Genomic DNA, 72,089 nt, shown 5'->3' on the forward strand with positions numbered 1-72,089 from the left:
TTTCCTGCAGTAGGTTGCGTCTCTGCCCCTCCCACAATGGGGAGATTTCCTGCAGTAGTTTGTGTCTCTGCCCCTCCCACAATGGGGGGATTTCCCTGCAGTACTTTGTGTCTCTGCCCCTCCCACAATGGGGAGATTTCCTGCAGTACTTTGTGTCTCTGCCCCTCCCACAATGGGGAGATTTCCCTGCAGTAGTTTGTGTCTCTGCCCCTCCCACAATGGGGAGATTTCCTGCAGTAGGTTGCGTCTCTGCCCCTCCCACAATGGGGAGATTTCCTGCAGTAGGTTGCGTCTCTGCCCCTCCCACAATGGGGAGATTTCCCTGCAGTATTTTGTGTCTCTGCCCCTCCCACAATGGGGAGCTCTTGGAATCTTACAATGAGGACACGTGTTCTGTAGAAGAGGAGATTTCTCTTAGGCCGCGTACACACGGGCGGACTGTTCGCCCAACCTTGTCCGCTGAACAGTGTTTGGGCGGACAGTCCGCTCGTGTGTGGGCTTTCAGCGGACAGTTTCAGCGGACAGTTTCAGCGGACAGTTTCAGCGGACAGTTTCAGCGGACAGTTTCAGCGGACAGTTGGACGGACAAAGTCTTTCGGAAATTCCGAAAAACTGTCCGCTGAAACTGTGTTTGAGCGAACAGTCCGCCCGTGTGTAGGCTACTTTCGAAATGAGCAAACTGTTCCCGCTCGGAAAGTCCGCCCATTTCGAGCGCGTGTACAGGTAGGCGGGGCCCGCGAGGGAGACGTCGCGGGCTCCGCCGCCTGGAATGGGCTTAAAGGGGAACCCCAACGCCGAAAAAAATCGGCGTGGGGGTCCCCCCAAAGTCCACACCAGACCCTTGTCCGAGCACGCTACCCGGCCGGCCAGGAAAGGGGGGCGAGCGAGCGCGCCCCCCCCTCCTGAGCCGTACCAGGCCGCGTGCCCTCAACATGGGGGGTGCCTTGGGGAAGGGGGGGCCGCGCGGCCCCCCCACCCCAAAGCACCTTGTCCCCATGTTGATGAGGACAAGGGCCTCTTCCCGACAACCCTGGCCGTTGGTTGTCGGGGTCTGCGGGCGGGGGCTTATCGGAATCCGGGAGCCCCCTTTAAGAAGGGGGCCCCCGGATACCGGCCCCCCACCCTATGTGAATGAGTATGGGGTACAATGTACTCCTACCCATTCACCTGTGAAATAAAGTACAAAAAAAAACACAACACAGGGAAAAAATATTTTATTGCACAGCTCCGGGGGTCTTCCGTCTTCGGGGGTCTTCTCGCCGGACTCCTCCGCTATCTGTGTGTAGCTCTTTTGCTAGCGGAGGAGCCTGGCTTTCTTCCTCCCGCCGCCGGCCTCTTCTCCCGACTTCGGGGGTCTTGTCCCCCTCTTCGGTTCTTCTGCCGGGCCACCGCGCCTTCTTGTAGCTCTTTTGCAGGCGGTGGCCCGGTCTTCTGTCGCCGCCGCCTTCCGTTCTTCTGTCGCCGCCTTCGGTTCTTCTGCCGGGCCACCGCGCCTTCTTGTAGCTCTTTTGCAGGCGGTGGCCCGGTCTTCTGTCGCCGCCGCCTTCCGTTCTTCTGTCGCCGCCTTCGGTTCTTCTGCCGGGCCACCGCGCCTTCTTGTAGCTCTTTTACAGGCGGTGGCCCGGTCTTCTGTCGCCGCTGTCGTCGCCGCCGCCGCCGCCTTCCGTTCTTGTTCTTCTTCTTGTTCTTCTTTTTCTTCTCCTGGAGATGTTGACTCGACGAGCTCTCCGGCCGGAATGCCAGAGCCGCGCTGTGCGGTCACTTATATAGTGACAATGGGGCGGTGTCACATGGTATATGTCACATGGGTTGGTCACATGGGTTGATGTCACATGGGGACTATGACATCGTAAGGGGGCGGGGTCACCATGTGACCAACCCATGTGACATATACCATGTGACACCGCCCCATTGTCACTATATAAGTGGCAGCGGAGCGTGTCCCTGGCATTCCGGCCGGAGAGCTCGTCGAGTCAACATCTCCAGGAGAAGAAGAAGAAGAACAAGAAGAAGAACAAGAACGGAAGGCGACGACAGAAGAACGGAAGGCGGCGACAGAAGACCGGGCCACCGCCTGTAAAAGAGCTACAAGAAGGCGCGGTGGCCCGGCAGAAGAACCGAAGAGGGGGACAAGACCCCCGAAGTCGGGAGAAGAGGCCGGCGGCGGGGAGGAAGAAAGCCGGGCTCCTCCGCTAGCAAAAGAGCTACACACAGATAGCGGAGGAGTCCGGCGAGAAGACCCCCGAAGACGGAAGACCCCCGGAGCTGTGCAATAAAATATTTTTTCCCTGTGTTGTGTTTTTTTTTGTACTTTATTTCCCAGGTGAATGGGTAGGGGTACATTGTACCCCATACTCATTCACATAGGGTGGGGGGCCGGTATCCGGGGGCCCCCTTCTTAAAGGGGGCTCCCGGATTCCGATAAGCCCCCCGCCCGCAGACCCCGACAACCAACGGCCAGGGTTGTCGGGAAGAGGCCCTTGTCCTCATCAACATGGGGACAAGGTGCTTTGGGGTGGGGGGGCCGCGCGGCCCCCCCTTCCCCAAGGCACCCCCCATGTTGAGGGCACGCGGCCTGGTACGGCTCAGGAGGGGGGGCGCGCTCGCTCGCCCCCCTTTCCTGGCCGGCCGGGTAGCGTGCTCGGACAAGGGTCTGGTGTGGACTTTGGGGGAACCCCCACGCCGATTTTTTTCGGCGTTGGGGTTCCCCTTTAAGCCCATTCCAGGCGGCGGAGCCCGCGACGTCTCCTTCGCGGGCCCCGCCTACCTGTACACGCGCTCGAAATGGGCGGATTTGCCTCCGCCTTACGTGGGCGAGTCCGTTCATTTCAAAAGTTGAGCGAACTGTTTGGCAAACAGTTCGCTGAAACAGTCCGCTCGTGTGTGGGCAAGTCCGCTCATGCAAATTTTGAGCGGACTGTTTGCAGAAACTGTTTGACGAACAAGGTTGGGCAAACAGTCCGCGCGTGTGTACGCGGCCTTACTTTTTTTTGGTTTTCTTTATATTCTCTTTGTGTCTTCAGGACAGGAAGTAAAAGGAAATCTCTCTTAATGGGTGGCAAAAAAACAACAGGGGATTTAAATCAGAACTCTGTGTGGCATATATTGTCTAAATATATTCCTCGCGTGTCTCCTAGAATCTCGGAGATCTTTGTGTACTTTTCCCAGATCTGTGCAGTGATCCAATGTGAGACTTCCTGTAATAAAGACCGCCCATCGCTGATCTCTCTCCTTGTGCAGAGGGACTGGTCTGGTCTCCGCCCCCTCCTGTAGTTTTCCATAGTGGGTGGAGCCTGTTGGGCCCCTCCTACAGCTCTGTTTATTCTTGTTAAGGGGGACTGGTCTTGTCTCCGCCCCTCCTGTAGTGGGTGGAGCCTGCTGAGCCCCTCCCACACCTCTGCTCTCTGCACGGGCTATGTTCAGCACCGTGATGATGTCATCGCTACTTTAACAAGATACTATGTAACTGTGTAAGTTTGGATATGGATACAATTTAAATTTGTTTCCTGACCCAAAGTCGGGTTTATTTGTGTCACACGCTGTCCATGGGTGGTGTGGTCTCTAATCTTCGGTCTCATCATGTCGCCACCCTCAGGAGACGGTTCCCGGTCGCGGTGCGGCTTCCAAAGACAAGGAAACAGATGTGTGAGAATGTGGCGGGGGTCGCGGTGCGCCATCTGCGGAGAGTCTGGGCCACGTAACTCCTCCATGAACTGGAGGACGCCCCTCTCACCAAGACAACTTACCTCCTCAATAACTGGTTCTTACCCCAAATCCCCCGTCCCAGCACAAATCCTCTTCCCCACTCCTAGTGTAAACCCCCCTAAATCCCCCCTCTTAGTAAAAATCCTCTCACCCAAATTCTCCCTCCCAGCACAAATCCTCTTCCCCACTCCTAACATAAATACCCCCCCCCCCCCAAATCCTCCTCTTAGCACAAATCCTCTTCCTCAAATCCCCCTCCTAGTACAAATTATCTCCCCCCAATCCCCCTCCAAGTACAAATCCTCTCCCCCAATCCCCCGTCCAAATGCATATCCTCTTCCCCAGTCCCCCCTCCAAGTACAAATTTTCTCCCCCAATCCCCCCTCCCAGCACAAATCCTCTTCCCTACTTCTAGCATAAATCCTCCCAACCCCCCTCTTTGCACAAATCCACTTCCCAAAATCCCCCCTCCAAGTACAAATCGTCTCCCCTAATTCCCCCCAGCACAATGAGGGAGGTTATGTCAGTGGTTATGAAGGTTATGTCAGATCTTTTATTCTTATAAAGGGTTAAACTATTGGAGGGTCAAACTCTGCCTCTCTCATACAAAGCAGCGGCCCAGCTTCCCCTCAGTCCTATATGACGCTGCCCCATCCCCCCCCCCCCCACCACCACATTCAGGTTCTTTAATGCCCAGGTTAATCAAACTTTTAAATATTTAGAAGGTGAATAAATCCTCACACTTACACCGTGTTAATTCACTATCCCCTTGTGGCGCTAAATGGGACAGATTAGTCCCCCAGTAAGAACTCCAAAAATATATAATGAGAGTATACAGAGTGGATTCATCAATCCCTATTCAATACACCTCAAATAAATAATGTAATAAAACCCACAAAAAAAAAAACTGTTCAAACAAATATGCATACAGTGTCTGCCCAACTTTACATGTGTTTATAACATACAGAAAAAAGCAGGTTAATTCAAAGTGAAAAAAAGAAGAACAATTTCTTAACATATAAGTGAAAAAGTCCTCAATATAAGTATCCCAAAGTAGAACGACAGGTGGTGATAAATGAACAAATCAGCACGCCCTTCTCCTATGTGCTTTCTTATCAGTGTCCCCAGACGATGAAAACTCCTTCACCACACCACTAGTGACCCCCTATGGATGGAGCACTCACCAGATGGATTGCCTAGTACTCTCGCACCAGGCTCAACAGGCGTTTCAAATAGCTTAATTGGGAATCACAGATGTCCAGCACACAATATCCAGAGAGTGTTGCTTCCCTTTTGCAGATTCAAATAGGATTAACTCCCCAAGTTCCTTGGTGTCCAACTGGCTGTATGAAAAAACTTCTCCAATACTCCTTAGGAGTATTGGAGAAGTTTTTTCATACAGCCAGTTGGACACCAAGGAACTTGGGGAGTTAATCCTATTTGAATCTGCAAAAGGGAAGCAACACTCTCTATTGGAGAAGTTTTTTCATACAGCCAGTTGGACACCAAGGAACTTGGGGAGTTAATCCTATTTGAATCTGCAAAAGGGAAGCAACACTCTCTGGATATTGTGTGCTGGACATCTGTGATTCCCAATTAAGCTATTTGAAACGCCTGTTGAGCCTGGTGCGAGAGTACTAGGCAATCCATCTGGTGAGTGCTCCATCCATAGGGGGTCACTAGTGGTGTGGTGAAGGAGTTTTCATCGTCTGGGGACACTGATAAGAAAGCACATAGGAGAAGGGCGTGCTGATTTGTTCATTTATCACCACCTGTCGTTCTACTTTGGGATACTTATATTGAGGACTTTTTCACTTATATGTTAAGAAATTGTTCTTCTTTTTTTCACTTTGAATTAACCTGCTTTTTTCTGTATGTTATAAACACATGTAAAGTTGGGCAGACACTGTATGCATATTTGTTTGAACAGTTTTTTTTTTTGTGGGTTTTATTACATTATTTATTTGAGGTGTATTGAATAGGGATTGATGAATCCACTCTGTATACTCTCATTATATATTTTTGGAGTTCTTACTGGGGGACTAATCTGTCCCATTTAGCGCCACAAGGGGATAGTGAATTAACACGGTGTAAGTGTGAGGATTTATTCACCTTCTAAATATTTGAATAATATACAAACAAGTGGCAGCTGGGGGGAGGTTGGGTGCTGGCGCAGTGTTTACACACTAGGTGGCGGTATTTGATGTGTGTAGTATTTTTTGTTATAATCAAACTTTTACCCAAATATTTTCTAAAGCAAAAAAAGAACAAAAGACAAAGAACACCTCCACCAAGAGTTTCCACGTGTGATATATACAGTATATATTTTATTATATATTTCTTTAATCTCTCTTTTTTTTTCTTTTTACATCCATGTTTTAATGTTTGTCCCCTACGGGGGTCCCAGAGAGGACCAATCATTTAGGCATTTGATGGTAACATTTTACACAGGAAGTTCCAGAAACCAGCAAAGGAAACAAATGAATAAAATATTGGGTACAAAGACAAGGAATTAAAGCATTTCCCCAATATCTCTTTTATGTATCGAAGCAAAGAATGTTCATACGTAAAGTGGAACCCCACCCACGTCTTTATGGTCTTCTCCCTTCTCCCTTCCTCTTACACATTAACAAAAAAATAAATAACAATTCAAAATTAAAAACATGTTTTATTTTTTAGGCCAGGATGAGGTGACGGCCCTCCCGCATGGGCAGATACACCGTGGGGTCTCTGGCAGTTCTCTGACAAAGACCCCACAGCATGCGCATGCTTGACATCTTGTAAACTGCCTCCTGGGATGATGTGGTGTAGCCATCTGTAGCCAAACATATGCGAGGTGTCACACCGGCACACACACCCACCCTGGGCATTGGGGTGAATTTCCCCCTTACAGATGGCTAAAAAGATTAAATGGTGTCAGTGAGAACTTACCTGAGAGGCAGAAATTTCTCAAGGAACCCCTACAACCTCTGGAGGAACCCCTAGGGTTAGACCATGGAGGTCTCTCCATGCTCCAGATCCCAATTAAAGATGGAGACACTGGAGAAGAAGGGCAAAGGGAGAACTTTAGCTTGAAGCAAGACAACAGTGTACTCCATTGTCTCGTACAGGGTTTCCGAAACAGGATTCCACGGAACCCCTGAGGGCATCTTTAGAAGTTGCGAAGGGTCATTGATCCTTTTAGCTAGCTGTAAAGAGATAATTTTTCCCAATGACCACAAGTCATTACAGATGGCTAAAAAGATCAATGGTTTTACTGGGAAATTATCTGATAGGCAGAAATTGCTCATTGCTCAAGGAACCCCTACAACCTCTGGAGGAACCCTAGGGTTAAAAAACCCTGTGCTAGACCATGGAGGTCTCTCCATGCTCCAGATCCAAATTAAAGATGGAGGCACTGGAGAAGAAGGGCAAAGATAGAGCTTTTGCTTGAAGCAAGACAACAGTGGACTCCATTGTCTCATACAGGGTTTCTCTACCAGGATTCTACGGAACCCCTGAGGGCTCCATCAGAAGTTGCTATGGGTCATTGATCCTTTTAGCTAGCTGTAAAGGGATAATTCTTCCCAATGACCACAAGTCTAAGGAGCATTCGTCCCACTGACCATCACACGTATGTATCATGGGTTGTAGATATAGTCATTTTTAGCAGGGGGTTCCCTGAGACCAGAAGGATATCTTAAGGGTTCCCCTAGTTTAAAAAGGTTTAGGAAGCCTTGTCTAGTAAATATATCTTTTTTTTATTATGCAGGGTGAGGTTCCTCTTTAAGTCTTGTCCCAATTTTGTGGAGCTATGGTGGTCTACAAATAATGCAAATTGCTCAAATCATCTCTTTGAACAGCTTACATTTTTTAACTGGAGGAGTGCCGCCTGGCCTGGGAGATATGGGGGCTAAATGATAAGGGGGGGCTAAAGACTGGATCTCTAAAAAGAAAAAGGAAATTTAACCTGAAATCGACGAAACGCGTCAGTAAGCAACATTGTCAATAACTAGATCTCCATTCCAAGTTCTGGTTGCACAAAAACAGCAAAAAGTCTCTCCAGTTGAGGTTTATATCGCACATTTGTGATTTTTATCCATTTAAATAGAATCCAATCTTTATAATTTTTCTTCGGATGTTCTGTTCCCGGCGATCCGTATGGAAAATAAAACAATTAACGTCTTTCAAAGCCGTACTGGTGATGAAGATGATTTTGTCCGGTGAAGGAGGGACTGAGACATATCGGGCAATTCATTGGGGCATCTATCATCATAAAAAGGTAAAAAAAAAAAAAAAAAGGTGCCCTAAATGTTTAGTCCACCCAATGAGGGTATAAACCCTAAAGTATGTGAACCCCTTTCAAACGATGGAAGTCTCCAGTGAAGGGTCCTGTTAATGCTAATTGTGCTCTTCCAAACTTGGTTGGGGGGGGGGGGGGCTTTTTTAGTAGATGTGCAGTTCATTTGGTTCTAAATCGAAATTTGGATGAAATTTTCCTGATTCTGAGATTCGGATGTATCCGAAATTCTAAATGACATTAGTATTGAATTTAAACAAATCCGAAACGACGAAACAAAATTTTGCTCAGAATAACAAATTATCCGAATTCCAATTAAATTGGAAACAAATTCGACAACAAAATCAAATAAATAAAAAAATAATAATTGAAATTTAAGCATTTTAATTACTAGTGTCGATTTTTGAATGCTGACAATAATAGAATAGAATAAAATGGAATAGAATAGAAAATAAAGGAAGAGAATAGAACACAATAATAGAAAATACATAAATAGAAAACAATAGAATAGAAAAAATATAATAGAAACTTAAACAAAATAGAAAGAAGAGATTATAAAAGGAAAGGAACAGAAAGGAAAAGATTAGAATAGAAAAGAAAAGAATGGAAAAGAAAATAATAAAATAGAAAAGATAGAATAGAAAAAATAGAATAGAAAAACATTCAATAGAAAAGAACAGAATAGAAAGAATATAGCCTTTTTTTGAAATTCGAATTGTGAAAAAAAAATAGAAAAGAATAGAATAAAACAGAATAGAATATAAAATAAAAGAATAGAATAAAATAGAATATGGCCCGTCTTCCAAAATTAGATTTTATAAAAGAATAGAATAAACAGAAAAAAAACCTGAATATAATAAAAAAAGAAAATAGAAAATAAAAAATAGAATATAAAAGAATATAATAAAACAGAATAGACTATAAAATAAAAGAATAGAATAGAATTAAATATAAAGGAATATAATAGAATACAAAATAAAAAAATAGAAAAAAATGAATAGATTAGAATAGAATAGAATGAAATAGAAAGAATATAGCCATCTTCCGAAATGTTAATTTCGAAACTTGAATTTTGACTAGAATAGAATAAAATAGAAAGAATATGGCCGTCTTCCAAAATTTTAATTTAAAAAAAGAATAGAATAAACAGAAAAAAAAACAAAATCTAATAAAATAGAAAATAAAAAATAGAATAGAAAATAAAAGAATATATTAGAATAGAAAAGAAAGAAATAGAATAGAAAAGAATAGAAAATAAAGGAATAGAATAAAAAAAATAATAGAACATAAAAGAATAGATTAGAATAGGATAGAATGGAATAGACTAGAATAAAAATTAGAATTCCAAATAGAATAGAACCAACTATTCTTCACAATGAATTCGGATTGATTCGATTTTTTTTTTTAATCCATAGGAAAAAAATTTAATCCGGTCGAAAATGAATAAACAAAACGAAATGTTGGTCTTTGTATCCAGATCGTCATATAGAGTCCTCATCACGTCTTTTTGATGCATTTTCAAGTTCCAGATCTTCTGGAGAACCTCAGCCAGGTTTTCCGGCCGTCTCATCCCATGGCTGCAATGCAAACCTTCAGCAGCATTTCCAGGGTGGAGGGCATCTGCCCCATACCAACCTCTTCCAGGTCCAGGTATGTCCAGGGCTTCATGCATGTATGGTGATGACCAGGGCCACCGATAAGGCAGTACAGCCAGTCCTGTTGTACCGGGCCCTATCAGCTCAGCAAGGGGGGTCCGGCCACCTTTACGGTTCATTTCTGCAAAATAAAAGCAGCAATCTCCGTTTGATTGGATGTTTTGTAGGCTAGAGGAGAGGCCTGAGGGTCTAATAGACTCCGAATCTCTCCATAAAGAGGACCGGTCATGGCTCATGCTATTATGTGTTCCAATCCAGGACAGGGGAGGGGCCAGGGTCAAGGGCGGGTCAAAGGGGGCCCCCCCGAAAAAGGTAGACAGCCCCATAATTTCTAAGAGTGGCCCCCGATGGTGACACCAGGTTCCTCCTCCTCTGTCACATGACTTCAGTGTTTTCCAAAAACCAATAGCGAGATGCGAGTCCTTTGAGGTCAGCATGCAGTGCTGGGACTAGACCCACCACACCTCTACCAGCTAGAAAGGGGGAGAATGATACTTCAGCTGCAGAGAGGCTTGTGACTCTTCTCAACAGCAGGGCCGGGGCAAGGGGTGGGCAGAAGGGAGGCTGCCTCAGGCGCAGAGCAGCAGCTGGGGTGCAATTTAGGATCCTTGCCCTGGGCACTGGACCAGTCCCGGTACTCCTCAACAGTTCTTTCTTCCTGAAACAGCTGCTTTGCTTTTTGCACCCATAAAACACCCAGAGGGGGGTGAAAAAAAAAAAATCAGTAACCACAATGGACACATTTTTCTGGCTGGCTCCTCCCCCCTCTACTCCACTGGCCCAGGGCTCGAGACTCTGCCACCCCCCAGAGTCTCACTTGTGCTGCTGCACTTTCTATACAAAGTCAAGAAACAGTGCAGTATAAGAAGCTGATCCAAACCCCCAGCATCCATCCGAGCCGGAATGATCTCTTTGTGCTCATGTCCTCGGATGATTTGTGCTTGTAGTTAATAGAAGGTAAGTTCCACTGTAGGTTCTTGCTTCCCTACAGAATTCTAAGTATCAGTGCAGGTGGCGGGGAGTGAATCCTAAGTATCAGTGCAGGTGGCGGGGAGTGAATCCTAAGTATCAGTGCAGGTGGCGGGGAGTGAATCCTAAGTATCAGTGCAGGTGCTGGGGAGTGAATCCTAAGTATCAGTGCAGGTGCTGGGGAGTGAATCCTAAGTATCAGTGCAGGTGGCGGGGAGTTAATCCTAAGTATCAGTGCAGGTGGCGGGGAGTGAATCCTAAGTATCAGTGCAGGTGTTGGGGAGTGAATCCTAAGTATCAGTGCAGGTGGCGGGGAGTGAATCCTAAGTATCAGTGCAGGTGCTGGGGAGTGAATCCTAAGTATCAGTGCAGGTGGCGGGGAGTGAATCCTAAGTATCAGTGCAGGTGGCGGGGAGTGAATCCTAAGTATCAGTGCAGGTCTTGGGGAGTGAATCCTAAATATCAGTGCATTTGCTGGGGAGTGAATCCTAAGTATCAGTGCAGGTGTTGGGGAGTGAATCCTAAGTATCAGTGCAGGTGTTGGGGAGTAAATCCTAAGTATCAGTGCAGGTGTTGGGGAGTGAATCCTAAGTATCAGTGCAGGTGCTGGGGAGTGAATCCTAAGTATCAGTGCAGGTGGCGGGGAGTGAATCCTAAGTATCAGTGCAGGTGCTGGGGAGTGAATCCTAAGTATCAGTGCAGGTGCTGGGGAGTGAATCCTAAGTATCAGTGCAGGTGTTGGGGAGTGAATCCTAAATATCAGTGCATTTGCTGGGGAGTGAATCCTAAGTATCAGTGCAGGTGTTGGGGAGTGAATCCTAAGTATCAGTGCAGGTGCTGGGGAGTGAATCCTAAGTATCAGTGCAGGTGGCGGGGAGTGAATCCTAAGTATCAGTGCAGGTGCTGGGGAGTGAATCCTAAGTATCAGTGCAGGTGCTGGGGAGTGAATCCTAAGTATCAGTGCAGGTGTTGGGGAGTGAATCCTAAGTATCAGTGCAGGTGTTGGGGAGTGAATCCTAAGTATCAGTGCAGGTGTTGGGGAGTGAATCCTAAGTATCAGTGCAGGTGTTGGGGAGTGAATCCTAAGTATCAGTGCAGGTGTTGGGGAGTAAATCCTAAGTATCAGTGCAGGTGGCGGGGAGTGAATCCTAAGTATCAGTGCAGGTGGCGGGGAGTGAATCCTAAGTATCAGTGCAGGTGTTGGGGAGTGAATCCTAAGTATCAGTGCAGGTGGCGGGGAGTGAATCCTAAGTATCAGTGCAGGTGGCGGGGAGTGAATCCTAAGTATCAGTGCAGGTGGCGGGGAGTGAATTCTAAATATCAGGGATTTCTGTGGCTCTCCAAATTTATAAATTCATCTCATTTCACAAAGCAACAAAGAATGCATTGGCTGCAGTCTGTGTCTTGTTGCAGAGATTTTCCTTCACTTCCTGTCCAGGAAAACACAACAGGAAGTTGGAGGACATCTCAAAAAAAGTGAGTGGAAATTCCCTCTGTCACCAGAACGGGACTCCCTATTGGCTGCTTGTGCTTCAATATCACCTCCTAATCTTCTGAATCCATTCACAGGATTAATGGTCGTCATCAACACACACTAATACAAAGCACAGTGTGAATGGAGTATTTATAAATCTGATATTCACTGCTTTATAAATATGTATCAAATATAAAATCATGTGATCCTAGAGGAGGAGATGAACAATGTATACTGTGATCAGGGTGGGGGAGGGTATCCTCAGATCTGGAGTATTCCTAAATCCCCCGACAAGTAATAAATCGAATAAATGTCTATTTCAGCGGAGATCGGCACGTGACCATCAAAAGTAAGAAGATGGACACAATGTTACTCGATGTTAGATACAAATTTACCCAATGACAAATACCATGTTACTTGATGGATACATTGTATTTATCAGAGATATCACTGTACAACATTGTATCCATCAGGTGAAATTGGGGGCCCATAAATAAATTATTATTTTTATTATCACAGCACAACATTGTATCAATGATTGAGTAACATTGTAACCATCATTGTACATCATAGTATCCGTCATTGTGCAACATTATACATATTACTGAAAACATTGTATCCATTGTTGTATCCGTCATCACTGTCACAGAGAATCTTTTAGTCATTTAGGCCTCATACAGAAGGGGGCTTGTACTGGTACTGTGCACACAGCTCCGGGCAGATGGAAAAACACATACCCCATGTATGCAGTACATGTCCCCCCCCCCCCATGCACACAGAATGCAGGTTGCCTCTATGCACACAGTAGGGGTTCCCCCCCCCCCACACATAGTATGGGTTCCCCCCTTGCACATGGTACAGGTTCCCCCCATGAAGATAATACAGGTTCCCCCCACGCACACAGTAGGGGTTCCCCCCATGCATACAATATGGGTACCCCCCACGCACACAGTAGAGGTTCCCCCCATGCACACAGTAGGGGTTCCTCCAACGCACATAATACAGGTTCCCCCACATACACAGTATGGGTTCTCCCCATGCACACAGTAGGGCTTCCCCCCATGCATACAGTAGGGGTTCCCCCACACACACAGTAGGGGCTCCCCCACGCACACAGTAGGGGCTCCCCAACACACACAGTAGGGGTTCCCCAACACACACAGTAGGGGTTCCCCAACACACACAGTAGGGGTTCCCCCCATGCACACAGTAAGGGTTCTCCCCACGCACACAGTAAGGGTTCTCCCCACGCACACAGTAGGGGTTCTCACCACGCACACAGTAAGGGTTCTCCTCACGCACACAGTAGGGGTTCTCACCACGCACACAGTAAGGGTTCTCACCACGCACACAGTAGGGGTACTCACCATGCACACAGTAGGGGTTCTCACCACGCACACAGTAGGGGTTCTCACCATGCACACAGTAGGGGTTCTCACCACGCACACAGTAAGGGTTCTCCCCACGCACACAGTAAGGGTTCTCACCACGCACACAGTAGGGGTTCTCACCACGCACACAGTAAGGGTTCTCACCACGCACACAGTAAGGGTTCTCACCACGCACACAGTAAGGGTTCTCACCACGCACACAGTAGGGGTTCTCACCATGCACACAGTAGGGGTTCCTCCAACGCACACAATACAGGTTCCCCCACACACACAGTATGGGTTCTCCCCATGCACACAGTAGGGCTTCCCCCCATGCACACAGTAGGGCTTCCCCCCATGCACACAGTAGGGGTTCCCCCCATGCACACAGTAGGGGCTCCCCCACGCACACAGTAGGGGCTCCCCAACACACACAGTAGGGGTTCCCCCCATGCACACAAAACAGGTTCCCCCAACGCACACAGTAAGGGTTCTCCCCACGCACACAGTAGGGGTTCTCACCATGCACACAGTAGGGGTTCTCACCACGCACACAGTAGGGGTTCTCACCACGCACACAGTAGGGGTTCTCACCACGCACACAGTAGGGGTTCTCACCACGCACACAGTAAGGGTTTTCCCCACGCACACAGTAAGGGTTCTCACCACGCACACAGTAAGGGTTCTCCCTACGCACACAGTAGGGGTTCTCACCACGCAAACAGTATGGGTTCCCCCTACGCACACAGTAGGGGGTTTCCCCCATGCACACAGTATGGGTTCCCCCCACGCACACAGTAGGGGTTCCCCCCATACACGTAGTAGGGGTTCCCCATTGCACTTGGTACAGGTTCCCCCCATGCAGACAATACAGGTTTCCTCCATGCACACAGTAGGGGATCCCCCATGCACACAGTAGGGGTTCCCCACCCATCTGAATGAGTCAATGAGTCATAACTCCCATAAAAGTCGCAGATCTGTGCTGAAATCGTGGTTGATATATTTTGTAGATCAGGGTCCTCAAGTACCCCCAACAGGCCAATGTTTGGGAATTCCTCTTCGATAAAATAGCCGTCCAAAATCCCAAGCCATTGGCGGATATAAAGTACCTGTGCAAGATAAAGGAAAACCTGCAAACATGGCCTGTTGGGGGTCCAGGATGGGGCGGAGAACCTCGGTTGTAGATGACATGGCCTGTTGGGGGTCCAGGATGGGGCGGAGAACCTCGGTTGTAGATGACATGGCCTGTTGGGGGTCCAGGATGGGGCGGAGAACCTCGGTTGTAGATGACATGGCCTGTTGGGGATCCAGGATGGGGTGGAGAACCTCGGTTGTAGATGACATGGCCTGTTGGGGATCCAGGATGGGGTGGAGAACCTCGGTTGTAGATGACATGGCCTGTTGGGGATCCAGGATGGGGTGGAGAACCTCGGTTGTAGATGACATGGCCTGTTGGGGGTCCAGGGAGGGGCGGAGAACCTCGGTTGTAGATGACATGGCCTGTTGGGGATCCAGGATGGGGCGGAGAACCTCGGTTGTAGATGACATGGCCTGTTGGGGGTCCAGGGAGGGGCGGAGAACCTCAGTTGTAGGTGACATGGCCTGTTGGGGGTCCAGGGCGGGGCGGAGAACCTCGGTTGTAGATGACATGGCCTGTTTGGGGTCCAGGATGGGGCGGAGAACCTCGGTTGTAGATGACATGGCCTGTTGGGGGTCCAGGGAGGGGTGGAGAACCTCAGTTGTAGGTGACATGGCCTGTTGGGGGTCCAGGATGGGGCGGAGAACCTCGGTTGTAGATGACATGGCCTGTTGGGGATCCAGGATGGGGCGGAGAACCTCGGTTGTAGATGACATGGCCTGTTGGGGGTCCAGGATGGGGCGGAGAACCTCGGTTGTAGATGACATGGCCTGTTGGGGGTCCAGGAGGGGCGGAGAACCTCGGTTGTAGATGACATGGCCTGTTGGGGTCCAGGGAGGGGCGGAGAACCTCGGTTGTAGATGACATGGCGGTTCTGTAATGCAGACGCCGTTAGTTGTCCGCTTGGAACGCACTTTTCTTGCTGGTGGTGGGCCGGCAGCCCAACTGCATCTTTTTTTTTTCTTTTTGCAGGTGAATTCTTATGAGGTGAAGAGTTGAGAGCGGCGTGCGAAGGATGACCCGGGACGAGCGCAGAGAAGAGGCGAATCCCAACACACATCCCACTCACACAGTTTTGAACACGTAAATGAAGGCGGAAAACATTTGGCCGCTGGCACCGAGGTGACCATGAACTGCTGCAGCCAATCAGAGTAAGGCTTTTGCCGTGCGGCCATTTGATAAGCTTTAGCGGAAGCAAAAAACGCGGCGAGGCGTTACATGATGGAGCAGGTGAAGCCCGCAGCACTCCTTCAGCAGCGTCAGTCCCGTCTTTGTGACGTGGGGTTGGACGTTTGTTGCGCTCGAGAGGTGACAGTTGAGGCCTTTTCCTTTCTGTGGACTGAGAAGAAAAAGGAAAAGATTTATAATGCGCTAAAAGAGCTGCTTCAAGTGTCATCAGATCGTAACTGTACCAAGCCTGGAAAAGTATTCATACCCCTTGACATTTCCCACATTTTCTCATGTTACAACCAAAAACATAAAATGTATTTTATTGGGATTTAATGTGATGGACCAACACAAAGTGTCAAATAATTGTGAAGTGGAAGGAAAATGATAAATGATACAAATAAATATGTGAAAAGTGTGTGGTGGGGGGGGGGGGGGGGGGGTGTACGCGGCATAACAGGTTTTCTTCTAAGATTGTCCTGTATTTGTCTCCATCCATCTTCCCATCAACTCTGACCAGCTTCCCTGTCCCTGCTGAAGAAAACCATCCCCACCACATGATGCTGCCACCACCATGTCTCACGGTGGGGATGATGTGTTTGGGGATGGGCGGTGTTAGTTTCCCCCACACATAGCGTTTGCTTTTAGGCCATAAAGTAGAATTTTGGTCTCCTCTGACCAGATCACCTTCTTCCACATGTTTGCTGCCCCCTCCCCCACATGGCTTCTCACAAACTACAAACAGGACTTCTTATGACTTTCTTTCTCCAATGTCTTTCTTCTTGTCACTCTTCCATAAAGGGCAGATTTGTGGAGAGACGACTAATAGTTGTCCTGTGGACAGATTCTCCCCCCTGAGCTGTGGATCTCTGCAGCTCCTCCAGAGTTACCATGGACCTCTTGGCTCTTCTCTGATAAATGCTCTCCTTGCCCGGCCCGGTCAGTTTAGGTGGACGGCCATGTCTTGGTAGGTTTGAAGTTGTGCCCATACTCTTTCCATGTCCCGATGATGGATTGAACAGAGCTCTGCGAGATCTTCAAAGCTTGGGAGATTTTATTATAACGAACCCTGCTTTATACTTCTCCACAACTTTATCCCTGACCTGTCTGGTGTGTTCCTTGGCCTTCATGATGCCGTTTGTTCACTAAGGTTCTCTAACAAACCTCTGAGGGCTTCACAGAACAGCTGTATTTATACTGAGATTAAATGACACACAGGCGTTATCTATTTACCAATTAGGTGACTTCTGAAGGCAATTGGTTCCACTAGATTTTAGTTAGGGGTGTCAGAGTAAAGGGGGCTGAATACAAATGCCCCTCCCCCCCCCCCCCCCCCCACACACACACACTTTTCACAGATTTGTAAAAAATTGTAACATGACAAAATGTGGAAAATTTCAAGGGGTATGAATACTTATCGTGTCACTGCCCCGCCCCCCTGACCATGCTCTGGCAATCACGACGCACAGGAAAATCTCTCCTCCTGCCTATCAGCTTACAGAAAAGCCAATTCCCGATGAAAAGCCCCATTTCAACTTTCAGCGTGTGTTGCAGCTCAGCATAGAAATACGTTTTTGGGGAAATATAACATTTTGATACATTTTATTAGGGATCTTCTTTAATAACACGCAATACGTAAAGCGCTCTAGTCTGGCGTGTATTTCTCTTTGAATTGCTGCTTTTCACATTTTTTTATGGACTGGCGCAGTTTTTTTTTTTTTGCTTTTATATAATATGCAAAGCGTCTATTGGGCTCAACAACCAATCAGATTCCAGCATTGCTCATGGAGCTTCCTTCATTAAAAGGAGACGTTTTTAGCAGCAGGAGCGGCTTATCGGAAAACTCTTGGAGTAATGCATGGCGCCACAAAGGGGATTTATTTTAACGGAGCGTTTTGATGTGCGCAAATCTCCAGAAGATTACTGGAAGCGGGGGCGGGGGAGGTGTGTGTGTGGGGGGGGGGGTCCTCCGGGAATTATAGAGTGAGGACGGGGGTGGGGAGGTTCAGGGCGACGGAGCCACTGATGACTAATCCTTTTCTCCAACGCCGGATTCATCTCAGAAAAGCGTAAAGTGAACCTGTCGGCCATCTTGATGCGTATTTGCGGTTCCTTAGCGCACATGTGATGAGGAGGATTTACATGTATGTCATGTATGACTATGAACACGCATTGTGGTGAAGACCTCTCATTGGATTGAATGGGGCGAAATGTGAACCTGAATCCACTACCGTGTCACTGCCCCGCCCCCTGGCACTAAAACGCTGCATAACAGTACCCGGGGGGGGGGGGGGAGGTTATATATACAGTGCTTTGAAAAAGTATTCATACCCCCTGAAATTCCCCACATTTTCTCATGTTACAACCAAAACCATAAATGTATTTTATTGGGATTTTATGTGATAGACCAACACAAAGTGTCACATAATTGTGAAGTGGAAGGAAAATGATAAATGATACAAATAAATATGTGAAAAGTGTGGGGGAGGGGTATTTGTATGGCGCCCCCCGGAGTCAATACTTTGTAGAACCTCCTTTCTCTACAAGTCTTTTTGGGGGTGTCTCTACCAGCTTTGCACATCTAGAGAGGACATTTCTGCCCATTCTTCTTCTTTGTAAAATATCTCAAGCTCTGTCAGATTGGATGGAGAGCGTCTGTGATCAGCAATTTTCAAGTCTGGCCACAGATTCTCAATGGGATTTAGGTCTGGACTGTGACTGGGCCATTCTAACACATGAATATGCTTTGATGTAAACCATTCCATTGTAGCTCTGGCTGGATGTTTCGGGTCGTTGTCCTGCTGGAAGGGGAACCTCCGCCCCGGTCTCAAGTCTTTTGCCGACTCTAACAGGTTTTCTTCTAAGATTGTCCTGTATTTGTCTCCATCCATCTTCCCATCAACTCTGACCAGCTTCCCTGTCCCTGCTGAAGAAAACCATCCCCACCACATGATGCTGCCACCACCATGTCTCACAGTGGGGATGGTGTGTTCGGGGGATGGGCGGTGTTAGTTTCCCCCACACATAGCGTTTTGCTTTTAGGCCATAAAGTAGAATTTTGGTCTCCTCTGACCAGATCACCTTCTTCCACATGTTTGCTGCCCCCTCCCCCACATGGCTTCTCACAAACTACAAACAGGACTTCTTATGACTTTCTTTCTCCAATGTCTTTCTTCTTGTCACTCTTCCATAAAGGGCAGATTTGTGGAGAGACGACTAATAGTTGTCCTGTGGACAGATTCTCCCCCCTGAGCTGTGGATCTCTGCAGCTCCTCCAGAGTTACCATGGACCTCTTGGCTCTTCTCTGATCAATGCTTTCCTTGCCCGGCCCGGTCAGTTTAGGTGGACGGCCATGTCTTGGTAGGTTTGCAGTTGTCCCATACTCTTCCCATTTTCCGATGATGGATTGAACAGAGCTCCGTGAGATGATCAAAGCTTGGGAGATTTTATTATAACGTAACCCTGCTTTATACTTCTCCACAACTTCATCCCTGACCTGTCTGGTGTGTTCCTTGGCCTTCATGATGCTGTTTGCTCACCAAGGTTCTCTAACAAACCTCTGAGGGCTTCACAGAACAGCTGTATTTATAGTGAGATTAAATGACACACAGGTGGACTCTATTTACTAATTAGGTGACTTCTGAAGGCAATTGGTTCCACTAGATCTTAGTTAGGGGTATCAGAGTAAAGGGGGCGCCATACAAATGCCCCTTCCCCACACTTTTCACATATTTATTTGTATCATTTTCCTTCCACTTCACAATTATGTGACACTTTGTGTCGGTGTATCACATAAAATCCCAATAAAATACATATGTCTGGCCTTCATGAAGATGCTTTTGTCTCAAAAACGACCCCTCCTTCTGAAAATACCAATTACCTGGCTCTCATGATGATGCTTTTATTTCAATACCGACCTATACTTCTGAAAATGCCAGGTGTGTGGCTCACCTTCTGATGCTTCAGCTTTAATGCTGACCCCCACCTTTCTGAAAATGCTACAGAGCAGGTATAGAGATGAGGAATTCCTTGTTTTATTTGCTGAGGGCCGGGAGTCAGATGTATCCGGACAACTAGAGATTCTAGAAGGAGAGCAGAAGCGGCTCCCATACGGCCCTCATGACAGGTGCGCTATAATAAAGCAGCTCTGCGAGTGGTGGGGCTGCCGGGTCCATTGAGGGGTGAGGGGTGCACACCATGACCAGCAGGACCCGTAGGGGGCACTATGACTGGTCTCACACCTTGGCAGCAATCTTTCTCTTCACAATAAACAAAGTATCACAAGCTTTTCTGGGCTCACCTGCCTTCTTCAGGTAACTTCTGGAAAGTCGGCTCTGCAGAAAGTCCGCCATGTCCTTGTCCTCCTCCCGCTCCCTGAAAAGAGACGGCGTTACATAGACAACCTCTGTTGTATTTGACGAGAACCCATAACATAGTGAGTAGTATCAAGGGAAATGTAAAGAGGTGCAAGTGAAGCGGTTATGTACACTCAGGAGCTGGGAGATGGGAAGCTGTTATGTACACTCAGGAGCTGGGAGATGAGAAGCTGTTATGTACACTCAGGAGCTGGGAGATGGGAAGCTGTTATGTACACTCAGCAGTTGGGAGATGGGAAGCTGTTATGTACACTCAGGAGCTGGGAGATGGGAAGCTGTTATGTACACTCAGGAGCTGGGAGATGGGAAGCTGTTATGTACACTCAGGAGCTGGGAGATGGGAAGCTGTTATGTACACTCAGGAGCTGGGAGATGAGAAGCTGTTATGTACACTCAGGAGCTGGGAGATGAGAAGCGGTTATGTACACTCAGGAGCTGGGAGATGGGAAGCTGTTATGTACACTCAGGAGCTGGGAGATGGGAAGCTGTTATGTACACTCAGGAGCTGGGAGACGGGAAGCTGTTATGTACACTCAGAAGCTGGGAGACGGGAAGCGGTTATGTACACTCAGAAGCTGGGAGACGGGAAGCTGTTATGTACACTCAGGAGCTGGGAGACGGGAAGTGGTTATGTACACTCAGGAGCTGGGAGGCGGGAAGCTGTTATGTACACTCAGGAGCTGGGAGACGGAAAGCTGTTATGTACACTCAGAAGCTGGGAGATGGGAAGCTGTTATGTACACTCAGGAGCTGGGAGACGGGAAGCGGTTATGTACACTCAGGAGCTGGGAGATGGGAAGCTGTTATGTACACTCAGGAGCTGGGAGATGGGAAGCTGTTATGTACACTCAGGAGCTGGGAGATGGGAAGCTGTTATGTACACTCAGGAGCTGGGAGATGGGAAGCTGTTATGTACACTCAGGAGCTGGGAGATGAGAAGCTGTTATGTACACTCAGGAGCTGGGAGATGAGAAGCGGTTATGTACACTCAGGAGCTGGGAGATGGGAAGCTGTTATGTACACTCAGGAGCTGGGAGATGGGAAGCTGTTATGTACACTCAGGAGCTGGGAGATGGGAAGCTGTTATGTACACTCAGGAGCTGGGAGACGGGAAGCTGTTATGTACACTCAGAAGCTGGGAGACGGGAAGCGGTTATGTACACTCAGAAGCTGGGAGACGGGAAGCTGTTATGTACACTCAGGAGCTGGGAGACGGGAAGTGGTTATGTACACTCAGGAGCTGGGAGGCGGGAAGCTGTTATGTACACTCAGGAGCTGGGAGACGGAAAGCTGTTATGTACACTCAGAAGCTGGGAGATGGGAAGCTGTTATGTACACTCAGGAGCTGGGAGACGGGAAGCGGTTATGTACACTCAGGAGCTGGGAGATGGGAAGCTGTTATGTACACTCAGGAGCTGGGAGATGGGAAGCTGTTATGTACACTCAGGAGCTGGGAGACGGGAAGCTGTTATGTACACTCAGGAGCTGGGAGACGGGAAGCTGTTATGTACACTCAGAAGCTGGGAGACGGGAAGCGGTTATGTACACTCAGGAGCTGGGAGACGGGAAGCTGTTATGTACACTCAGGAGCTGGGAGGCGGGAAGCTGTTATGTACACTCAGGAGCTGGGAGACGGAAAGCTGTTATGTACACTCAGAAGCTGGGAGATGGGAAGCTGTTATGTACACTCAGGAGCTGGGAGACGGGAAGCGGTTATGTACACTCAGGAGCTGGGAGACGGGAAGCTGTTATGTACACTCAGGAGCTGGGAGATGGGAAGCTGTTATGTACACTCAGGAGCTGGGAGATGGGAAGCTGTTATGTACACTCAGGAGCTGGGAGACGGGAAGCGGTTATGTACACTCAGGAGCTGGGAGACGGAAAGCAGTTATGTACACTCAGGAGCTGGGAGATGGGAAGCTGTTATGTACACTCAGGAGCTGGGAGACGGGAAGTGGTTATGTACACTCAGGAGCTGGGAGGCGGGAAGCTGTTATGTACACTCAGGAGCTGGGAGACGGAAAGCTGTTATGTACACTCAGAAGCTGGGAGATGGGAAGCTGTTATGTACACTCAGGAGCTGGGAGACGGGAAGCGGTTATGTACACTCAGGAGCTGGGAGATGGGAAGCTGTTATGTACACTCAGGAGCTGGGAGACGGGAAGTGGTTATGTACACTCAGGAGCTGGGAGGCGGGAAGCTGTTATGTACACTCAGAAGCTGGGAGACGGAAAGCTGTTATGTACACTCAGAAGCTGGGAGATGGGAAGCTGTTATGTACACTCAGGAGCTGGGAGACGGGAAGCGGTTATGTACACTCAGGAGCTGGGAGATGGGAAGCTGTTATGTACACTCAGGAGCTGGGAAGCTGTTATGTACACTCAGGAGCTGGGAGATGGGAAGCTGTTATGTACACTCAGGAGATGGGAGACGGGAAGCGGTTATGTACACTCAGGAGCTGGGAGATGGGAAGCTGTTATGTACACTCAGGAGCTGGGAGATGGGAAGCTGTTATGTACACTCAGGAGCTGGGAGATGGGAAGCTGTTATGTACACTCAGGAGCTGGGAGACGGGAAGCGGTTATGTACACTCAGGAGCTGGGAGACGGGAAGCTGTTATGTACACTCAGGAGCTGGGAGATGGGAAGCTGTTATGTACACTCAGGAGCTGGGAGATGGGAAGCTGTTATGTACACTCAGGAGCTGGGAGATGGGAAGCTGTTATGTACACTCAGGAGCTGGGAGATGGGAAGCTGTTATGTACACTCAGGAGCTGGGAGACGGGAAGTGGTTATGTACACTCAGGAGCTGGGAGATGGGAAGCTGTTATGTACACTCAGGAGCTGGGAGACGGAAAGCTGTTATGTACACTCAGGAGCTGAGAGATGGGAAGCGGTTATGTACACTCAGGAGCTGGGAAGCTGTTATGTACACTCAGGAGCTGGGAGACGGGAAGCTGTTATGTACACTCAGGAGCTGGGAGATGGGAAGCTGTTATGTACACTCAGGAGCTGGGAGATGGGAAGCTGTTATGTACACTCAGGAGCTGGGAGATGGGAAGCTGTTATGTACACTCAGGAGCTGGGAGACGGGAAGCTGTTATGTACACTCAGGAGCTGGGAGATGGGAAGCTGTTATGTACACTCAGGAGCTGGGAGATGGGAAGCTGTTATGTACACTCAGGAGCTGGGAGATGGGAAGCTGTTATGTACACTCAGGAGCTGGGAGATGGGAAGCTGTTATGTACACTCAGGAGCTGGGAGATGGGAAGCTGTTATGTACACTCAGGAGCTGGGAGATGGGAAGCTGTTATGTACACTCAGGAGCTGGGAGATGGGAAGCTGTTATGTACACTCAGGAGCTGGGAGATGGGAAGCTGTTATGTACACTAATCCTCTTTTGTGTGGTTCTACTTTGAACTCATGTGGAGATGTTGGCCCATCAGCACATGGTCTCATGATGATCTCCCGTTCCTCCACAGAATAACTGGATGGGGTCCAGCAGCAGAAGATTGGGGGGACCCCCGTCCACCATGATCAGGACCACTTACCGTAACCTCTCAAATTCCACATCGTCTACTAGGAAATCCCGCGTCTCCACCAATTTGCTGATGGACTGGAGAAGCTCCTCCTCCTTCTGATGGTCCTCCTCCGTCTTCTCCTTCTCTGGAAAAAGAAACGTCCCGTTACTCCATGCAGTACATTGGCCCACCAGCTCTCTGCGTACCGCCTGCCACATCCGGGGCCGGGTCCTCCACCTGCTGGGCATATTGCTGAGTGACAGGCGGGGTGCTGGATGCTGATGAGCTATCTCTGTGGACTTCAGAACTACAGAACACCTCCCTGCTATACCATAGAGCCCAGATGCCCAATGCAGGCCCAGCCAGCTCTCTGTGTGCAGCCTGAGCTAGGTCTGCCACCTGTTGTCCTGGGCTAGGTCTGCCATCTGCTGGCCAGTTTGCAAAGTGGCAGCGGAGTGTCGAGTGCTGATAATCTCCACCCATAAGTATAGGCAGTGCTGACACCAAGTTCATCTAGAGACCATTATGTGTCAGCAAACCCCCCCCCCCCCCCCAAAAAAAAAACAGAACTAATCTGCATGCTTACCACCTAAGCAAAAATTCCCTCTCCTCTCAGTACAAATCCACCCCCTGGCTGGAAATCACCCCTCCTAGCACACGTCTTCTACCCTTAAAATCCCCCCCTAGCTGGAATCTCCCCTCCCAGCACAAATCTTTGCCCCCCCATCCCCAAATCCCCCCAGAAGAAATGCCCCTCGCCCCAAAAAAAATCACCCCTCCTAGCACACGTCTTCTACCCTTAAAATCCCCCCCCCGCTGGAATCTCCCCTCCCAGCACAAATCTTTGCCCCCCCCATCCCCAAATCCCCCCCAGAAGAAATGCCCCTCACCCCAAAAAAAATCACCCCTCTTAGCACACATATTCTACCCTTAAAATCCCCCCATCCCCTTGCTGGAATCCCCCCTCCCAGCACAAATCTTTGCCCCCCCATCTCCAAATCCCTCCAGCAGAAATGCCCCTCCCTCCAAAATATCACCCCTCCTAGCACACATCTTCTACCCTTAAAATCCCCCCCCCCGCTGGAATCCCCCTTCCCAGCACAAATCTTTGCCCTCCCATCCCCAAATCCCCCTGGCAGAAATGCCCCTCCCCCCAAAAAATCACCCCCCCCCCAGCACACATCTTCTACCCTTCAAATCCCAGGCAATCGGCTACATACAGAGATAAAATACAGATATGTTGAGCTGTTCCAAAGAATTTCTCTTTCTGTCCATCCAGTCTTAAAGCGGGAGTCCGCCGGGAGTCCACGTTTTTTTTTTTTTAAAGCCAGCAGCTACAAATACTGCAGCTGCTGACTTTTAAAATGGTGACACTTACCCGCCCAGCGCGCCCGCAATGTCGGCACCCGAAGCCGATCTCTCGGGTGCTGCCGCCGCCATCTTGGGTATGGGAATCAGGAAGTGGAGCCTTTCGGCTTCATTTCCCGGTTCCCTACTGCGCATGCGCGAGTCGCGCTGCGCAATAAGGACGGTCCCCGCTGCCTCTGGGATCTGTGTGTTTCCCAGCAGGCAGCGGGGGACTTTCAGAAAGAGGCGTAATCTACGCCCCTTTCCGCAGAGAGCTATCCCGGAAGTGGGTGCAGATACCTGTACTGTACAGGTACCTGCACCCCCCTCCCCCTGAAAGGTGCCAATTGTGGCGCCGGAGGGGGGGAGGGTTCCAATGAGCGGAAGCTCCACTTTAGGGTGGACCTCCGCTTTAAGATTTACACAGTACTGGCAGGGGAGGGGTCCTAATCTTTTTTTTTTCTTTATACGGGACGGGGATTTGCCACCATGGGAATAAGGTTTTGGTTCTTACCTGGAATGGCCACAAGTTTCTTCAGATCCTTCTTCAGCCTCGTAATTTCTTCACACAGATTGAAATCGTCCATCCTGGACACACACACAACAATCGGACGGTTAGAGCATGGCGACCATTGGGGGACCTTTATCAATTCTAGCACACAGCAAGGCAATAATAAAGGCGACCTTCAGTCATTCTCTCATCTTTCCATCTATTAAATCTTCTGCCCTTCTTCTTGTTTTATCTTCGGATAGTAAAACATTTTTTTTCTGACAGTAAATCCCTTATACAGCCCACTTCCTGTTTCCTGTCTGGTCATTATCCTAGGACTATGACATCATGTACAGCTCTCTCTCTCTCACTCACTCTCCTGAGAGTTTGCCAGGAAGAGGGGGGGGGATGAGTCATAAGAGGGCCAATGAGAGCTGCAGAGCTGGGGGTGTGTGTCTGTGTAAATCCAGCAAGTGAACAAGCGGCAGCTTCAGCTGCCCACAGTTAAAATGGCTGCAGCCGGACTCAGTGGAGGGAGATTTCTGCAGCATATTCGGCAAGTACAGAATATATAAAACAATATGCAAAGTGGTTGGAGAGAAGCTTCAGAATGGCAAAATATGTTTTTGTTACAAATTATGTGAACAGACTGCAGTTCCTCTTTAAACAGAAGCAGTGAGATAAATTCATAGCTCCCAACTGTCCCGGATTTGGAGGGACTGTCCCGGATTTGGAGGGACGGTCCCGGATTTGGAGGGACGGTCCCGGATTTGGAGGGACGGTCCCGGATTTGGAGGGACGGTCCAGGATTTGGAGGGACGGTCCAGGATTTGGAGGGACGGTCCAGGATTTGGAGGGACGGTCCAGGATTTGGAGGGACGGTCCAGGATTTGGAGGGACGGTCCAGGATTTGGAGGGACGGTCCAGGATTTGGAGGGACGGTCCAGGATTTGGAGGGACTGTCCAGGATTTGGAGGGACGGTCCCGGATTTGGAGGGACGGTCCCGGATTTGGAGGGACGGTCCAGGATTTGGAGGGACGGTCCCGGATTTGGAGGGACGGTCCCGGATTTGGAGGGACGGTCCCGGATTTGGAGGGACAGTCCCGGATTTGGAAGGACGGTCCCGGATTTGGAAGGACGGTCCCGGATTTGGAGCAATGTCTCTCTGTCCCTCATTCCTCCTCATTTGTCCCTCATTTTCTGATCTCTATAGTTGTATATAAAATGCACTTTTTATCTATCAAAAAGTGTTTCCCAGTGCTAAACCTTTCATCCAATTTCTAAATTGCTGCGATTGTAAATACCAAAATCCAATATAAAGTTATAATAGTAAAAAGCACTCGTGAGTTTAACCAATCTTATTTTTTTTGTACAATTCTCCTTTAAGGGGGGCGTGGCAAGGGGTGTGTCCTATGCCTGCATACTTTTGCTGATAGGTGTCCCTCATTCCCATCTCAGAAAAGTTGGGAGGTGTGCAAATTATGGGGCAGATTTGTTACGAAGTTACAGCTGGGAGTTCTAAATGACCCTCCCCCGCTGCCCTAGAGCTCAGTCAGGGTACCCCAACCTGGGGGGCGACTTTACGTTTTCTTCAGGGGTTCCTTTGGCAAAATTCTTCCAAAAATGACAAGAGTTGTACAGAAGGCAGAGGGTGGATGAACCTTTTAGGTTTAGGGTTTTCCTTACAAACCTTCTATTCGCTGGCCTCCCAACAACCAATGACATCGTCAGTTGATAAGGAGGACGTCAGGGGCGAACCCGCCGGGTAAGGCAACGGAAGTGACGTTTCGTCAGCTGCGCGTGCGTGCCACCGGCACCTGGTTTTGCACACCTCCCAACTTTTTGAGATGGGAATGAGCGACACCTATTAGCAAAAGGCTAGTAGGCATAGGACACACCCCCTGTCACGCCCCCTTAAAGGAGAATTATTTTTTAAATAATGATTAAACACAGAAGTTTTTATTTATTTTTTACCACTATTGTTCCTTTATATTGGCTTTTGAAATGTACAAATGCAACAATTTGATGAAAGTGGATGAAAGGTTTAGCGCTGGGAAACACTTTTTGAAAGATAAAAAGTGCATTTTATATACAACTAGAGGGGCGGTGCGTCTATTAAGGGCGCCGCCCCCTCTCTCCAGCCACCCCCCTCTATGAATAAAGGATAGATTCAAGCATTGTATGAATCTATCCATGGCTGCCGGCGCCCCCCCCCCCCCCCCCCCATTCAGGCTTCCGGACCCTTTTCTGACGTCGGGTGCCTGAATTACAGTGGCGGGGGTGCATTTTTTAAGCACCTGATTAGAGCCAGAGGCTCCAATAGACTTTAAAAAAGGTGAACTGCGAGCGCAAAGCATTGCGCTTGCAGTCCACCCAGGTGTGTTAGAAAAGCAAATTAATATTTGCTTTCCTAGCACTGAAACGCCTCTTAGCCAATCAGGTGCGTCAGGTGCGATTGGACGCCAGGAGGAGGGGGAGGAGATGCATGGAGGGCACAGGAGCCGCTGTCTGACCTGCTGCAAGGTCCCACCTCTCGGCACTGTTACCTGCTGCCTGACCCGCCACTGAGATAGGGTAAGTGCCGGGCAGATGGCGAGCAGGCGGGGGGGGGGGGGGTCACAGTGCAACTTTTGATGGGCACAGTGGCACTATTTGATGGGGCACAGTGGCACTATTTAATGGGGCACAGTGGCACTATTTAATGGGGCACAGTGGCAGCGTTTGTTGGCCACAGTGGCAGCGTTTGTTGGGCACAGTGGCAGCGTTTGTTGGCCACAGTGGCAGCGTTTGTTGGGCACAGTGGCAGCGTTTGTTGGGCACAGTGGCAGCGTTTGTTGGGCACAGTGGCAGCGTTTGTTGGGCACAGTGGCAGCGTTTGTTGGGCACAGTGGCAGCGTTTGATGGGCACAGTGGCAGCGTTTGATGGGCACAGTGGCAGCGTTTGATGGGCACAGTGGCAGCGTTTGATGGGGCACAGTGGCAGCGTTTGATGGGGCACAGTGGCAGCGTTTTATGGGCACAGTGGCAGCGTTTTATGGGCACAGTGGCAGCGTTTTATGGGCACAGTGGCAGCATTTGATGGGCACCGTGATGTAGCAATTTAAGTTTTTTTCCCCAGAATTTTTCCGTTTGTTTGCACCCCCCCAAAAAAATTCTGAGCACCAGCCGCAACTGTACAACTATATAGATCAGACCACAATGTGGGACAAATGAAGTGGAATGAGGGACAGAAGGACTTTGTTCCAAATCAGGGACAGTTGGGAGCTATGGCGTTTGCCAATCTGAAAGAACACCTGCAGTCTGAAGTCAGCAGCGGACATCTTACTACACCCAGCTACGTCTTCAATTTAGGAGTTCTGTGATGCTGTTTGGATGTCTCTTTTTGAAAGCCTAAAGGTTTAGCGCTAAGCAGCGCATGGTGTACAAAGATGGCCACCGCAACCTTCCTACTACTGGCGTCCAGCTTCTTTCAATAAGTAACATTAAAAACAGCATCACAGATGTCAATATAGTATATTTATTTATATCCACTCAGTTTATTGCTAAAATTAGTCCTAAATTCAAGACGTAGTTAGGTGTAGTAAGATGTCCGCTGCCACCTTCTTCAACATAACTTTCAGGTCTCAGGGAACCCCCGCTAATAATTACTATATCTGAGAATGTTCCTTACATTGGTGATCAGTGAGAAGAATGTTCCTTACATTGGTGATCAGTGAGAAGAATGTTCCTTACATTGGTGATCAGTGAGAAGAATGTTCCTTACATTGGTGATCAGTGAGAAGAATGTTCCTTACATTGGTGATCAGTGAGAAGAATGTTCCTTACATTGGTGGTCAGTGAGAAGAATGTTCTTTACATTGGTGATCAGTGAGAAGAATGTTCCTTACATTGGTGATCAGTGGGAAGAATGTTCCTTACATTGGTGATCAGTGGGAAGAATGTTCCTTACATTGGTGATCAGTGAGAAGAATGTTCCTTACATTGGTGATCAGTGGGAAGAATGTTCCTTACATTGGTGATCAGTGGGAAGAATGTTCCTTACATTGGTGATCAGTGAGAAGAATGTTCCTTACATTGGTGATCAGTGGGAAGAATGTTCCTTACATTGGTGATCAGTGAGAAGAATGTTCCTTACATTGGTGATCAGTGGGAAGAATGTTCCTTACATTGGTGATCAGTGGGAAGAATGTTCCTTACATTGGTGGTCAGTGGGAAGAATGTTCCTTACATTGGTGATCGGTGAGAAGAATGTTCCTTACATTGGTGATCAGTGAGAAGAATGTTCCTTACATTGGTGATCGGTGAGAAGAATGTTCCTTACATTGGTGATCAGTGGGAAGAATGTTCCTTACATTGGTGGTCAGTGAGAAGAATGTTCCTTACATTGGTGATCAGTGAGAAGAATGTTCCTTACATTGGTGATCAGTGGGAAGAATGTTCCTTACATTGGTGATCGGTGAGAAGAATGTTCCTTACATTGGTGATCGGTGAGAAGAATGTTCCTTACATTGGTGATCAGTGGGAAGAATGTTCCTTACATTGGTGATCAGTGAGAAGAATGTTCCTTACATTGGTGATCAGTGAGAAGAATGTTCCTTACATTGGTGATCAGTGAGAAGAATGTTCCTTACATTGGTGATCAGTGAGAAGAATGTCCCTTACATTGGTGATCAGTGAGAAGAATGTCCCTTACATTGGTGATCAGTGAGAAGAATGTTCCTTACATTGGTGATCAGTGGGAAGAATGTTCCTTACATTGGTGATCAGTGGGAAGAATGTTCCTTACATTGGTGATCAGTGAGAAGAATGTTCCTTACATTGGTGATCAGTGAGAAGAATGTTCCTTACATTGGTGATCAGTGAGAAGAATGTTCCTTACATTGGTGATCAGTGAGAAGAATGTTCCTTACATTGGTGATCGGTGAGAAGAATGTTCCTTACATTGGTGATCAGTGGGAAGAATGTTCCTTACATTGGTGATCAGTGAGAAGAATGTTCCTTACATTGGTGATCAGTGAGAAGAATGTTCCTTACATTGGTGATCAGTGAGAAGAATGTTCCTTACATTGGTGATCAGTGAGAAGAATGTCCCTTACATTGGTGATCAGTGAGAAGAATGTTCCTTACATTGGTGATCAGTGGGAAGAATGTTCCTTACATTGGTGATCAGTGAGAAGAATGTCCCTTACATTGGTGATCAGTGAGAAGAATGTCCCTTACATTGGTGATCAGTGAGAAGAATGTCCCTTACATTGGTGATCAGTGAGAAGAATGTCCCTTACATTGGTGATCAGTGAGAAGAATGTTCCTTACATTGGTGATCAGTGAGAAGAATGTTCCTTACATTGGTGATCAGTGAGAAGAATGTTCCTTACATTGATGATCAGTGAGAAGAATGTTCCTTACATTGGTGATCAGTGAGAAGAATGTTCCTTACATTGGTGATCAGTGAGAAGAATGTTCCTTACATTGATGATCAGTGAGAAGAATGTTCCTTACATTGGTGATCAGTGAGAAGAATGTTCCTTACATTGGTGATCAGTGAGAAGAATGTTCCTTACATTGGTGATCAGTGAGAAGAATGTCCCTTACATTGGTGATCAGTGAGAAGAATGTCCCTTACATTGGTGATCAGTGAGAAGAATGTTCCTTACATTGGTGATCAGTGAGAAGAATGTTCCTTACATTGGTGATCAGTGAGAAGAATGTTCCTTACATTGGTGATCAGTGAGAAGAATGTTCCTTACATTGGTGATCAGTGAGAAGAATGTTCCTTACATTGGTGATCAGTGGGAAGAATGTTCCTTACATTGGTGATCAGTGGGAAGAATGTTCCTTACATTGGTGATCAGTGAGAAGAATGTTCCTTACATTGGTGATCAGTGAGAAGAATGTTCCTTACATTGGTGATCAGTGGGGAGAATATTAGAAGCCTTTCCTGTGCACAGGGTGACAACGCTGCCATGTGATTCCTCTGCAGAATGATCAGCGTTGTCACCCCATTACAGGAAGTGGGAAATCTGAGGCCGGGAACGTTACAATGTTGCAGACGAGACTCAGAAGAACAGAAAGTGTAACAATGTAACTGATGGATTGTATCATAGATGTCATTTTTTTATATGACATTTTGGAATGGAGAACTCGTGTCCTGCAGACGCGGTTCTGGAAGGGGAGGAAGAAAGATCTGCAGAGCGCCCCACGGGACGTCGGCAGCGCCCATCGCGCGACGCCCTGACAAGTCTAGTTAGCGCGCGGCTAATGAGGCCGGACAGGTCCTCGCTGTCCTGCAACGCGTTGGTTGCTAGGCAACCTCTAGGGGCGAGCGGTGACTCATCTCTCTGTGACTCACACCTGCGCTCCTGCACTGCAGCGAGCCGACAGACGCCGGATTAACCCCTTCCTCGCCAAACGGTGACACCAGCGCCAGATTTTACCTGCAAAAGCAACTACCGCTCCAAAGTCCCCCCCTCCCCCCATGTATTTATTTTCTGCACTGCGAAAACACGACGATCTCCACCCAAAACGATCGCTTATTGGTAAAACGACCCCGTCCATTGATAATGCAGTGATGGCGTTTGATTGCAATGATGCAGCACAACCAATGAACAGATTTCCTCCTTTCCTTGCAATGGGGGGGGGGGCGACTTTGCAGGACCCTTCTTCCTCGCAAATGACATCATTCCAATGAGGAGACCCGAAGGCATCTGAAAGGGCGGGAATATGTCGCACTGCCCGCTACTTATTGCCTGTCCTCAGGGCAAAAGGGACAGCTGCCCCGGGTCCAGTCATTGTTGTGGGGCCCAAGGCAGCTGCCCCTTGAGCCCCCACTGCCCGTTAATAGTTGATAAGTGGATTTGGGAGGGTCCAATCAATATTAAAGACAGCCCTGCCTGTCCTGACAGTGCCTTCACCTGCTTTTCCCTCCGGAAGTTCGGCACCATCTTTATTCAGGCATCATCCAGGGGTTAACATCTACTTCCTGGAATGTGATTGTCAGCTCAGACATGGTGCAAATCCTGGTGCCTGTGCACAAATGTCTGACGTAGATCAGCCCCTGCTGCAGCATCTTCATCTTTTGATTTGCTACAATGTACAGTCTGATCACTGGGGGAGGGGAGACTGTCCAGGAAATGACTCCTCCTCCTTCTACACAGTTACAATGTACAGTCTGATCACTGGGGGAGGGGAGACGGAGGAAATGTCTCCTCCTCCTTCTACAAAGTTACAACGTACAGTCTGATCACTGGGGGAGGAGACTGATGAAATGACTCCTCCTCCTTCTACAAAGTTACAACGTACAGTCTGATCACTGGGGGCGGTTCCTGCGCTATTTTCAAAACAGAGCGGCAGGGAAATTGCATGGTGCAAGCATAGGCGTGCGCAGGGGGTGTGCCAGGTGTACTTGGGCACACCCTAATCACTACATGCAGTGTTAATTCCCCCTACTGCCCAGGCTTCCCCCCCCACCCCCCGTGTTGCCCCCTCTGCCCCGCAGTGAAGCTGGCTCCCCTCCTCTCCCCACAAGCTGCTACGAGGGATGTTTCAGGATGGGGGGTGGGGGAAGGAAAGCAGTGAACACACTCACTCACTGTGTTCATTCATAACTGAAGCATGGTAAACTGTTTACTATGCTTCAGTCTGTGAATGAACAGAATGCCGCTCAGCCCAGATCACTTCCCATTCATTCCCTGTGCAGTGCAGCTGAGGCTGCAGAGAAAGGCGTGTGTGAATGAGCTTTGGGGCGCCCATCCTAATGCAATGGGCTGCGCACACCTATGGGTGCATGTGTTATTTCCTGGCAGCTCCCTCGCTCGCAGACCCGCTGCCCGGGGGGGGGGATGTCCTTAGGAGTGAATGCCAGCCCTGCACGCTTTAAAGAGCAGCCCTGTTTGTGGGTGGCTGAATGGCCTGAAATCGCATTGCATCGCACACAGCTGCATGTGAGAGCCTCTGATTGGCTTAAAAAAGGGGTGGGCTCAGGTTGCAGAGTACTGCGCCCTGAGCCCACCCAGTTGTGTGACATTAGTGAATTAATATTTGCTAAGTTCTTCCTGCTTCTCCTCCCAGCCAATCAGGAAGTGAGTCCTGAGACCCGATTGGCCGGGAGGAGAAGCAACGGCTTTGTCAGCAACAGCCTCTTCCTGGATTCAGCTCGCCTTCGGTCTCCTCCCCCGCACCTGTAACCGCAGCATAAGCTAAGGCCATGGTTCGCGTGAGGGGAGGGGTTTGCGAGTCAATCGCTGCATTCCCGATTAATCAAGTGAGCGCCAAGAGGGGGGAGGGGTAGTGCTTTTCCCTTTCTTTTTCTCATTGCGTTTTTTTTTGCTATATCGAATTGTATTTACCCCGGCCCCTTTCAGCGGGGGGTCATTTATAATGTCCTGACTGATTACGGCCCCCGTATGTGGCACGGAGTTGGTTTGTATTTGGCTACCTACCTGCGTCCTGCTGGAATCCTCCATCAATGCACATGACTTTGATTCCGCCATACTGCGGTCCGGGTGTTAATCGTACTCATTGAATGTTGTACCGATTGTTTTCTTATTGTATTTATAGATGTTGTGCTCCCTTTTCTTCCCCCCTGAATGTACAAAACTTTTCCAAAATGCGTTGGGTTCGGGTTTAGCTGTGAACACCTTGAAGCCCGTTATGCCATCTTGGCCGGCCCGGTGCTCCAGCCCACCTTACCAATTGGCTGCTTGTTTTGTATTTACACCATCATGCTAGGCTCCTATTGTATTATACTGTCCTTCTTTTTTAGGCTTGGTTTTTACCTAATGTGAGGAATAAACGTTGTTATATTTGATACCTTTTGTAATATTCTCTCAAAATACCCTAACCTGCCTATAACGTCCCCATTGGGGTAATTTCCTTTCTAGTCCGGGTGAATCCCGGACAGGTGGCAACCCTATGTGCCGCCCGTCCACAGTAAAAGTAGTGGCAAGCGGTTAACAGTCACAAAGGATACAAAGAGACTTTGTGTGCACCAAATGCCGTTACAAACCCAGATATTACCTTGTACAAGTGGTAGTGACATCATCACTGTGCAGAAACCACAGTTGTGGGAGGGGCTCAGCTGGCTCCACCCAATGTAGGATGCCTGCAGAAAACTACAGGAGGGGGGCGGAGACCAGACCAGTCCCCCTGCACAAGGAGAGAGAGCAGAGCTGTAGGAGGGGCCCAGCAGGCTCCACCCACTACAGGCTGCCGGCAGAAAACTACAGGAGGGGGCGGAGACAAGACCAGGCACCCTGCACAAACAGTGAGAGCAGAGCTGTGGGAGGGGCCCAGAAGGCTCCACCCACTACACAGCCTGCAGAAAACTGCAGGAGGGGGCGGAGACTAGACCAGTCACCCTGAACAAGCAGGGAGAGCAGAGCTGTGATAGGGGGCCAGCAGGCTCCACCCACTACAGGCTGCCTGCAGAGAACTACAGGAGGGGGTGGAGACAAGACCAGGCACCCTGCACAAACAGGGAGAGCAGAACTGTGGGAGGGACCAAGAAGGCTCCACCCACTACAGGCTACATGCAGAGAACTACAGGAGGGGGCGGAGACAAGACCAGCCCCCCTGCACAAGGAGAGAGATCAGCGGTGGGCGGTCTTTATTACAGGAAGTCTCACACGGGATGACTGCACAGATCTGGAGGAAATACACAAAGATCTCCGAGGTTTTCTGGGCTCCTATATTTAGACAATATTTTCTAATGACAGATCACCTCCAATTATTACTCACATGTATCTCAGCTCCGACTCTCTTCTCACCAGGATCTCTCGGATCCTTTCAATCTTGAACAGCTCATCTTCAATATCATCCACGGTGGTCGTGGAGTCGGCCATGGAAATGACATCATCACCTTAAAAAAAAAAAAAAAAAAAAAAAAAAGTAAAAAAGTGAAATCTAGAAAGGTTCGGGGCAACCTGGCGGCCCTCCAGCTGTTGTGGCACCACAAGTCCCATGAGGCATTGCAAGGCTGACCCGTTACAAGCCTGACTCCCAAAAGCTGGGGGATGCTGGGACTTGTAGTTCTGCAACAGCTGGAGGGCCCGCAGGTTGGATTACTGATTCGCTGTACCGGGATATAATTTTCATCAAATGGTTCAATAATAATTTTATTTTTATATTTATATATTATAAATATATTATATGCATATATTTAATATTTATTATTAAGTCATGTGACATCAGAAAAACAACACTGGATACTTTTGCGCCTTTTGTATTTGTTTGCAAAATAATAATAAAACAAAACTATAAAAATGTACCTTTTAAAAAAATCTGAAAAAACAAGAAGCCTTCCTAAAAAAAGAAAAGGCCGCCCATTGGCTCCACATGAACTGTCATAAACAAGTAGAAAAATGCAACAAAAATATTTAAAGAATAATAAATAATAATATTGCGCACGTTACATTGTTGCAAAGATTGGGGTGTTTTTTTTCCCTCCAGCAGCGCGACGGAGAATCTGAAAGTAGGGAGGACCCCGGCAACCAATGACGGCACAGAATATCTACATAATATTACACGTTACATTGTTGCAAGAATTGCGCCGATTTCCCCGTAGTGTCGGATTTCGATGGTTTTCAGGTTTAGAACGGACGCCGCTGAGGCTCTGCGATCCCCCCGATCTCGGAGCTCCCCAAGGCCCAACGATTATTAGGATGAGGGAAAATCTGTCACCAGACAGGAAAATACAGAACCGATCAGTGGACAGCGCGGTCTGAGGCCACACACCTATTTCCCAATCTGTGATGTGTTGCCGATTCATCATGGACCGCTCCGCCAGCCAGTAAAAGGGTCCGCAGCCCCATCGCCCCCCCCCCCCCCCCCCACAAACCAATATATCTGGGTGCACTTCCTGTCATAGGATGGCAGTGCTCTATTCTTTTTCCCTCCTGGCAGGGGGTCTAACCCTGTGCCCCTCTGTTTACATTTGGAGTTCTCCATTAAAGAGTAACTCCACTTTTGTTCAGAAGAAATCCCCCCCTCCTCTTGGATCAGAGTCCCCTCTTACACGGGTATCTCCTCTTAGATCAGAGTCCCCTCTTACACGGGCATCTCCTCTTAGATCAGAGTCCCCTCTTACACGGGCATCTCCTCTTAGATCAGAGTCCCCTCTTACACGGGCATCTCCTCTTGGATCAGAGTCCCCTCTTACACGGGTATCTCCTCTTAGATCAGAGTTCCCTCTTACACGGGCATCTCCTCTTAGATCAAAGACCCCTCTTACACGGGTATCTCCTCTTAGATCAGAGTCCCCTCTTACACGGGCATCTCCTCTTAGATCAGAGTCCCCTCTTACACGGGCATCTCCTCTTAGATCAGAGTCCCCTCTTACACGGGCATCTCCTCTTGGATCAGAGTCCCCTCTTACACGGGTATCTCCTCTTAGATCAGAGTCCCCTCTTACACGGGCATCTCCTCTTAGATCAGAGTCCCCTCTTACACGGGCATCTCCTCTTAGATCAAAGACCCCTCTTACACGGGCATCTCCTCTTAGATCAGAGTCCCCTCTTACACGGGCATCTCCTCTTAGATCAAAGACCCCTCTTACACGGGCATCTCCTCTTAGATCAGAGTCCCCTCTTACACGGGCATCTCCTCTTAGATCAAAGACCCCTCTTACACGGGCATCTCCTCTTAGATCAAAGACCCCTCTTACACGGGTATCTCCTCTTAGATCAGAGACCCCTCTTACACGGGCATCTCCTCTTAGATCAAAGACCCCTCTTACACGGGCATCTCCTCTTAGATCAGAGTCCCCTCTTACACGGGCATCTCCTCTTAGATCAAAGACCCCTCTTACACGGGCATCTCCTCTTAGATCAGAGTCCCCTCTTACACGGGCATCTCCTCTTAGATCAGAGTCCCCTCTTACACGGGCATCTCCTCTTAGATCAAAGACCCCTCTTACACGGGCATCTCCTCTTAGATCAAAGACCCCTCTTACACGGGTATCTCCTCTTAGATCAAAGACCCCTCTTACACGGGTATCTCCTCTTAGATCAGAGACCCCTCTTACACGGGCATCTCCTCTTAGATCAAAGACCCCTCTTACACGGGCATCTCCTCTTGGATCAGAGTCCCCTCTTACACGGGCATCTCCTCTTAGATCAGAGTCCCCTCTTACACGGGCATCTCCTCTTGGATCAGAGTCCCCTCTTACACGGGCATCTCCTCTTGGATCAGAGTCCCCTCTTACACGGGCATCTCCTCTTGGATCAGAGTCCCCTCTTACACGGGCATCTCCTCTTAGATCAGAGTCCCCTCTTACACGGGCATCTCCTCTTGGATCAGAGTCCCCTCTTACACGGGCATCTCCTCCTAGATCAGAGTCCCCTCTTATATCAGTCTCCACTTTCATCAGAGTGCCCTCTTACATAGGAGCCCCCCCTTAGATCAGAGTCTCACCTTATGTTACAGCACAGCAAGAGCCAGGGATCGGGAGTGCTTACACATCACCTACTGTTAGCGGGTGTAAAAAGTACTTGCATGCAGTGCAGACCAAATCTTGCAAGAAGACACTCCAGTCCATTGCTAGAGCATCTTCTACAAGATTTCACCAGCTCTGTATCCCCAGAAACACACCCAGAATTCAGCCTTTTCTGCTGCTGATCTCCTGCATCCTCTTTGCAGCTATTTTTCCAGCGCTGGATGCATGGCCTTTCTCAGGGCGGGGGTTCCTGATGGTGACAACAGTGACCATGTCTGTGCAATGTGTGTCAGTATGGCTGCTTGTAGTCTCCAGCCTGTGACAAAGAACAAATGACAGGGACAGAGTGTTGTCATCCTATAACAGGAAGTGCCTGAATAAGGACTTCCATGGCGGGATCGCCAGAAATGATTTTAATGAAAGCCGCAGATTTAAAAACCATTGAAAATGACGCGGACCTGTGAAAGCTTCTATGAGATTTTAGTGATTGGGTTTAAATCAGCACACAGATCAGGTGAGCGGCGCTGTACCCGGCGACATCCACCCACTAGATGAGTATTTCTGCAGAGGGCGTCCCCCGCCCCCGCCACCAGACATTGCAGCACAGGGTTAAACCCCCAGCGGGGACGTGTGACAATTCCATGAATGGAACGGCCACCTGACCAGCGCCAAGGAGTCTTTTTATGAATGAAGGAAACTCGCAGAGCCGCACAATACAAAGAACGCCAACCTCAATGCGCCTGGTGGGGATGGGTGGGGGGTGTCAACAGAGCGCATGGAAGGAAGGAATGCATGGTGTAGAGAGGAAGGAAAAGGAAGGAAGGAATGCATGGTGTAGAGAGGGAGGAAAGGGAAGGGATGCATGGTGTACAAAGCAAGCAAGGAAGGAAGGAATGCATGGTGTAGAGAGGGAGGAAAAGGAAGGAATGCATGGTGTAGAGAGGGAGGAAAAGGAAGGAATGCATGGTGTAGAGAGGGAGGAAAAGGAAGGAATGCATGGTGTAGAGAGGGAGGAAAAGGAAGGAATGCATGGTGTAGAGAGGGAGGAAAAGGAAGGAATGCATGGTGTAGAGAGGGAGGGAAAGGAAGGAAGGAAGGAATGCATGGTGTACAAAGCAAGGAAGGAATAGAAAATGCATGGTGTAGAGAGGGAGGGAAAGGAAGGAAGAAAAGAATGCATGGTGTAGAGACAGAGGAAAGGGAAGGGATGCATGGTGTAGAGAAGGACGGAAAGGAAGGAAGGAAGTAATACATGGTGTAGAGAGGGAGGGAAAGGAAGGAAGGAAGAAATCATGGAAGGAAGGGAAAGAAGGAATAAACCAAAGGAAGGAAGGAAAAAAAAAAAAAAAAAAAAAAGAGAAAAAAAGAAAAGTAAGAAAAGAAAAAAATCAAGGAAGGAAAGGGAAAGAAAAAAAGGGAAAGGGAAAGAAAAAAGGGAAAGGGAAGAAAAGACAAAATTGAGGAAGGGAAAGAAGGAAGAAAGGAAAGGAAGAAAAGGGAAAGAAAAGAAGAATTTGAGGAACGAAGGAAGGGAAAGAAAGGAAAGGAATAAAAGTATAAATCAAGGAAGAAAGGAAGGGAAAGCAAAAACAAAAGAAAAGAAAAAAGAAAAGAATAAATCAAGGAAGGGAAAGAAGGAAGAAAGGAACAAAAGTAATAATCAAGCAAGGAAGAGAAAGAAGGAAGAGAAAGAAGGAAGTAAAGGAAAGGAAAGAAGAAATTGAGGAAGGAAGGAAGGAAGGAAGGGAAAGAAGCTAGAAAGGAAGAAATCAAGAAAGGAAAGGGAAAGGAAAGAATTTGAGGAACAAAAGGAAAGGAAGAAATCGAGGAAGGAAGGGAAAGAAGAAAGAAAAGAAAGGAAGAAAAGTAGAAATCGAGGAAGGAAGGGAAAGGAAAAGGGAAAGGGAAAAGAAAACAAAAGAAAATAAAAGAAGAAATCGAGGAAGGAAGGAAAGGAAGAAATTGAGGAAGGAAAGGAAAGAAGGAAGAAAGGAAAGAAAAGGAAAAAAAAAAATCGAGAAAGGAAACAAAAAAGGAAAAGGAAGGGAAAAAAATCAATGAATGAAGGAAAAGAAGGAAGAAAGAAAGGAATGGAAGAATATAAGAAATTAAAGGAAGGAAGAAATTGTGGAAGGGGAGGAATGGAAGGTGGAAATCAAGGAAGGAGGGGGAGGAAGGAAGCAATCATGTCACGATTAACTTCCTGGTTTAGTGGCACACGTGTGCGCCCCCTGCTGACCTGTGCTGTGATTGGACACAGCATGAGTTTATCAGCAGGTTACTGCTAATTAGACTGTAAACCTGCTGATTGGCTGTGGCCAATCACAGCACAGAAATATGGCTGGATTTCTCTCTGCTTTCAGTTACTGTTCAGAAACGAAGGCAAGAAAAGTCTCCAGACAGATGATCAATGCCTAAAATCAGCGCTTATACCCTTGTTAGGCACACAGTTAGCCCCTTGATTGCACTCCTGACCACCCAGCAAGTGTCATTAGTACCGGGTCCAGTATTATCACTGATCACTGTATCAGTGTCACTAGTGAAGTCAGTGACAGTTTCTCTCCCACCCAGTGTCAGTGCCAGATTACCCACCACACTAGAACCACCATCAGGCTTCATCTACACTACAGCCCCTAAACTTGAGTTGGCATCGCTTAGGAGCTGCTGCAATTAGAGGAGCTTCACCTTCCCTCAACCTTCCTCTTGTTTTGATTGCTGGCCGCCAGAAACGGAAAAAACGTGGTGAAATGGGCAATTTTAATGTGCTCTGCGGTTTCCCACGGCCGTAGTACATCACGGACAAGCGTACATGAAGCCTTACTAGTATAGCGTCTGTAAGAATCAGTATCCTGATCAGAACTATACGAGTGTCCCCAAAAATACAATGTTAGCCGGACCCTCCCCCGATCACGGCCAGCACTTGCGACATGTAGCAAAAGACATTTTGGCTTTTTGATTTTATTGAATATGTTTTATAACAGAAAGTAGAAAAAAAAAAAAAAAAAAAAAATATATATATATATATATATATATATATATATATATATATATATATATATATATATATATATATATATATATATATATATATATATATATATATATATATATATATAATTTATTTATTTTTTTTTTTTAAATGTTCAGTCTTTTTTTGTATATATAATAAAAAACACAGTGGTGTTCAAATACTGCCAAAAAGAAAGCTTTATTTGTGTTAAAAAAAAAAAAAAAAAATGATATAAATTCCATTTGGGTACAGCGTTACATTACTGTGCAATGGCAATGTAGTGCAGTGCAGAATGGCAAAAAAATGGTCACGAAGAGGGGTAAAACCTTCCAAGAGGTCAAGAGGTTAAATTGGGGAGTGTGAGCTTTTTGTACAAGAAAGCGAAAATTTACTTTTTCATTATCCATGATGCTTAGTGAGAGAGAGAGAGAGAGAGGGGGAGATTATATATATATATAGATATAGATATAGATATAGATATAGATAGAGAGAGAGAGAGAGAGAGAGAGAGAGAGAGAGAGAGAGAGAGAGAGAGAGAGAGAGAGATCACACGATAGATAGATAGATAGAATAAACAATTGGCAACACTTTTGTGAGTGTGAGCTTTTTATACAAAGTAGCAAGCATTAACATTTTCATTGTCAATGGGGCTTAGTGATAGATAGAAATAGATAGCTCAAACAATAGATAGATAAATCTATCTATCCTTTGAGCTATCTATTGTTTGATCTATTGTTTGATAGATGATAGATAGATAGGTCAAACAATAGATTGATCATTCTGTCTAACAATAGATCAAATGATAGATAGATAGATAGAATGATCTATCATTTGATCTATCTATCTATCTGTCTGTCTATCTATCTACCTATCATTTAATCTATCTATTGTGTGATCTAACGATAGATAGATAGATAGATAGATAGATAGATAGATAGATAGATAGATAGATAGATAGACCAGACAATAGATATATAGAGTACATAATTGGTAACACTTTGAGAGTGTGAACTTTTTATAGAAAAAAATACTTTTTCATTATCGATGGAGCTTGGCAATTGATAGATAGATAGATAGATCAAATGATAGAAAGATAGATACATAGATAGATAGAGATAGAGTACATAATTGGTAACACTTTGGGAGTGTGAGCTTTTTATACAAAGTAGCAAAAATTGACTTGTTCATTATCACTCGGACTTGGTGATACACAGAAATAGATAGCTCAAATGATAGATAGATAAGTCTATCATTTGAGCTATCTATCGTTTGATAGATAGATAGATAGATAGATAGATAGATAGAGATAGATAGATAGATAGATAGATAGAGCTATTGTTTGATCTATCTATCTATCTATCTATCTCTGTATCTATCTCTGTATCTAACAATAGAACAAATGATAGACAGAATGATCTGTCTATCATTTAATTTATCTATCTATTGTTTGATCTAACGATAGATAGATAGATAGATAGATAGATAGATAGATAGATAGATAGATAGGAGAGTACATAATTGGCAACACTTAAAATTTGAGCTTTTTATAGAAAAAAAATGACTTAGATAGCTTAGATAAAGATGGAGATAGATAGATGGATAGATCAAATGATAGAAAGATAGAATAGAGAGATAGAGAGATTAGATACGGTAGATATTAGATAGACAGATAGATAGATAGATAGAGCTATTGTTAGATAGATAGATAGATAGATAGATAGATAGATAGATAGATAGATAGATAGATAGATAGAGTACATAATTGGTAACATTTTGAGACTGTGAACTTTTTATACAAAGTAGCAAAAATTGACTTTTTCATTATCAATGGGGCTTAGTGATAGATCGATCGATTGATTGATTAAACGAACGAACGATAGCTACCCAGGTATATAGTATACCCGCATCTGCAGAAACTTGTCATAGTTTGAAGACGACCCAATACATTTTATCTAATCCCGATTTAATCAATTCATATTATGGATATAGTGGAAAGCGATAAATAGGAGTCTCGCCAAATTCCACCCACTTCATACGCAGTACCCGTGAGGGTATGAATGGGTGACCGCAAGCAAGGGGCTTGAGGATGCCGGGAGTCCTCCACCTATGCAGGCACCTACCTGTAGCTTGCTCGGTGGGCTTCCACGCGGTGGATTCCAGAGATCCGTACTGCTTTGACGCCCTGCGTTCCTTCTCCATCGTCATCGCTTGGGAAGGTCCCCCCGGCCGGCTCTAGGTGTGTACGCGGAGCCCCCCTGGATGAGGCATTGGCTGGAGGAGGGAGAAGAATAACTACATGGCACAGGGAGAGAGTGAATAAGAGGCAGACGTAGGAGGAGGAGGAGGAGGAGGGAGGGAGGCAGCGCTGACACTCGCCTGGAAGCTTACAAACCATTGGAGAATCATCAGTGGAGATGCAGAGGGATGCTGAAGAGGACCAGATGCTGGAGGAGGAGGAGGAGGAGGAGGAGGAGGATGTGCGTGGGTGACCTCTAGTGTCCTCTCTAAGTAATTACTCACAGACTGCACAGAGACAAGGAAGGTTTGCGGAGTGAGAAACCTTCCACCAGCCATTTATATGATGATATGAAAGCGGTAGGCGGAATCACGGAATGCTCTGACATTAATGGGTCCACAGCGATCCCTATTAGACACAACTGATCCTTCCAAGGTTTGTAAAAGGTAAAACCTTTAAAGTGATTGTAAACGACCCGCCTTGTAAAACAACCTATTCAGTTTAAAATAGAAATGAACCTTTTTGTATAGATATAAAAATACATTATAAATACCCTTTTCTCCCCCTTTTTTTTACAAGTGATCACATCCCCTCTTTTTTCAGCTGCATAAGAGCTGGGGGAGGAGAAGCAGCAGCACACTGAGCTTCCCAGTGAATGACTATGCAGTGGGGGAGGGGGGGGGGGCGTGTCAGGACAAGTTTGATTATTGGAGGAGAGCACGCTGAGTTCTTAGCTTGGCTAGAAAACTGACCACGATGTGCTCTCATGCTTAGTGTGGTCAGTTTTTTTTTTTAATAGGAAGGGGACTGGCAGGAAACATCAGGGATTTCATATAAAGGAAGCAATACAAAGAGAACAGGAGATTTTCTAATACAAGTACACGGTACAGCAGCCACATATCAGGAATATGAAGTGTTGGGGTAACAAACGCTTTAACCCTTACCCTTATTCTTAAACCTGAACATTCACACTTCGCCCTTCTTGTGCGTTGCATCACTCATTAACCCACCTGAAGACCAAGCCCTTTTCTGGCACTTTTTATTTACAATTTTTTTTTTTTTGCTATATATATATATATATATATATATATATATATATATATATATATATATATATATATATATATATATATATATATATATATATTAATTTATTATTATATTCATTAAAATTTATTTTTTACAAAAGACTGCATTTGAAAACCACTGTGCAAATACCATGTGACATACAAAAATTGCAACAATTGCCATTTTATTTCCTTGGGGTCTCTGCTAAAAAAAATTATATATTATATATATATATATATATATATATATATATATATATATATATATATATATATATATATATATATATATATAATTTTTAATTTTATATATATATATTTTAGCAGAGACCCCAAAGTGATCAAATGGCAATTGTTGCAATTTTTGTATGTCACATGGTATTTGCACAGTGGTTTTCAAATGTAGTCCGTTTGGAAAAAATACATTTTAATGAATATAATAATGAAATATATATATATATATACACACACACACACACACACACACATATATATATACATACACACACAATTTTTTTTTATAAAATGAAAGATGAGATTATGCCAAATAGATCCCCAACATGTCACACTTTAAAAATTGCGCACTTTCGTGGAATGGCGGCAAACTCGACGTTTTAAACACCTTTACAGGTTACCCGTTTAGAGTTACAGAGGAAGTCCAGTGGTAGAATTATTGCTCTCGCTCTAACATTCGCGGCAATACCTCACATGGGTGGTGCGAACACGGTTTACATACGTGTGCACTTCTGCGCGCGAGCTCGGAGGGATGGGGCGCTTAAAGGGTTAACTGTGTTCCCGGGGTGTGTTCTGTGTGGGGGGGGGATGGGCCCACTGGGGCAACACAGAGATCGCTGTTCCTGATCACTAGGAACAGAAGATCTCCATGCTGTCAGAATGGGGGATCTGCGTTGTTTACATAGGCAGATCCCCGTTCTGCCTCTCTGTACCGCGATCGCGAGTGGCCGGTGGATATCGAGCCTGCTGGACCCGCGCGTGCACCTTGTGGAGGTTCAATGATCATGAGAACGGTGAGGAATCCGCCCAGAACTACACGGGAGGATCTTGTCAATGATCTCAGCTGGGACCATAGTCACCAAGAAAACAATCGGTAACACACTACACCGTGACTGAAATCCTGCAGCCCCCGCAAGGTCCTCCTGCTCAGGAAATCACATGTACAGGTCCCCCCGCTCAGGAAATCACATATACAGGTCCCCCCGCTCAGGAAATCACATATACAGGTCCGTCTGAAGATCACTAATGAACATCTGAATGATTCCGAGGAGAACCGGGGGAAAGTGTTGTGGTCAGAGGAGACCGAAATCCAGATCTTTGGCATCAACTCAACTCACCGTGTTTGGAGGAGGAGGAGTAATGCTGCCTATGACCCCAAGAACACCATCCCCCACCGTCATACATGGAGGTCCTATGACCCCAAGAACACCATCCCCCACCGTCATACATGGAGGACCTAAGACCCCAAGAACACCACCCCCCACCATCATCATACATGGAGGACCTATGACCCCAAGAACACCACCCCCCACCATCATCATACATGGAGGACCTATGACCCCAAGAACACCACCCCCCACCATCATCATACATGGAGGACCTATGACCCCAAGAACACCACCCCCCACCATCATCATACATGGAGGACCTATGACCCCAAGAACACCATCCCCCACCATTATACATAGAGGTCCTATGACCCCAAGAACACCACCCCCCACCGTCATACATGGAGGACCTATGACCCCAAGAACACCACCCCCCACCATCATCATACATGGAGGACCTATGACCCCAAGAACACCACCCCCCCACCATCATCATACATGGAGGACCTATGACCCCAAGAACACCACCCCCCACCATCATCATACATGGAGGACCTATGACCCCAAGAACACCACCCCCCACCATCATCATACATGGAGGACCTATGACCCCAAGAACACCATCCCCCACCATTATACATAGAGGTCCTATGACCCCAAGAACACCACCCCCCACCGTCATACATGGAGGACCTATGACCCCAAGAACACCACCCCCCACCGTCATACATGGAGGACCCATGACCCCAAGAACACCACCCCCCACCATCATCATACATGGAGGACCTATGACCCCAAGAACACCACCCCCCACCATCATCATACATGGAGGACCTATGACCCCAAGAACACCACCCCCCACCATCATCATACATGGAGGACCTATGACCCCAAGAACACCATCCCCCACCATTATACATAGAGGTCCTATGACCCCAAGAACACCACCCCCCACCGTCATACATGGAGGACCTATGACCCCAAGAACACCACCCCCCACCATCATCATACATGGAGGACCTATGACCCCAAGAACACCACCCCCCCACCATCATCATACATGGAGGACCTATGACCCCAAGAACACCACCCCCCACCATCATCATACATGGAGGACCTATGACCCCAAGAACACCATCCCCCACCATTATACATGGAGGTCCTATGACCCCAAGAACACCATCCCCCATCGTCATACATGGAGGACCTATGACCCCAAGAACACCATCCCCCACCGTCATACATGGAGGTCCTATGACCCCAAGAACACCATCCCCCACCATCATACATGGAGGTCCTATGACCCCAAGAACACCATCCCCACCATCATACATGGGGGACCTATGACCCCAAGAACACCACCCCCCATCCTCACACATGGAGGTCCTATGACCCCAAGAACACCACCCCCCATCCTCACACATGGAGGTCCTATGACCCCAAGAACACCATCCCCCATCGTCATACATGGAGGTCCTATGACCCAAAGAACACCATGCCTCACCGTCATACCTGGAGGACCTATGACCCCAAGAACACCATCCCCCATCGTCATACATGGAGGACCTATGACCCCAAGAACACCATCCCCCACCGTCATACCTGGAGGACCTATGACCCCAAGAACACCATCCCCCATCGTCATACATGGAGGACCTATGACCCCAAGAACACCATCCCCCACCGTCATACATGGAGGACCTATGACCCCAAGAACACCATCCCCCACCGTCATACATGGAGGTCCTATGACCCCAAGAACACCATCCCCCACCATCATCATACATGGAGGACCTATGACCCCAAGAACACCATCCCCCACCGTCATACATGGAGGACCTATGACCCCAAGAACACCACCCCCCACCATCATCATACATGGAGGACCTATGACCCCAAGAACACCACCCCCCACCATCATCATACATGGAGGACCTATGACCCCAAGAACACCATCCCCCACCATTATACATAGAGGTCCTATGACCCCAAGAACACCACCCCCCACCGTCATACATGGAGGACCTATGACCCCAAGAACACCACCCCCCACCATCATCATACATGGAGGACCTATGACCCCAAGAACACCATCCCCCACCGTCATACATGGAGGTCCTATGACCCCAAGAACACCATCCCCCACCGTCATACATGGAGGACCTATGACCCCAAGAACACCACCCCCCACCGTCATACATGGAGGACCCATGACCCCAAGAACACCACCCCCCACCATCATCATACATGGAGGACCTATGACCCCAAGAACACCACCCCCCACCATCATCATACATGGAGGACCTATGACCCCAAGAACACCACCCCCCACCATCATCATACATGGAGGACCTATGACCCCAAGAACACCATCCCCCACCATTATACATAGAGGTCCTATGACCCCAAGAACACCACCCCCCACCGTCATACATGGAGGACCTATGACCCCAAGAACACCACCCCCCACCATCATCATACATGGAGGACCTATGACCCCAAGAACACCACCCCCCCCACCATCATCATACATGGAGGACCTATGACCCCAAGAACACCACCCCCCACCATCATTATACATGGAGGACCTATGACCCCAAGAACACCATCCCCCACCATTATACATGGAGGTCCTATGACCCCAAGAACACCATCCCCCATCGTCATACATGGAGGTCCTATGACCCCAAGAACACCACCCCCCATCCTCACACATGGAGGACCTATGACCCCAAGAACACCATCCCCCATCGTCATACATGGAGGACCTATGACCCCAAGAACACCATCCCCCACTGTCATACATGGAGGACCTATGACCCCAAGAACCCCATCCCCCACCGTCATACCTGGAGGACCTATGACCCCAAGAACACCATCCCCCATCGTCATACATGTAGGACCTATGACCCCAAGAACACCATCCCCCACCGTCATACATGGAGGACTTATGACCCTAAGAACACCATCTTCCACCGTCATACATGGAGGTCCTATGACCCCAAGAACACCATCCCCCACCGTCATACATGGAGGTGGAAACATTATGCTTTGGGGGTGTTTGTCTCTTAAAGGGACAGGACAACTTCACTGCATCAAAGGGACGATGGGTGGGGCCATGCAACATCAAATCTTGGGTGAGAACCTCCTTCCCTCAGCCAGGGCATTGCAAATAGGTCGTGAATGGGTCTTCCAGCATGACAAGGACCCAAAACACTCGGCCAAGACAACACAGGAGTGGCTCAAGAAGAAGCACATTAAGGTCCTGGAGTGGCCTAGCCAGTCGGTGCGACTTGAACTCATGTCGTATTGGTGTGAACCACGGCTAAACTTTGGCAATAAAACCTGGAAGCTGATTGGTTTCTATGCAGAGCTGCACCAGATTCTGTGTGCTCCAGTTTTAGTAACCCCCCCCCCCCCCCAAATAATATCTTACAAGGAGAAGTGGTAAATAGCGGCTCCTGTATTTCTCAGGTGATGAATGGAAGTGGTCTAGTGAAAAGTGACGGCTTTCCTTTAGGCCCCCTTTCACACTGAGGGCGCTTTGCAATCGATACAGCGCTAAAAATAGCGCTGGCAGGACGCTAAAAAAAAAAAAACCCGCCGGCATAGCGCTGCTGCAGCTACGGACTAAGACAGGGATGCCATTAAAGGTCATGTGTGTGTAAAGGCCGGCGTACTTTTGGTAACATGGTGTATATATTTAAAAAAATTGATCATTCCTGATGTACTGGCGGTTGATCTCATTTCTTGAGGCTCTAAAATATCAGGACAGTACAAATACCCCCCAAATGACCCCTTTTTGGAAAGTAGACAGTCCAAGGTATTTAGTAAGAGGCATGGCGAGTTCTTTTAAGTTGTTTTTATTTTTTTTGAAGGGATGCACCGATATATATCGGCCACCAACAACTATCAAGCGAAAATGGGGATATTGGCATTTTTCCGATAGAACAAAAAGGTGCCGACAATGGCCCCCGAAAAAACGAGTACAAATTTTGCTGCATTTTTCATAGGTCATGTGACCAAACAGAACGCACGAAAAACACAACGTGGATACGTTTAAGCTGCGTTTTCAATGTATTTCAACGGGGAGGTGCATTTTTTTTTTTTTAAACTGACCAAATATGCACCAAAAATGCAGCTGCAGGATCTTTAATTAATCGATTACTGTTTTCATAATCGATTAATCAGCCAGTAACAAAATGGGGTTAAAGTTAAGGAGTCTGATATTTACCAGATTGGCCATTTAATAGTCTCTCCTCTAATAGTATATGCAGTATATATCTTCTAATAGTCTATACAGTATATCTTTCCTCTAATAGTATATACACTATATCTCTCCTCTAATGGTATATACACTATATCTCTCCTCTAATGGTATATACACTATATCTCTCCTCTAATGGTATATCTCTTTTAATAGTTTATACAGTATATCTCATCTAATAGTATATGCAGTATATATATCCTCTAATAGTATATCTCTCCTCTAATAGTATATACAGTATATCTCCCCTCTAATGGTATATACACTATATCTCTCCTCTAATGGTATATACACTATATCTCTCCTCTAATGGTATATACACTATATCTCTTTTAATAGTTTATACAGTATATCTCATCTAATAGTTTATACAGTATATCTCACCTAATAGTATATGCAGTATATATATCCTCTAATAGTATATACAGTGTATATCCCCTCTAATAGTATATACAGTATATATCCTCTAATAGTCTATACAGTATATCTTTCCTCTAACAGTATATACACTATATATCCTCTAATAGTATATACACTATATCTCTCCTCTAGTGGTATATACACTATATCTCTCCTCTAATGGTATATCTCTTTTAATAGTTTATACAGTATATCTCATCTAATAGTATATGCAGTATATATATCCTCTAATAGTATATCTCTCCTCTAATAGTATATACAGTATATCTCCCCTCTAATAGTTTATACCATATATAGCCTCTAATAGTATATACAGTATATCTCTCCTCTAATAGTATATCTCTCCTCTAATAGTATATACAGTATATCTCTTCTAATAGTACAAACAGTATATCTCTCCTCTAATAGTATATACAGTACTGTATATCTTCAATAGTATATACAGTATATCTCCGCTAATAGTATATAAAGTATAGTAAAGTATGGTAAAGTATATATCCCTCTAATATATACAGTATATCTCTTCTGTCTGTTATTCTCAGAGTGGATTCGATATTTTGCTCCCTAACCATATAGTTGGTTATTTATATTTACCACTGAATAGAGAGATATTTAAGAATAAATTGCCTTTTTTTTTTAAACTTTACATATTAACTAAATTATACACCACACTTTTTTCTAAGGTTATTAACCGATTAATCGAAACAATAAATCGGCCAACTAATCGATTATGGAAATAATTGTTAGTTGCAGCCCAAGATTAGTCACAGTTATCACATGGCACAGATGCGCTTTGATTGGCCCTGCCTGTACCATGTGATCACTGTGACCAATCACAGAGATCATCAAAATAGTACATAATGAATGGCTATAAATGAAAGCCATTCATTGTGTACAACCGACATGTGATCGCTGTGATTGGCCACAGCGATCACATGGTACCAGGTCTAGCCCGGTACAACGATTGGTCTGGTGGACACAGCGGGTGATAGGTGCGTACCTTGAGGACGTTATATATGACGTCCACCCAGGATACCAGTACTCCTTGCTCGCCCATTTTTCTACAATAGGCGGGGCTGAAAGTGATTACTCTCAGGACTGGATGGACAGAAATATAGAACCTAGGGCAGGTAAATCAGCAACCCTTTATGTATTTTTAGCTGGATTTGATTTAAAATGATGACAGAACACGTGTAATTTAAAGAATATATTATCTCATTTGCATTAAAAGCCATTAAAGCAGATTATAAATATTGTTCTAAAATTTTGAGTCTTTTTTTTTTCATGACATCAGCAGGTCTCTAATATGGACCTCTGGCCCAGGAGTGTCAACCTTCTGGAGTAAACTTTTCTCTTGTTTTTTTTTTTTGGAATTGCACTAGAGAGATTTTCTTCTCAATAAGTGGGCCCTGCCTTTGCCTGGCATTTCCCATACTATACCAGTACAGGAAATATTGGGTGCAGAACAAGCTCTATGAGTCCCATGGATGAGAAATGAACTGCTTGGATTGGAGAAGTTCTGATATTTCCAGTCTTGGATCCTAGAAACTTCAAGTATTGGACATGGATTACAGCCAACGTCCAAGGGCTACCATATTTTACTGTCATCTTTCATGGCCTTGACCAGCCAGTCTCTTTCCTGCTCATCTTCGGAGTCGCTCATATCACTGTTGTCGGGGGCGAGAAGCCGCGAGTAGTTGATCTTCTTGATTTGGGGAAGCTTGGGTTGGATGACCAAAAACATCAACAGCCAGGTCAGTAACATTACACAGCAGGACTGGAAGAGAATGGCTAGGCTGAAACTGCTGATGACGAAACCGCTGGCAAAGCTGCCTAAGCTGGCTCCGAAGTGGTGGGATAAGCAGTGCAGGACGAGCTGGATGGACCTCTCCATTCCTGGCGTGGCCACGTCATCAATTTGCGATTTGATGGCCCATAAAAGAACACGGTTGCTGAAGGCGCTCGACAACTGAATAGGTAACACGGCCCAAGGTGCCCACAGAAAGGAATAATACAAAAACTCGACTGCTTGGCAGAGGAGGCCAAGAGCCACCATCCACTTGAAGGACAAGGACCTCATAAGTTTGCCTTTAAAAATATACAAGATCATTTCAGAGACTAGGGCGAGGACCACAGAAAGTCCCATGTAAAGTTCAGAGCTCCCCATATCCTGCATCTTCCAAAATAGGAAATTGGCAGAGGTGGACCTCGCGGCACCCATCAAAAATACAGTCACCGAAATCAAGATGATACGGCCGTCGCTTACCATGAGGCCCAAAGCTTTTATGGTCTTGCTTGCGTGTTCCGTTTTCTTCGAGACGTGTATGGGATACAGCGTGCTCAACAGAAGAGTGATAACCATAAAGGTAGAGTAGCTATAAAAGTGGAGGTAGACTCTGGGTAGGCCGGGGATCAAGAAACAGTTGACGTTATCTATCAGAAACACAATGGAGAAGGATCCGAGGCAAGCCCCCAAGTAACGCCAGATCCAGATCTTCTCGTGCCGATCGGTGGCGTCCACAAAGTCAAGGTATTCGTAAACGCTGTCGTCTGCTGTCCACTCCAGAGGTGACGCAACAATTTCCCAAATAAGTACAATTCCCAGAACAACCAGGAATATCTTATGTTCAATCAGAAAGTTCTCGGGTTGGGTAGCCTTTTTGGCAAGGTCTCTTTTCTTTGGCACATCGTGGTAGAAAGATTCAGTTTGCGATTGGAAAGTGATGGGACCAGTACTGTCATCTTGAGGTTCCTGTGCTAAAGAGGTCCTCATAACTGCATCAGTTGAGAAGGTCCTATGCTCTGGGGTGACTGTAGATTGCTCGCTGGTGGTGAGTCTATCTTTTGGCTTGGTAGACCTTTTAGAAGCATCCGTTTTAGGCATTTTTTTGGGGGTGATGGCACTTTTTAAAAAGATGGATAAATCTGGGCGGCGAGGAGTCTCAGCAGGTACATTCTTTAAGGCTTTAGGAGTCATTTTGGTTTCCATGGAGGCCGCATTGCGAAGACTTGTAAACACGACCGATGCCATTGTACTTATCTGGGGAGGTTCAGGCAACACAAGACTGCTGTTGTCCTCAGGTCCGAACAATTCAACGTCCATGGCACCCGGCGTAGTCTGTCTGTTTGCCCCCGAGAGGCTAAGGTTGCAGAACTTAAGGACCATGTCCTGCTGCAGCGGTGGGAAAAAGGTGAGGACCCCGCTAGCCGCCGCCGAAAAAAGCAAAGAAGAAATAATGATGATCCTTCTCTTGCTGTTGGTCTTGGCCACAAAAGAGCAAAACGGAGCCCAGAGAGCGAAGACGATGTGTTTTGCCCCCATTATAATGCCCACCAGTGGGGGGCTTAGTCCGAAGTGTCGGAAGAAGATGGTCAAAAAGGGAAAGACACAGAAATTTCCAATGTTGTGGAAGAAATTGAATAAGCTGGCAATGGCCAAGGTCTTGCTGATGTCCCATTGTTTCGGGGCACTCATGGCTCCAGCTTGAGGCGTCTACTTCCCGGAGACCTGAAAAGAAAAAAAAGAAAAAAATACTTAGCGTTACCGAATTCATGCCAACTGGAGAAATGAATGAGTCAAAATAATTGGACATGTATCACATTTCCATCTTATATTTACTACCTTCATACTTAACCACTTGACCTCCGGTATGTTTTACCCCCCCCTTCATGACCTCATTTTTCGGCACTGTGATACTTTAACTGGTAATTGCGCGGTCATGCAACACTCTACAGAAATGAAATGTATATCATTTATTTCACACAAATAGAGCTTTCTTTTGGTGGTATTTGATCACCACTGCGTATTTTTATTTTTTATTATATAGACAAAATAAAGACCAAAACTTTTGAAAAAAAAAAAAAACCCAAAAGCTATATTTTCTACTTTCTGTTAAAAAACATATCCAATAAAATCTAATTTATTCACAAATTTAGCCCAAAATGTATTGTGCTACATATCTTTGGTAAAAAAATAAATAAAAAAAAATCCCAATGAGGCCCCTTTCACACCAAGGCGGTTTTCAGGCGCTACAGCGCTAAAAATAGCGCCTGAAAAAACCGACCCCTTTCACTCCAATGTGAAAGCCGGAGGGCTTTCACACTGGAGCGGTGCGCTGGCAGGATGGTGAAAAGAGTCCTGCTAGCCGCATCTTTGGAGCGGTGAAGGAGCGGTGTATTCACCGCTCCTACCCATTGAAATCAATGGGGCAGCGCGGCTATACCGCCGGCAAAGCGTTGCTGCAGCGGTGCTTTGCGGGTGGTTTTAACCCTTTTTCGGTCGCTAGGGAGTCCTGGGGAGATCAGAGTTAGTGAATGCAGGCTCCTGGGGAGATCAGATATAGTGAATGCAGGCTCCTGGGGAGATCAGATATAGTGAGTGCAGAGTCCTGGGGAGATCAGATTTAGTGAGTGCAGGCTCCTGGGGAGATCAGATATAGTGAGTGCAGAGTCCTGGGGAGATCAGATATAGAGAATTCAGAGTCCTGGGGAGATCAGATATAGTGAATGCAGAGTCCTGGGGAGATCAGATATAGTGAGTGCAGAGTCCTGGGGAGATCAGATTTAGTGAGTGCAGGCTCCTGGGGAGATCAGATATAGTGAGTGCAGAGTCCTGGGGAGATCAGATTTAGTGAGTGCAGGCTCCTGGGGAGATCAGATATAGTGAGTGCAGAGTCCTGGGGAGATCAGATATAGAGAATGCAGAGTCCTGGGGAGATCAGATATAGTGAGTGCAGGCTCCTGGGGAGATCAGATATAGTGAATGCAGGCTCCTGGGGAGAGCAGATATAGTGAATGCAGAGTCCTGTGGAGAGCAGATATAGTGAGTGCAGGCTCCTGGGGAGATCAGATATAGTGACTGCGGGCTCCTGGGGGGATCAGATATAGTGACTGCAGGCTCCTGGGGAGACCCAATATAGTGAATGCAGGCTCCTGGGGAGACCAGATATAGTGAATGCAGGCTCCTGGGGAGACCATATAGATATAGTGAATGCAGGCTCCTGGGGAGACCATATAGATATAGTGAATGCAGGCTCCTGGGGAGATCAGATATAGTGAATGCAGGCTGCTGGGGAGATCAGATATAGTGAATGCAGGCTCCTGGGGAGATCAGATATAGTGAATGCAGGCTCCTGGGGAGAGCAGATATAGTGAGTGCAGGCTGCTGGGAGATCAGATATAGTGAATGCAGGCTCCTGGGGAGATCAGATATAGTGAATGCAGGCTCCTGGGGAGATCAGATATAGTGAGTGCAGGCTCCTGGGGAGATCAGATATAGTGAATGCAGAGTCCTGGGGAGATCAGATATAGTGAGTGCAGGCTCCTGGGGAGAGCAGATATAGTGAGTGCAGAGTCCTGGGGAGAGTAGATATAGTGAATGCAGAGTCCTGGGGGATCAGATATAGTGAATGCAGAGTCCTGGGGGATCAGATATAGTGAATGCAGAGTCCTGGGGAGATCAGATATAGTGAATGCAGAGTCCTGGGGGGATCAGATATAGTGAATGCAGGGTCCTGGGGGGATCAGATATAGTGAGTGCAGGCTCCTGGGGAGATCAGATATAGTGAGTGCAGGCTCCTGGGGAGATCAGATATAGTGAATGCAGGCTCCTGGGGAGATCAGATATAGTGAATGCAGGCTCCTGGGGAGATCAGATATAGAGAATGCAGAGTCCTGGGGAGATCAGATATAGTGAATGCAGAGTCCTGGGGAGATCAGATATAGTGAGTGCAGGCTCCTGGGGAGATCAGATATAGTGAGTGCAGAGTCCTGGGGAGATCAGATATAGTGAATGCAGGCTCCTGGGGAGATCAGATATAGAGAATGCAGAGTCCTGGGGAGATCAGATATAGTGAATGCAGAGTCCTGGGGAGATCAGATATAGTGAGTGCAGGCTCCTGGGGAGATCAGATATAGTGAGTGCAGAGTCCTGGGGAGATCAGATATAGTGAGTGCAGGCTCCTGGGGAGATCAGATATAGTGAGTGCAGGCTCCTGGGGAGATCAGATATAGTGAGTGCAGGCTCCTGGGGAGATCAGATATAGTGAGTGCAGGTTCCTGGGGAGAGCAGATATAGTGAGTGCAGGCTCTTGGGGAGATCAGATATAGTGAGTGCAGGCTCCTGGGGAGATCAGATATAGTGAGTGCAGGCTCCTGGGGAGATCAGATATAGTGAGTGCAGAGTCCTGGGGAGATCAGATATAGTGAGTGCAGGTTCCTGGGGAGAGCAGATATAGTGAGTGCAGGCTCTTGGGGAGATCAGATATAGTGAATGCAGGCTCCTGGGGAGAGCAGATATAGTGAGTGCAGGCTCTTGGGGAGATCAGATATAGTGAGTGCCGGCTCCTGGGGAGAGCAGATATAGTGAATGCAGAGTCTGGGGTTTTAGTAACACTAACATGCTTTGGCTTTGGCTCGAGTTCTCACGGTAAGTTTATTTTTTACCAGCAAATGAGTGTAATTTTCTATGGCGCATGAGGACAGGCACTTGATCTCATGCATGTGAAGTATGACAATACTGCCAGACCTTGTGAGATCTCAGTTTGGGTAGAAGATTTCCCTGAAGGCAATAGTGAGGCAGCCCTTCCCTGGGGGCTACATCACCGCTACCTCCAGGGAAACTAGGAAAAGGAAACCAAAAAATAAAATGTTTTTTAAAGATCGCAGTTTCAGGTGATTTCACGCCAGCTTGCAGAAATGCATCTCAATATGAATTTTTGGGGAAAGGTCCACTCAAAATAAAAACTGAAACTGAATAATAATAAAAAAAAAACATATATATACACACACACACACACACACACACACACACACACACACACACAGTATCTGACAGAAGTAAGTACACCTCTCACATTTTTGTAAATATTTTATTCTCTTTTCTCATGAGACAACACTGAAGAAATTACACTTTGCTACAATGTAAAGTAGCGAGTGTGTTCAGCGTCCTATCCAGAGGTTGTCTTTGGGAAATAGACGTAGGAGTGCTGCCAGCATTGCTGCAGAGGTTGTAGGGGTGGGGGGGTCAGCCTGTCAGTGCTCAGACCATACGCCGCACACTGCATCAAATTGGTCTGCATGGCTGTCATCCCAGAAGGAAGCCTCTTCTAAAGATGATGCACAAGAAAGACCACAAACAGTTTGCTGAAGACAAGCAGACAGAGGAGATGGATTACTGGAACCATGTCCTGTGCTCTGATGAGTGACAATATTTGGGGTCAGATGGTGACAAGCGTGTGTGGGGGCAACCAGGTGAGGAGCACAAAGACAAGTGTGTCTTGTCTACAGTCAGGCATGGTGGTGGGGGTGTCATGGTCTGGGGCTGCATGATTTGCCGCCGTGCCATCACGTGCGCGCCAGCCGGGAGCTCCGTGAGTCGGGTCGCGGGTCCCTCGGACTCGATGTCGGCGGGGATACCCGCGATTGTCTCACGGAGAGAGAAGAACAGGGAGGTGCCGATGTAAACAAGCATCTCCCTGTTCTGCCTAGTGACAGTGTCACTGATCTCTGCCCCCTGTGATCGGGAGCAGAGATCAGCGACGTGTCACTGCTAGCCCATTCCCCTACAGTTAGAATCACTCCCTAGGACACACTTAACCCCTACAGCGCCACCTAGTGTTAATTCATTCACTGCCAGTCACATTTACACAGTAATCAATGCAATTTTAATCGCACTGATCACTGTATAAATGTGAATGGTCCCAAAATCACGCCAAAATTGTCCGACGTGTCCGCCATAATGTCGCAGTCATGATAAAAAAAAAAAATAATAATAAAAAAAAAAAATCGCTGTCTACTAATTAAAAAAAAAGAAAAATATTAATAAAAAATGCCATAAAACTATCCCTATTTTGTAGACGCTATAACTTTTGCGCAAACCAATCAATAAACGCTTATTGCGATTTTTTCTTTTTTGACTAAAAATATGTAGAAGAACACGCATCAGCCTGAACTGAGGAAAAAAATGTTTTTTTTTAAATATATTTTTGGGGGATATTTATCATAGCAAAAAATTTACACTTTTTTTTTTTTTTTTTTAGCGCAAAAAAGAAAAAAACGCAGAGGTGATCAAATACCAACAAAATATAGCTCTATGTGTGGTGAAAAAAAGAACGTCAATTTTGTTTGGGAGCCGCGTCGCACGACCGCGCAATTGCCAGTTAAAGCGACGCAGTGCCGAATCGCAAAAAGTGGCCTGGTCTTTGGCCAGCAAAATTGTCCGGGGGCTGAAGCGGTTCATTCTTTTTTTTTTCTTTACTGACTGGAACTCCGCTTTAACCTCTTGCTGGCCAGCCACCGTCGTTATATAGCGGCAGGTTGGCTCTCCGGTGCGAATCGCCGCAGCAGTACGGCGGCTCGCGCAGTAGTATGCCCGTGGGTCGGGGTGGACTCGGTGACCCACGGGTCGCCTAGTACAGGGGCAGAATGGGGGGGGGGATCTACCAGTGTAAACAAGCGTATCCCCCTACTGCCAGATGACATGTGAGATCTTCTGTTCCCAGTGATCAGGAACAGCGATCTCTGTCATGTCCCTGGTAGCCCAACCCCCCCACCCTGCAGTTAGAACACACCCAGGGAACACACTTAACCCCTTGATCGCACCCCCCCTCTAGTATTAACCCCTTCCCTGCCAGTGACATTTATACATTGATCAGTGCTTTTTTATAACTCTGATCAATGTAATAACGTCACTGGTCCCAAAAAAAGTGTAATTTGGGGGTCAGATTTGTCCACCGCAATTTCGCAATCCCACAAAAAAAAAATAACAAAAATAAAAAGGGCGCAGATCACTGCCATTACCAGTAAAAACACTAAAAAAATAAAAACAAAAGTCCCAAAATTTTTCCCATAGTTTGTAGACGCAATAACTTTTGCACAAACCAATCAATATACGCTTATTGTGATTTTTTTTTTTTTTAACAAAAATATGTAGAATACACATCGGCCTAAACTGATGAATACATTTTGGTTTTTTTTATATGTATTATAGCAAAAAGTTAAAAAAATTATTATTATTATTATTTTTTTTTAATTGGCGCTCTTTGTTTACAGTGCAAAAAACAAAAACCGCAGAGGTGATCAAATACCACCAAAAGAAAACTCTATTTGTGGGGGGGCTGGGGGGGGGGGGAGGACGTTGATTTTGTTTGGGTACAGCGCGATTGTGAGTTAATGGGATGCAGTGCCGTATCGCAAAAAAAAATAAAAAATGGCCTGGTCATTAAGGGGGTAAATCAATCCGGTCCTTAAAAGGGGTTGTAAACCCTCATGTTTTTTTTTTTTCCACCTTAATGCCCGGTATTGAAGTGGTCAAAAGAAACAAACAAAAAAAATAAATAACAAAAAAAAAAAAAAAAAAAAAAAGAGGGTTTAGTAAACCTTTAAGTAGTTAAACCTGCTAGTCCCATCTAATTCCACCCCTCCCCCCAGACTGACAATGCTGCTGTCCGAACGTACCCCCTGTGCTCCTTCATGCAGAGGGGGGGGGGGGGGGGCGCTCTAATACAGGAGGTGCGTTACTGGCCATATCACCGGGTGAAAATAGAGAGGAAAAAAAATTAAATGAAATAAAAAATTCCAAAAAAAAGCCTAAAAAAATATAAAACATAAAAATAAAAAAATAAATAAAAAAAGCCTAAAAAAAATATTAAATAAAAAAAAATTCCAAAAAAAAATAAAATTAAAAAGCCTAAAAAAATATAAAACAAAAAAAGCCCAAAAAGCCTAAAAAAAATTAAAATAAAAAAAGCCTAAAAAAAATAAAATAAAAAAAAATTCCAAATAAAATTAAAAAGCCTAAAAAAATATAAAACAAAAAAAGCCAAAAAAAGCCTAAAAAAAAATAAAAATAAAAAAAGCCTAAAAAAAAATAAAAATAAAAAAAGCCTAAAAAAAATAAAATAAAAAAAATTCCAAAAAAATAAAATTAAAAAGCCTAAAAAAATATAAAACAAAAAAAGCCTAAAAAAAAAATAAAATACAAAAAAAAAAGCCTAAAAAAAAATAAAATAAATAAAAATCCAAAAAAAATAAAATTAAAAAGCCTAAAAAAAAAATAAATAAAAACGAATGGAGCCGCCACATCTAATGATTAATAAGCTGCAATATATGATTTTTTTGCTTTAATACCGCTTTAAAAAGAGGAGCTCACCTACCTGCATCAAACGCTGGGTAGAACAGCAAAGATAAAAAGGTAACAAAATAAAAATAAAAACATCTTCTCATTTCCTGAATATGAACACGGCGCGTCTCCAGAACATGGTTTCCTTCTTTTTCGGTCAACGTGCGCCACAAATACCGAACTTCGGATGCAAATACCGACCCAACACCAGACCGAGCCGCTCACCCGCAGGGCGCGGAGGTGGGGAAAGTCAGAGAGACTCGGGAAATCCCAACCTTACTCTTTATCTACAGATTACTATTATTATTATTTTTTTTTTATATAGTGAATTATAAAATAGAACGTCGTAATATTTGTTGGATGATTTCTGTGTGCCCAGTCAGGACGGCGGGGAAGCTCTGCACGTGGTGTTGTAGAGAGCGTCTCCCGGGGGTGTGAATGTTTGCTGACAGCTGCAGGACGCCACTTCCTGGTGTAATACGGAGCCCGGGACGCCTCGTTCTCACAAATCACACAAGAAAATATTCGCTACAATATTCAGGAAGATAACAAAGTTTATACATAGGCAAAACTCTGTTCTTAATGGTAACGAGTGGAGATGGATTAGAACATCTGTCAGGTATTTATTGCTGTGTCCCCGTTAGGGACATTCACCCTCTCTATTTGTCCTGTTTACAATTAGCACCGAAAATGAAAGAAAATCCCAAGTTTTGTGTTGTCACCAGAAAAGGAATAGAGGGAAAATCTTCCAATGGGGACGCTTGTTCTGGTGACAACCACTTTGCAGGGATTTCGTCTCACTTCCTGTTGTGGCTATGGGACAGGAAGTGAAGGGAAATCTCTCTAACGGGACACAGATGGGGTTTATAACCCTTCCTTACTCTATCCAAAATGAAAAAGAAATGCCTTTAGTTCCAATGGGGACACTAATTCTGGTGACAACCACTTTGCAGGGATTTCCTCTCACTTCCCGTTTTGGCTATGGGACAGGAAGTGAAGGGAAATCTCCCTAATGGGATACAGATGGCAAGAAGAAAAAACCCAACAGGGGTATAACTCATTCTTACTCTATCCAAAATAAAAATAAAATACCTTTAGTTCCAATGGGGACACTAGTTCTGGTGGCACACCTAGATTCTCTCACTTAAGGGATTTCTTCTCACTTCCTGTTGTGGCTATGGGACATGAAGTGAAGGGAAAATTTCCCCAATAGGACACAGACAGGGTTTATTACTCTCCCTTACTCTATCCAAAATGAAAAAAAAAAATGCCTTTAGTTCCAAAGGGGACACTAGATCTGGTGACAACCACTGCAAAGGGATTTCCACTCACTTCCTGTTGTGGCTATGGGACAGGAAGTGAAGGGAAATCTCCCCAATAGGACACAGATGACAAAAATTAAAACTGACAAAATGGAAAAAAAAAAAAAAAAGAGGACACTCTTTCTGGTGACACCCCGAGATATCCTCACTTCGAAAGGAGTTTCTTCTCACTTCCTATTGTGGCTATGGGACAGGAAGTGAAGGGAAATCTCCCAAACGGGACACAAATGGGGTTTATAAGCCTCCCTTACTCTATCCAAAATGAAAAAGAAATGCATTTAGTTCTATTGGGAACATTACTTCTGGTGATAACCACTTTACAGAGATTTATTCTCACTTCCTGTTTTGGCTATGGGACAGGAAGTGAAGGGAAATCTCCCCAATAGGACACAGATAACAAAAATTAAAACTGACAAAATGAAAAAAAAAAACTGCTTTGGGGCAACTTCATCACGACTTGCACTGACTTCTGCTAATGAAGTCGCAAGCAAGCCGCCATAAAGTTGCTTAGGCTGTCGAAGTCGCACGACTTTGAAGCCAACCCTAGATGTGAACTGCGCCTCAATGGACGAGGGTTAAACCCCCTTGGAAGTGTTTCTTTCCTTCTTGTAGACACAACAGGCAGAGCGGGGTGAGGGCAAATCCCCTGTCAGTTGTCACCGCCACCAGTGTCCCCATTGGCAGCATTTACTTCCTGCTCTGGTGACAACTGCAAAAAATCTGGAGTTCCCACCACTTCCTGTCTCTACAACAAAGGTCGCTAGGATAAAAGTAGAGAAGGTGATTTTTCCCAGTGGGGAAAGCAATAAAACCCGACAGGAGTTCTAACCCTTCTCTATCCTAAACTAAAAAGTTTTGGGAAGGGGTTATAGTACACTGCAAACCCTTTCCACCTGTCCCTTTAAAAAAAAAAAAAAAAAAACTCTGAACGGTGGCGGAAGCTTGGCTGATCATGTGCTGCTGTTAATCATTTTGCCCAGGAAGACGTCTTTTGATGACGAAACGTGTTGGTGGGAGAACTCCTACTAATGTCTTTGCGTTTCAGGAAGTGGATGCCGGCTTGGCGATTGTATTTTACATGTGCGTGTGTTTTTAATTGTATGTAAGTGTATCTCTTTACTATGGAGAGGCTTTTCTTCTCTTGCCTTACATGTATTGCTGTGCTGGGAACCTGGATATGTGTATCTAACGGACGGTGCCCCCGGGGGCAATATTGTAGCTGTGTGGAGGGCGACCTTGACGTCCAAGGAGAGTACATATGTGCTTTATGACCACTCTTGATTTAAGGGGGTCACGGAAAGTTGGTAAGCGAGTACCCAGTGGGAGCCAGGAACGCTGGCGGGGGGGAGGGGGGGACCCAAGATGAGGAGGATCGGGGCTGCTCTGTGTAAAACCATTACACAGAGCAGATAAGTATGACATGTTTGAATTCCCTTTATGATCATCTTAATGGAACATTCCATGAGTGTGTGAGTGGAGGACCTCAGGGGAGTTTGTACGGCTCGGTGACACGGGTTCTATTTGGCAAACATCCCGAAGCTGCAGCCGGGACCGGTCCGGCAAGTTGCGGATTGTCACCAAACCGGTATTTCCAAAAGAAGAGCCGGCGAAATCAGAGTGCGTGATGAACCGACTGGCCTGTGCGCGGGTCACGGCACAGGAGCTGCCGGGGGTCACAATGCAGCACCAAAAATATGATATCTAGAATTAAAGGAGGTGTACACCCCCCGATTATAGACGGCTCCGATTGGTGCCCTTTGATCTCTTCACCACTTGAAGAGCAATTTCTGCCAGTTTTGTTTATATGTAACAATCAGTATCTTTTTTTTTGGTGCTAGAAAATTTTCTCTCCACATTGGATGTTCTTCTTTCATAAAAGTAGCATATAAATCAGGAAAATACCACATTATGACCACTAGATGGTGCTGGTGAATATAGGAAATACATTATTGACTATGCCAGCTCCATCTAGTGGCCATAATGCGAGAATGCAGCCTAACAACATCCGATTTTGTCCCCATTCGCAGATCCACTTATACAGAATGAGAAGCTCTGCGTTTTTTTATTATTTTTTTTTAACATAAAGTAGAACTAAAGGCATTTTTTTATTCATTTTTGGAGGGTTATAGCCCTGTCACTTTTTTTTATTCCTATCTGTGTCACATTGGGGGGAAAAAAATCCCTTCACTTCCTGTCCCATAGGCAAAACAGGAAGTCCCTCCAAAGTGAAGTTGTCACGCGAACTAGTGTCCCCATTGGACGATTTCTTTCCTTTCTTCCTGTTCTGGTGACAACCCAAAATTTGGGCTTTCGATGGACAATTGGGAGGGTGGAAACCTGAATGGGTTGCATTAGGTGGGCTTCCCCCACAGTGATGGCGACACGTACGGCAGTTTTTTTTTTTTTGGCCATAGGCGCAAAGCACTGCAAAAATAGCATGTAAACACCCCTGTCTGCTATTTGCCACTTATAGGGGGGGGGGGGGGGGGGGTGTGTGGAAAAAGCGCAGCTCAACCAAGCATTTTTACCACCCTCCCCAACTGCAAGTCTAACAGGAAGTCCTCGTTCACACTCTTAGCTGCCTTCTGAATGTTCGATTTGTTTCTTTTCGTTTTTTTTCCAGTCCCAAGAGGAGACTTAATCCCATTCACATCTGTGCATTCCGGCAACTTGAAACGCGTGAAAAAAAAAAATGCACTTGCACGAAGACCCCATTCACACCTAGACAGTGGCAACGCATTTTGCTTTTTTTCCCCATTCGACGACAAGCATAGGGCAGCCCATTTCACTTGAATGAAAAAAAAAAAAAAAATGAAAAAAAAAAAAATATTCCCGCGCTATAAAATATCACAAAAGACAGAAAATATAAATCACATAAAAGAGAACTAAGTAGAGCTTCTACCACCGATACGTACAATCGCTGTACACATAACAACCAATCAGATAAAAGTGAAGCGCTCCACGCTACAAAACGCAGTAATGACAGAAGGCAAAACGCAGTAATGATAGAAGGCGACAAAACGCAATAACGACAGAAGGCGACAAAACGCAATAATGACAACAGGCAACAAAACGCAATAATGCAAATAAAAACCAACCAGCTGACGCGTCTCGCTCCCTCCAGGCTTTCTCAGGACTTCTTTTTATTTGCATTATTGTATCATTTTGTATCAGTTTCATATTTACTCTTTATGTTTGCAGCATGAGGCTATTTGTCAAGATTGCTTCAAATTAGACTTTTGTATGGGACTTCTATTTAACCACTTGCCTACCGGGTACTTTTTACCCCTTTCCTGCCCAGGCCAATTTTCAGCTTTCAGCGCTGTCACAATTTGAATGATAATTGCACGGTCATGTGACACTGTAAACATTGAACATTTGTATCATTTTTCCCCCCACACAAATAGAACTTTCTTTTGGTGGTATTTAATCACCACTGGAGAGGGGGGGGGGGGGGGGGGGTTATTTTTGGTAAACAAACGAAAAAAAGACTGAAATTTTATAAAAACAAAAAACAAAAAAACCCAGCTAGCGCTGAAATACTGCGAGCCAAGCGTTGGTAGTGCAGTCCCACCACCTAAATAAATAAATAAATAAAAATAAAAAAAAAAGGGGGGGGGAGGGATCAACTTTGCATTAGTCCATTTTTAGACATATGATAATAACCAACGCGTTTCAACAGCCCACCTACATTGCAGCCGCTTGGGGCTGCGCACACTGTGAGCGCTTGCAAACGTTTTTTTTTTTTTACAGACACGCAGGGCAGTTGGTGCCGCTTGCCAGGAGCATTAATATATTGCAAAAATAATGAATTACGACTGCGACAATTTGTACAAACCCAAGAGGCCGACATGGAGGTGGGCTGTTAAAACGCGTCAATTATGTCTGAAAGGGGGGGGGGGGGCGTGTAATGCGAATGTTGTGAAACTTTTTTTTTTTTTTTTCGTTAAATTTGCACCTGTCGGTGCCGCCGGCGGCCAATCACAGAAATTCGCCATGGTTGACGTCGGACAGGTCTGAACGGACGCATTTGGAGCCAATCAGGATCCTGCCATTCGCCAAATGGGGCAATCTAACTGGCTGATTATTGATAAAATCCCATTTCATATCCATGTATCATTATACATATTGTAGTATATAGTAGAACTGGACCTCAGGGAGTATATATACACATGTATACAGTATATACACATGATTTCAGGAGATAGATAGATATATACATATATATATATATATTAGCATACACATAAATTATATCTATATACACCCCGGACAATGCTCTTCTATGTATTATTATCATCATCATTATGATGTATTATTCTAAGGCCGATGACGTCACACGCACCTGCAGCCGCTCACACCGGGCTCCCCTCCTCCTCCGCCGTTCTGGGCCTCCTGGCCGCCGGGGGCCCCTCCATACCGGACCGGACACAGTGTGGCACCTGCTGTCCCCGCCCACCGCCTCACCTGCCCGGGGACACGTCACTTAGAACCGCCACCGCCCCGCTCCTCCCACACACAGGACCGCCGGCAGGGGTCGCTGTTGGCCAGGCTCAGCGCGCACACGGCGGTTGCTAGGGAGACGGAGCGGGTAATAGAGAAGGAGGAGACAGGGGAAGGGGGCGTTCTCTGCCGCCATCTTGTGTCCACATCGCTAACTGCAGCGCTGAGGTGATTTTTTTTTTCTACTCTGAGAGGGAGAGTGTCGGGCGGGAGAGGTGAGAAGGATTGGATTACCTTGGAAATAGGGGACTGTGTATAGAGCATGGGGCACCAACTATGGATCGTGGGGCCCCACATATAGGCTGTGGTCTCCAATTGTAGATTGTGGCCCCTAATTATAGACCATGGGGCCCCAAATATAGGCTGTGGGAACCGACTATAGATTGTGGCCCCAGCTTTAGACAGTGGGCCCCAACTGTAGACCATGGGGTCCCAAATGTAGGCTGTGGTCCCCAACTACAGACCATGGGCACCATTGTAGACCACAGGGCCTCTGCTATAGACTGTGGGCACAACTATGGATCATGGGACCCCAAATATAGGCAGTGGTCTTCAACTATAGATTGTGGGCCTCAGCTATAGACCATGGGGAACCAGCTATGGAATAGAACTGTTCGTGGATAAGATACATAATGATGCTATTCAGGGGAATATTTCTAAAATCTAGCAAACTAGTGCTAGGAAAAGCTAAGAGACTTGCCTGGTTTGGTGTGACTGTATGGGAAGGTGTTGCCTGGTTTGGTGTGACTGTATGGGAAGGTGTTGCCTGGTTTGGTGTGACTGTATGGGAAGGTGTTGCCTGGTTTGGTGTGACTGTATGGGAAAGTGTTGGATGGTTTGGTGTGACTGTATGGGAGGGTGTTGGGTGGTTTGGTGTGACTGTATGGGAGGGTGTTGGGTGGTTTGGTGTGACTGTATGGGACGGTGTTGCCTGGTTTGGTGTGACCGTATGGGAAAGTGTTGGATGGTTTGGTGTGACTGTATGGGAGGGTGTTGGGTGGTTTGGTGTGACTGTATGGGAGGGTGTTGGGTGGTTTGGTGTGACTGTATGGGACGGTGTTGCCTGGTTTGGTGTGACCGTATGGGAAAGTGTTGGATGGTTTGGTGTGACTGTATGGGAGGGTGTTGGGTGGTTTGGTGTGACTGTATGGGAGGGTGTTGGGTGGTTTGGTGTGACTGTATGGGACGGTGTTGCCTGGTTTGGTGTGACCGTATGGGAAAGTGTTGGATGGTTTGGTGTGACTGTATGGGAGGGTGTTGGGTGGTTTGGTGTGACTGTATGGGAAGGTGTTGGGTGGTTTGGTGTGACTGTATTGGAAGGTGTTGGCTGGTTTGGTGTGACTGTATTGGAAGGTGTTGGCTGGTTTGGTGTGACTGTATGGGTGGGTGTTGCCTGGTTTGGTGTGACTGTATGGGACGGTGTTGGCTGGTTTGGTGTGACTGTATGGAAAGGTGTTGCCTAGTTTGGTGTTACTGTATGGAAAGGTGTTGGGTGGTTTGGTGTGACTGTATGGAAAGGTGTTGCCTAGTTTGGTGTGACTGTATGGAAAGGTGTTGGGTGGTTTGGTGTGACTGTATGGGAAGGTGTTGGCTGGTTTGGTGTGACTGTATTGGAAGGTGTTGGCTGGTTTGGTGTGACTGTATGGGAGGGTGTTGCCTGGTTTGGTGTGACTGTATGGAAAGGTGTTGCCTAGTTTGGTGTGACTGTATGGAAAGGTGTTGGGTGGTTTGGTGTGACTGTATGGGAAGGTGTTGGCTGGTTTGGTGTGACTGTATGGGAGGGTGTTGGCTGGTTTGGTGTGACTGTATGGGAGGGTGTTGGCTGGTTTGGTGTGACTGTATGGGACGGTGTTGGGTGGTTTGGTGTGACTGTATGGGACGGTGTTGGCTGGTTTGGTGTGACTGTATGGGAGGGTGTTGCGTGGTTTGGTGTGACTGTATGGGAAGGTGTTGGATGGTTTGGTGTGACTGTATATGGGAAGGTGTTGGATGGTTTGGTGTGACTGTATATGGGAAGGTGTTGGATGGTTTGGTGTGACTGTATATGGGAAGGTGTTGGATGGTTTGGTGTGACTGTATATGGGAAGGTGTTGGATGGTTTGGTGTGACTGTATATGGGAAGGTGTTGGATGGTTTGGTGTGACTGTATATGGGAAGGTGTTACCTGGTTTGGTGTGACTGTATGGGACGGTGTTGGGTGGTTTGGTGTGACTGTATGGGACGGTGTTGGGTGGTTTGGTGTGACTGTATGGGAGGGTGTTGCCTGGTTTGGTGTGACTGTATGGGAAGGTGTTGGCTGATTTTCCAATCATTTTGATGGCATTCTTGGCTTGTTTTGAACCAGTGTTGGACCGTGGTGAAGAATGAAGCCCGATGGCTCTGGGAGTCCAATAATAAGGAGATGGCAGATTATTAAGGACATGGTGTAAAAAAGGAAGATAATGGATTCTTCGACCCTCCGTGAGGGTGACTGGGAAGATGGCGAGTTCACCTCTGCTGCCAGTCGTCCTGAAAGCTGGAATCCCGAGACCGGGCATGAGGAGGAGTCTACAGAACCACCATACCGGCCAAGGTAATCTTATGACATAATGGGGCAAAGTCATGTGACTTTTAATTGTGTAAATCGGGTGATTTCAGTTTGTGGGGGGATGGTGACCAGAGGAAGAACATTTCCTCATCCGAAAATCTCCAAAATAATTCCCGTCTACCGATTGGCCCAGCCGGGCATCTCTGTCTCAGGATTCTCTATAATGGAGATGAATGGTCTCCAGAAGGAGCGGAGATTTATCTATGGCGTCCCGTCTGGCTGCCGTTCATGTGAACAAGGCTCTAGAAGTTTGGCACGTTTCTTGCCACCCATTGGTGATGTAGGCACAGATGAATGTATATATGACAGAGGATAATTTCAGGGTGAAGGGGCACATCTGCTAGGACTGGTGGGGGGCGGTAAATGCATACTGGCTTCTATTTTGGCACCTGTGGGGGGTTCGGCCTTTACAAGGGATCGCAGGGCTGATCTGTGAAATGAAGATCTTTCCAGAACTCCACAATTATTGATCTTTGAAGGTGACGGGAAATACTCAGAAAAAAACATTTATCATTGTTTTCCTTTGAAGATCTGTAATGTTTATTATTGGATAGTGAGCTCTGAAATCCCTAAATCCACCCCTCATCATCGTGTGTCTCCTGGAATCTCCGTGTGATTTGTGTATTTCCCCAGATCTGTGCAGTGATCCCATGTGAGACGTCCTGTAATAAAGACCGCCCACCGCTGATCTCTAACGTTGTGCAGGGTGACCGGTCTTGTCTCCGCCCCCTCCTGTATTTTGCAGGCAGCATGTAGTAGGTGGAGTTTGCTGGGTCCCTCCCACAACTTTGCTCTCTTTTTGTTGGGTGAATGCTGTGTGAATCTTGGGTGAATGTTGTGTGAATCGGGGGGGGGGGGGGGGGGATCTTGGGTGAGTGTCATTCTTGAGTGGATGTTGTGTGAATCTCAGGGGGGGGGGAAATGTTGGGCAAATTTTGGGTGAATTTTTGGTGAATGTGTGAATCTTTGGGGAATGTTGACTGTTGGGTGAATGAGGTGATTTGTTTGGTAAATGTATGAATCTTTGGTGAGTGTTCATTCTTGGGTGAATGTCATGTGAATCATGGGTGAATTTTGTGAGTATTGAATCTTGGGTAGGTGTTGGGTGAATGTTGGACAAATCTTGGGTGTGTTCATTCTTGGGTGAATGTTGTGTCAATCAGGGGGAATCTTGGGTGGATGTTGTGTGAATTTCAGGGGAATATTGGGCAAATCTTGGGTGAATTTTGAGGCTTGGGTGAATTTTTGGTGAATGTTGACTCTTTGGGTAAATGAGGTGTGTGTATATATACATACATATACATTTTTTTTTTTTTAAGTTTTGTGAATGTTGTATGATTCATACATCATTCACAAAAAAGTGTTAATTCTTGGGTGGATGTTGTGTGAATTTTGGGAGAATGTTGTGTGAATCTCAGGGGAATGTTGGGTGAATTTTTGGTGAATGTTGTGTGAATCTTTGGGGAATGTTGACTGTGAGTGAATGCTGTGTGAATCTTGGGTGAATAAGGTGATTTGTTTGGTGAATGTTGCATGAATCTTGGGTGAGTGTTCATTCTTGGGTGAATGTCATGTGAATCTGGTGAGTGTTCAATCTTGGGTAGGTGTTTTGTGAATGGTGAATGTTGTGTGAATCTTGGGTGAGTGTTGCATTTTTGGTGAATCTTTGGGGTATGTTGGGTGGAGCTTGGGTGAATGTTATGTGAAGCTTGGGTGCATCTTCTGCAAAGTGATCGCTCTTCAGTAAAGATTGGGAGGTAAGTGACGATCTGTGATGTTTGGGGTCCCGGCTGGTTGTTGCTGCAGTCCTCGCTTCTCCTAGAGCTGTCTCCAGTGACGTGCGGTGGGAATAGAGATACTTTCGGGTCACGTGCGTTTGGATGCGTTTAGGTGAATTAAGGCGGATGAAGCTTTTGAGTGTTAATGGATTCCGTTGACCAGAACATTCATGTATTCTGCCCATTGGAATGAATGAACACACAAGCGTTTAGGTGCATGCTGTGATTTTTCTGCTCATTGGCTCCTCCCCTCAGTGCCGGTTCACACTACCGCGACACGACTTGCGCGCGACTTATCGACGCGACTTCGACGCGACTTCGACGCGACTTCGACGCGACTTCGACGCGACTTTCGACGCGACTTCGACGCGACTTCGACGCGACTTAGCGCGACTTCGACGCGACTTAGCGCGATTTACAAGTCGCCTCAAGCACAGGCGACTTTGCCTATGGCCAATCAGCGCTACTCAGCTCTTGTGACATCATTGTTGTTTCCTGTCGCTTCTTCCTGCTTCCTGTCGTGTGTCTTGTCCTGTCACCACAATGTTGTCATTGCCTTATTTGATGAGAGCTGTAGTAACTGCTGGTGTGGCAGTGTTAATGGAAGAGGAGGAAGAGAGGAAGCGAAGGATGAGGATGAGAAGACGACGCCGCTACTGGATCCATCCAATTATTGCAAGTAGAGACAGTAGAGGCCAATTTTGGGCCATCTATGAAAATTTGCGTGTTTTTGAGGACAAGTTTTACAACTATACCCGGATGTCAATTGCAAGGCAAGTACATATGCTAATAGACTATTTTGTCCCATTTATTTTTTATTTTTTGAAAGATATATTTTGTAGCATTTAACGTAGAGAATAAAATGGCGAAGATTGATATTCAGCAGAATTGTTTGTCATCTACCTATGCTAAACATCAACTGGGGTGATCGGCAAGCTTGCATGTATCACATTAAAGCGGTGCGCTGGCTGGCTGGAAGGTGAAAAAAGTCCTGCTAGCCGCATCTTTGGAGCAGTGAAGGAGCGGTGTATTCACCACTCCTAACCACTCCTACCCATCAAAATCAATGGGACAGGGCCGCACAACCGCTGGCAAAGCGCCTCTGCATCGGCACTACCCTTTTTCGGGCGCTAGTGGGTGTTAAAACCACCCCGCAAGTGCCCCCAGACCACCGCTAAAACGACGGTAAAACGCAGCTAAAAATAGCAGCCTTTTACCGCCGACGGCCGCACCAGCCCAGTGTGAAAGGGGTCCTAGAGGCATCAGATTTGCATATGTTATTACATCGGTAATAGTGTAGCTACAAATGTCAGATATTTCTCATGTAGAATATATCAAATTACATTTTTTATCCATTTTACAGTTTTGATGAATTGCTTCGTCTAGTTTGCAACCATCTGGAGCGACAGAACACCTCATATAGGAGGAGCCTCTCACCTACTGAAAGATTGATTATTACGCTCAGGTAAACTATCTATTTTTTTGATGCACATTACCATTATCACATTGTTATT

General features: G+C 46.4%; 1 protein-coding gene and 1 pseudogene across 2 annotated transcripts; both read right to left on the reverse strand.

The window, feature by feature from the left end:
* Positions 1-12,215: 12,215 nt before the first annotated feature.
* Positions 12,216-43,607, reverse strand: LOC143935016 (bMERB domain-containing protein 1-like; annotated as a pseudogene). The gene is made up of 6 exons (XR_013263447.1): positions 43,053-43,607; positions 35,228-35,348; positions 25,516-25,589; positions 23,685-23,799; positions 20,059-20,132; positions 12,216-15,929 (listed from the first exon to the last, which is right to left on the reverse strand). The product of XR_013263447.1 is annotated as a bMERB domain-containing protein 1-like (transcript).
* A 7,850-nt stretch (positions 43,608-51,457) lies between these two features.
* MFSD6L (major facilitator superfamily domain containing 6 like) lies at positions 51,458-66,210 on the reverse strand. Its single transcript, XM_077458585.1, has 2 exons — positions 66,053-66,210; positions 51,458-53,773 (listed from the first exon to the last, which is right to left on the reverse strand). The coding sequence occupies exon 2, from the start codon at positions 53,738-53,740 to the stop codon at positions 51,854-51,856; it is 1,887 nt and encodes a 628-aa protein (XP_077314711.1). The 5' UTR covers positions 53,741-53,773; positions 66,053-66,210; the 3' UTR covers positions 51,458-51,853.
* Between the last annotated feature and the right edge of the window lie 5,879 nt (positions 66,211-72,089).

Source organism: Lithobates pipiens, unplaced genomic scaffold (assembly GCF_037356315.1).
Source record: "Lithobates pipiens isolate NorthernLeopardFrog02 unplaced genomic scaffold, aLitPip1_a1.2 Scaffold_28, whole genome shotgun sequence".
NCBI classification, from domain to species: Eukaryota; Metazoa; Chordata; class Amphibia; order Anura; family Ranidae; genus Lithobates; species Lithobates pipiens.

Coding starts and splice junctions, on each gene's coding strand:
- MFSD6L (XM_077458585.1), bottom strand. CDS start 53,740: ATGAGTGCCCCGAAACAATGGGACATCAGCAAGACCTTGGCCATTGCC.